The 72,089-nt window shown below is 41.4% G+C and overlaps 1 protein-coding gene across 5 annotated transcripts; it reads right to left on the reverse strand.

Annotated features, from left to right (window-relative positions):
- Window positions 1-4,337: 4,337 nt before the first annotated feature.
- Window positions 4,338-37,820, reverse strand: LOC147627291 (uncharacterized). 5 transcript variants are annotated; one of them, XM_086815924.1, is made up of 4 exons: window positions 37,490-37,804; window positions 37,248-37,384; window positions 36,388-36,812; window positions 4,338-4,806 (listed from the first exon to the last, which is right to left on the reverse strand). In XM_086815924.1, the coding sequence occupies exons 2-4, from the start codon at window positions 37,299-37,301 to the stop codon at window positions 4,740-4,742; spliced, it is 546 nt and encodes a 181-aa protein (XP_086672050.1). In that variant the 5' UTR covers window positions 37,302-37,384; window positions 37,490-37,804; the 3' UTR covers window positions 4,338-4,739. The 5 variants fall into 5 exon arrangements, with proteins under 5 accessions (XP_086672050.1, XP_086672049.1, XP_086672051.1 ...); XM_086815923.1 differs by having other exon boundaries at window positions 37,248-37,395; XM_086815925.1 differs by having other exon boundaries at window positions 36,388-37,143; window positions 37,248-37,395; window positions 37,490-37,798.
- Between the last annotated feature and the right edge of the window lie 34,269 nt (window positions 37,821-72,089).

Consider the following 72,089-nt stretch of genomic DNA (forward strand, 5'->3'; position numbering starts at 1 on the left):
GAAAACGGGAAGAAATCCGAAGCCATCTCCAAGGTATTGTGGTCCATTCACAATACTTAAAAAAGTAGGTAGTGTTGCAAGTTATAAGTTAGCTTTACCAGAAAGCTCTAAAGTTCATCTAGTTTTTCATATCAATAGACTGAAAAAGAAATTGGGTGATGACGATAGTCTCATCAGTCAAGAGATCCTAGTAGAACTTATTGAACCCCCATCCTTACCACACGAACCAGAAAAAGTCTTTGATTTCCAAGAGAAAAGAACTCAACACTCTGTAGGATAGGAGTGTTTAGTCAAGTGGAAGGATAGACCAGAAGAAGGTTCTACTTGGGAAAAGGTAAGCACACTCAGAAAGAGGTTCTCGAATTTCATTTTTGACGAACGAGTAATGGCACGACAACAGTATTACTAGGAGCCTAGAGAGCTCAACCGCCCGGACAAGGCATGGGCGGGGTTTAGGGGAGCCAAAAGATCGGTAACGGACTCAAGGGTGGCCGGGCACTAGTAATAGTGGCTGGGCACATTCAAAGGGCGAAAAGCTATTAAAAGAGAGAGAGTCCAAACTTAGAGGGTCGTGTAGTTTTGGCTGAAGGTTGGGTGGAGAAATGTGAGCTCTCAACATCCTGCTTTTAAGAAGGTCGTGTAGCCATGGCTGAATTGGAACACAATGGGGATTTTATCATGTCTCAAAAGTAGATTTTTAATCTACATGGCCTCATTATGTATGATTGTTTGTCCCTCTGTGATGCCTTCTTCTTAATCAATTTTCAATCCAGGCCATGTACATCATTTTTTGGCTTTTTTTACATTGGCATGATAAGAATGGCCTCTTATAGATACAAATTTCTACATAATCTTACTATCAAAATAAAACCTTGAATTTGGTACAAAACATGCATTACAAAAAAAAGTGGTTTTAACAAGCTCATTGTACATAATAGTATCTCCAAATCCATGTCTTATGAATATAGAATAACTAAATGTCATATTGCATGAATATTTATTTTATGCCTCAATATTGCATGGGGTGTTAAAGGGTATGGAAAATGTGGCAATGCATCTATAGAGAGACTTCGCATTGTCATCCAATTCATTATCTTGGGTATGGAAAATGTGGCAATGCATCTATAGAGAGACTTCACATTGTCATTCATCTCATCATCTTAGGATACCAACCAAATGTGGAACCTATTCTTTACCTTTTATCATGTCTCTAAGACATCATACCCTCTACACACACAGTATGTGTCACTCAGGGGTTATCCAATTGTGCACATTTTAATGGAAAACCAAGGTTCTAACAAAGAGGGGGAATGTCTACTTATACCCTATCATGTTAGGTGCAAATAATTATCAAAAAAAGAGAAATAGACTCATCATCTCGAGGTCAATGTGTCTCCTCGTCATCTACGACCGCATGCACGCTATGTGCATGCGGTCAATAGAGGTCAATGTGTCTCCTCGTCATCTATGACTGCATGCATGCTCATTGGAGATATGTAATTAGAGAAGTCTCTAATCATCCGACTAGAGTGGCATGTCATCTTGCAAGCTGAGCTTGGATCTATAAGGCGCCTTGTAAAGACCATGATAATGAAAGTAGCCCCTAGATACACATACAAAGTGATAATCTCTACATAATCCCCTGTATATGTGACGTGCTACTTGGATGCCACATGATTTGAGATATTAATTGGCCTTGCACAAATTATAGTACCTATAAGTGCCTTAGACAATGTGTCAACTAGTGAGACACTTGCGCCTTCAAGCCTTTAAAAGAAATTAGATACCTCATTTATCTATAGGTCAAAGAGGAGAGGACATCCGTGTTTCAGTACGATCACTATAATCATACTAGTGATCTTGTCAAACTTGCACCTTCAAGCCTTTAAATGAAACTAATATCTCATCTATGTATAGGCCAAAGAGGGTTGGATAGAGAGGAAATCCATGTTTCACTACGATCATTCTAGTGATCTTGTAAAACATGCATCTTGATTCTCTAGTTCTCCCTATAAATTACTCATATAATGCATATCATCTCTAGAGCAATAAAGCCAAATTCATGGAGTCATGAAAAGGCATGCCATTGAAACAATATCAAAGGCTTTACAAAGTCCACAAAGCAGCACCAGACTCACTACTTTTGCAACCTAGCCTCCTCAGTGATAGCTCTGACTAAGAAAATACGATCCAATGTAGAATAAGGTATCCTAAGCAAAGTGCTCGACTTGTAAGTCCTCGTGCTCTATAGCCTAATCGGTACATAGTTTTTGTAAGGCCTTAGTGGAAATTGGACACGGTGAAGAGTTTGGTGGATGTAAAGGCATTGAGTAGTGTGGAAAAACTAGAGCTAGCTCCTAGCTAGATAGATTGGATGTTGCAATAAATGATACTATATGACAAAAACATAACTTTTAGAACATAGCTAAAACAAATGTTATATTGCTAAGAAATGATGCATCAAAAGGAGCTTGATTTAATATACCATACATCTTATGTGCATTCGTGTGCCACGTAGTAGGATTGGTGATGGGGACCAGTAGTCTCTTTTCATTTAGCTCTAACCATGCATCACTACTATTTGTGCTCTAGCCATGCATCACCACTATTTGCGCTCAAAAAACTCACCAAAAGTCATCCTTGTGCATTCATCTTCTTAAAATGGGTAAGACTCTACGATATCCATCGGGCTCGCCACACAATGATTTGTCATGCCATGTGTAAGTGGGTGGCTTTGTTCTCCTCATTGTACCAACTTACACAAAGAAAAAGAGAGTTCTATTAACGTCTATGGAAGGCCAAAATGGCCTATGAGACCCATCACATAAATGAAGGCCATGAAGGTCTTATGATAAATCTATAGTCTAAAATAGAACATAAAGGAAACACCAAAATCCTAAAGGTCATCTTCTATACCACTAGAAATGCAACATTTATACTAGTGTCAGATTGTATGTGTGTGTCTCTAAGAGAGAGACAAAGAGAGAGACAGTGAGAGAATACAATGCCTAAAAGACAACCATCAAAGAGAACGGGCCCAAGTACTACGTAAACCTATGCATACAATGAAGAGAGTCAAAGTCCAACGAATGTCATGCATACAATGAAGAGAGTCAAAGTTCAACGAATGTCATCCTACTGAATGGTGCACATCGTCATGCTACTCTTGAATGGTGCACAACGCAACCTCCTATGATAGTACATCTCTAAAGCATCTAAGGAGGGTCTACATCTATCGAGATGGGGACATCTTGCTCTCTAAAGAGGATGCTCCCTCTCTAGTGACTCCATGGGTGCTTTATGCCAAAGTGTAACATATGTCCTTTTTAGTCTGAGCAAGCTTGGGTGGTGGTCATCGTACTTGGCGAGGCCCAAAAAAAGTCAAAAATCCTGTAATGGGAGGCCTAAGGTGTGTTCAAGAGATCATGCCTCACTAAGTGTCATCTCATCTCCTGATGACGAAGCTTCATCAAGTACAAGCCCAAACATCTCTACTAAAAATTGGAAGAGACAATTAAATGTCCCCATGTATCTCATATAGTGTGTGTGTGTGTGTGTGTGGTGCCTATACACACACACACACACATATATATATATATATAGAGAGAGAGAGAGAGAGAGAGAGATCTGTGCATAGACTACCCAAGCTTCTTCCTAATATCTTCAAAGCATCTTGATACTCAATGCACATTTCCCACTCCCAAGCAAGGATAATTTTTGACGGGCCAAGTCACCCTTTAAAATGACAGGTTTAGTAGAAATAATACCCGTTTTTCACAATTTACCTTATTTTTTGACAATCCATAAAAATAAGTGCCTGTATTTTACAGCCAAAATACTCGAAAACAGGCATTACCCTGTCAAAAAGCAACCTTGCTCCTAAGGCAACACAGGAATGCACTCACATTAATAATGCCTCCCTCTTAAACTACCAACCAACGTGCTCTGATCATGACCTCTATCATGCCCCTCTTACCATTAAATAACTTGCCCATCCTCATTAACACGGTTACTTCAAAGCATGTCACTGCTTTACCAGCTGGTCACCTCACATCAAACGTGTAACTTCAAAGCATTAACACTTTTTTTTGTTGTAGCCTATAAATGATGTACATGAAAAGTTATAAATGCTGGCTGATTACACATATCCAAACCGCTCTAGCTCGGTGAAATCCACCTTTACTTTGTGGTAACCATGAGGACAAGAAACATCGAGAGCCTTAGTTAAAATGCATGAATAATAAGAGCCTGATTCATGATTCCACCAGAGATAATTCCCTTTAATTAAAATAAATGAGATTCATGGTTCCACCAGAGATAATTCCACTTCTTTAAAATTTAAAAAAAAAACACCTGATTGAAAATTTACTTTTAAAAAAGTAATATGAACATACAAGAAAATTAAAAAAATATGGGGATAAGCATGGTTTCCTCCCCCATAACTTGTAAGAGATTTGTATCACGAAACCCAACTCACAATTTTTGTTGGTAGTGACATCAAAGTCAAAGGTACACTAGCAACAAAACCTCTATATTGTGAGAATAGTGGCATCAGAGCCAAAGCCAAAGGTACATCCGCAACAAAACGTCGATGCATTTGTCCCTTGCGAGACAAATTGAAACAGGGGATGATGATCTTACAGGTGCATCACCACTCTCCTAGAGGTGATCATAGATATTTTTACAGTTAGCATTCAGAGAGGCCGCATTTGTCAAAGGAGTTTGACTAAAGCAAAGGATTATTGAATGACGCAAGTGCAGGCGGCAAACAAGTCTTCATGTTCATCATCAGAATCCTCCCAATCACTGAAAAACCCCCCAAAAAAGGCTACATAGTTAAAACCCACCAAGGCATGCATAATTCTCTATGTGATCCACTTTATACATCACTACAACAATCTACATTGATAAAAGCGGTCGATAAAATCCAAATTAATTTTCTAAGGCCCACAACTTCAGAGCTCACAAGAAGCTGCGACCAGGTTGTTTGGATACACTGAGAAACAATTTTTTCTGCATGGGAGTCACCAACTGTCTTAGGCTTCATAAGATGCCATGAGGCATCATATTACCATTTCACCATGTATGCATGCTGTGAGAGACATTCATAGTAACGTCACAAGGTTTTCCGGGTTTTTGAGGTTTTGTAGAAACTTGAAAGGTTTCCTCTCTTGGGGGAAAGAACCTTGAAATTTCCAAATACATTATTATGAAAAACCATTGATCAGAAAAAAAAGCTTTCAGAGAGTATAACAGTTAACGAACACAGGTAACTTACTAAGAAACTTCAAACAATATAGTAAGCCTTGAAATTTGGGATGAAATTCAACAGCAATACACAGTGTACTTGGTAGAAACTGGGAGGCTGGAAAGGTGAGAGGATTTAGAAGTTAGAAGAAAGAGGAGAGAAGAGAGAAGAGGAAGAAAGAGAAGCAAAGAGGAAGAGAAGAAAGAAGAAGAGAGAGACACGGGAGAGGTGAAGAGGAAAAATGTGGAGGGAAAAACAAGGAGAAAAAAGAAAAGGGAGATAGAAGAGAGGCAAAGAGGAAGAAAGAGAAGCAAAGAGGAAGAGAAGAAAGAAGAAGAGAGAGACACGGGAGAGGTGAAGAGGAAAAATGTGGAGGGAAAAACAAGGAGAAAAAAGAAAAGGGAGATAGAAGAGAGGCAAAGAGGAAAAGAAGTGAGACGAAAACAGAGGCAAAATTTTAAAAATGGGGAGAAATAAGAGAGTAGAAAAAGGAAGAGGAGGAAGGAGTCACATGAGTGCTAACAACAAAAGACTTAAAATTGCAAAAGATGACCATATATACAATGGTTCTTGGATCTGAAGTTAGAACCTACTCATGCATGCCTATGTACTAATGAATACCAAAAGGTGTCTTTTTGAATTCACAGCTTTCTTGGTGATCCAGATGCCTTGGCTGCCATTGCCCTTGGTCCTAGTTCTCAAGCCCTTGGTCTTGGCTCTCCACCTACCCTTGACCCGCCTTTATATAGGAAACTCATGGCAAGTCATTTTTAAGTCGGACATCCATTTTCAGGTCATAAAACATCATCAAAAGGTTACCAAACATGTTCATATTGCACCCAATAGACATCTGTGAACCATTGGTGCATGTATGTTACAACCACAGGTTAACCAGGGTCAGGTTAAACCACGATTAGGAGACAACCCCACTTGAGTTAGGGCTTATAAGGGGAGGTTATAGTTATAGTCAATAATAAGGTTACTAGTTATTCGCCAAATTTATTTGCCAGAGGTCTATATAAGGAAGTGCAAGAAAGGAGGCTACTCAAGAAGGCCAGAATGGAGTAGGCCAATGGAAGAAAGGGAGGGAGGGAGACTCGTTTACATGGAGTTTAGAGACGTGTAGACATCATTTACAAGGAGTCTATGACATGGGAGAAGGTCTCCATGAAAGCTTGGGCATAAGCTCCAAGAAGGTAAATGTATATGATATGTCAAAAGATGTCAAAAGATCAAAAGGTACAATAGCCTAGACCAAGGTCACTTATATAGTGCCTGGCCATTTCACACTAGCTAGCAATATGCGCATGCCCCAAATCTATGCTCAAGGGACCCAAGGTCCATGTGCCTAGGTCCAAACCCATACATGTGCATGTGCATATATAATTGCTTCATTACAAACCATCCCCTCCTACAATGATTTCATCCTCGAAATCAAAGGGTGGTCGTACACAAAAGACGCATACAAAGGCTATATACAAAAGCCAAAAATCACATCCAAAACACAATGTCACTGTAGTGGAAGACCACATGAATCGTATGAGCCCCAAGGTCAAATGGAAAGGATAAGGGACTCCTGTCGACGATAAAGCTAATGATGCAATCGCCTGGATCGTATGGAAGTCCAAGCCATGTGAAATCCAAGACAACGGCTCTACATCCGCCTGGGTCAAACGGAAAGTGTAGAGGTCCAATGTCGATGATGAAGTTAGATATGTCTCCGCTTAGAAGGAAATCCGAAGCGTGCAAACTCCAAGACAATGACTCCGTGGCGATCTGGATCAAATAGAGGAGATAAGGAACCACCGTCGACAAAGAAGCTAGCCGCGTCATGGTACACATCTCGAACCTCTGAAGCCGATGTAGAAGTATCTCCCGGTCGAAAGGAAAGCTCGAATACGAGGGAAAGCTATCAAGCCCATCTTCACAACAATCAGAGTGTGAATCTAGCACTGAAGAGATCCATAAAGTGAGCTCGAAAATCCTGTTCGAAATGTCAAACGGTCCCAACACAAAAGAACCATTGTGTAGATGATGTGTCATAAGTGCATCTGAATGTTGAACCACATAATCATCCACCATACATCTCAAGTGGCATAGAATGCACCCAAAGAGAAATGTCCTAGCTCCAAAGAACATAGGATCATGTCAACACCCATGGAGACCAAATGAACACGACTCGAGGTCGGCATCATGCAAGATCAAATGTGAACCAATACCCTCATCCCATGTAGTGCCACTCGAACAATCGACAGCATGATCCATTGCATCTATATGTGTATAAACATGATCCTAACTATGCAACATACCCTCTACTAGGTCAATCTCTCTAATAACTAGATCTAGGGAAAAACCTAAGTCAAATGAGAAACTCTCTAGATCCGTGCCTCTCCTACGAGGCCTAACCTCAATAAAGTCCACACTACTCTCATACACAATGCCTGACTACTCTAATGTGTACTACATCCACACAAATGTTGCCAAGTAGGCTATGACAACTAGGAGTAGTGGTAGTGACTGAATACTCAATGTCCCCACATGTGAAAGTCCTAGAAGAATAGCCTGTCCTATCTACCAGAAGGAACTCAAGCCTATGGCCATAAGTATCCCGAGAAGTCACATGTAAAGTATCACTAAACTCATGTGCTATGATGGACACTATCCTCTAAAATTCTCCCACGATCAACTAATGTATCCACATGATCCATAGGAAGATAGGCGTAGAAATATCAATGCTCGGTGTGCTCGCTACCATCTCTGCCCCCTCGAGATCCAACTCACACATCACTATCACATACATCACACACATGATCCAACTCACACCACTATCACATACATCATCATATACATATGTGGCAATAGCATCATGTGCATGTGTATCATCATGTGGACGGATATCAGTATCATCATGTGTGCGTATGTGTGTATGTGTGTATGTGTGGTACATCATCATGTGTATATATATGAGATACATCATCATAGACATGTAGATGTGATACATCATCATCATCATCTGAATCTGAGTCGGTGTAGTCCACGTCGACTTACGGTCTGGATACCATCAAATAAGGATCACAAAAGATGAGATTGAGAAAATGGCATTTCGCACAAGATATGGGAGCTACGAATGGTTGGTGTTGCCGTTTGGGCTAACTAATGCCCCAGCCACCTTTTGCACTATGATGAACGACATATTTAAGGAATACTTAGATGAGTTCCTAATCATATACATTGACGACTTGCTCATATATAGCAAGACTTTGAGGGAACACAAGGAGCATCTAAGAAAGTGTTACAATTGTTACATCAACATAAGTTACATGCCAAACCCGAGAAGTGTGAGTTTGCAGTAACAGAAGTAGACTTCTTGGGGTTTGTTGTCGACCAAAAAGGGGTGCAGGTGGACCCCAAGAAGATAGAGGCAGTGGTGAAATGGAGTGCACCCGGAACTGTGCGGGAAGTTCGCGAGTTTGTGGGATTCACTCAATTTTACCGCCGCAAGTTTGTCAAAGATTTCAGTAAAATTGCTGCACCACTCATTGACATAACAAAAGACATCAAACCTTTCCGAGGGACTGATATAGAAAGCAGTGCCTTTGAGAAAATGAAAATGGCAATGTGCTACACACCAGTGCTTAAGCTCCCAGAGTTCAACAAGGAGTTTGAAATACATATAGATGCATCGGACGGGACCCTCAGAGGAGTATTATTACAAGACGGGCACCCCGTCGCGTATAAGTCACGCAAATTTAGCGATGTGGAATGCTGATGGACCACACATGAAAAGGAAATGCAAGCGGTGGTTCACTGTCTCACGAAGTAGCGTCACTATGTGCAAGATAAGCACACTAAGGTTTTCACAGATAACATAACTTAAAGTACTTTCAAACGCAACCCAAATTGTCACCGAAGCAAGGCAGATGACAGGACTTCATAGCAAAGTTTGATATCGATATTATTCACAAACCAGGAAAACAGAACTTGATGCCAGATGCCTTAAGCCACATGACACAACTAAATGCAATCAACGTTGCAAATGAGGCACTCTTGGACACAATCAGAGATGCTCAAAAAATGGATGCAGCAATCATTAGAATGGCCACCGATTTGCAAAATGGTACGTCAGCAGTGGGTTTGTTCAACTTCAAGGATGGACTATTGTATGCCCACCAAAAAGTGTATGTGCCCGATGACCACGATCTGAAAGTCATGCTACTTTGGGAAACCCACGATTGCAAACTAGCCAGGCATGGGGATCAAAAACGCTCTATCGAGCAACTTTGAAGGCATTTCTTTTGGCCGCGTATGCAAGAGGATGTAGTTGAATATGTCCGCACTTGTCCAACCTGTCAACTCGTGAAGGCACAGCGAGTAAAGCCAGCAGGCTTATTGCAAACCATACCCGTCCTGTCCAGGCCATGGGACATCGTAAGCATGGACTTCATTGTGGATGTCCCAGAGTCCCATGGGTACAACACTATCTTTGTGGTGGTGGATTACTTCTCAAAACATGCACACTTTTTTCCATCTAAACCACCTCTCATAGCGTATCAAACTGCAAAGCTCTACTTCAGTCAGGTCTTTAAATATCACGGGTTACCAACAGCAATTGTATCAGACAGAGAGCCGATTCACAAGTAACATGTGGAGGGAATTGTTCAAGTTAATGGATCCTCAGTTGTGCATGTCGTCAACATATCACCCACCACAGACAGATGGACAGACTGAAAGAATTAATCAGGGAATTGAGGATTATATTCGCAGCTACGTTCGCGCCGATCAAAAAGATATGGCAAATTATTTGAAAATTCTTGAATTTCACTATAACAACTCAGTGCACAGTGCTACCGGGTATACACCTTTTGAATTGGCTACCGGTAAGGAGGTTATTACGCCCTTAGCACTAGCCACAGGAAGTGTGCATGCCGAAGATGCAGATGCAAAGGATTTCTTACAGCATTGGCAAAAGAGGATGCGTGTGGCAAGGCAGAATTTGAAAAAGAGTAAGATCAGATATGTGCAGCATGCCAATACGAAAGCGGCATCATGATGAGTTTCATGAGGGTGACTTGGTACTTGTTAGTGCCCAAAATATTGCCTGCAAAATTCACACCAAAATTCAACCACCACTTCTATGGCCCGTACCGAGTGCTTAAATCTTTCAATGGAATTACTTACAAGATAGAACTCCCAGCGAATGTGCATATACACAATGCCTTTCATATCAGTCTACTTAAGCGGTTTTACCCATATGCACGTTTTGGCCGCCATGTGCCTATGCTTGGCGATGGTGCTATCCCCATGGCTACTCCTTTCGAACCAAAACTCATATTGAAATCGCGGTTCAAGCGAGGCACACCGGAGTTCTATGTTAAGTGGAAACACCGTCCTATGACGGATTGCACATGGGTGCCAGAAGACAAAATGCTTTAACTGGCACGCCCACTGGTTCTGCAATTCTATAACATCCAGCCCGTTGGGGACGATCTAGTGCCAGAATAATGGCTTGAAAGGGACTTCAAGCTCTCTAAAAGGGGGGTGTATGTGAGGCTTGGGATTCCTATCCGGCCTCACATGGCGCTCTTGAGGTATGCTTGGGTGTCCCGAATAGTTTGCATCTATATGAGAGCACCTTGAGGTGGAGTAATGTGGCCTAGCTCGACCTCTCCTACCTACGTTTAGATACAAGTCGGCTTGTGGGCAAGGGATCCCGTGCCTCGGATACCCATAAGTCTTCTCTCTCATCACATTTAAGATCCCCATTTGTAATTTCGTCGCTTGTCGGCATTGAATCAATATAATCTTTTGGGTTGGAAGCCCTCATTGGCTTGATACAGTTTCTCCTGCAGCTTGTTACGTTTTTGGTCATATCTCTCTCATCCGGTGTTCGTTTTCGAAGTTCTAGTACTCAAAACAACCGGCTCGTCGTCCTCTTCGACACGAGCTATAGGTCTTTGTGTGGAGCATTGAGCAAGTACATTCTGTTTTCAGTTTTAGCCTGGATTTTCTGGTCCCGTGCGGGAGCTCGGACCCGGAACACGCCTCGAGATCACCGGCCCGTGACACTAGTATTCAGTATATTCATATGGTACAAAAAGGATGTACAACCTTACAGCCATATGCTGCCTTGCTATGGCTGCCTTGAAAAGGTAGTAAAATACCTAATCTAACCCTAGGTCTATGACCCAATCCTTGGCTGGACTGAATGCCTAAAGACGATGAGCTCAGCTCCCTTTTATAGGCTTTGAATAACCTCATGGACTAGCCGACTGCTGGTCGGCCAAGTCCAGGACAAAATTCAGGAGTTTGCTGCAGCTGACAGGTCTTTCCTCCTTCCAACGCTAACCGACAGCCCTGGTCCACCATTAGTCGAATCCCATGAGGATTTGATTCCATTCTGCTCAGTGGATGTGGCATGTATTGCTGCGGAATACCTCAGGCCTAAAGGCCTCAAGCAACTCATGGACATACCGCTACTGAGAGACAAAGAACCCCCCTGGGTCTGCCAGATCTCCAATCCCAAGAAGAAGTGGAGTAAACCTAAATCGGTCATCTCAAACTCCTTTGACAAGGCAGCCTTCGTCATTGCAATGTCTCCACATGACCGCCAGTGAAAATGAGGTCATCCACATAAAGGATGATCAACATGACCATGCCACGTCCCCAAAATATATACAAGTTAGGATCTGCACTGATCTTTGAAATCCAGTCCGTAAAAAGAAGGAATCAATCTTCTGATTCCACGCCCTAGGAGCCTGCTTAACCCTTGGCCACAAGTGTGGCTTTGTGTTTGTCCACCGACCCATCTGACGTATACTTGGTCTTAAAGGCCCACTTTACACCAATGACAAACCGTTTCGACGACCTCAGAACCAACTCCCAAGTTTTATTCTTCTCTATGGCATCCAGTTCCACTTGCATGGCTTTCCTCCAAGTATCCTGTGCAAGGGCTTCCTTGACGGAAGTGGGCTCTTCGTCCCACATGATACGAGACATCAAAGCATAGTTTACCTATAAGAGCTCTGCTGATGACTTTTGTCACGAACTCTATGCAATCTTCGAGGTCCATCCTCTATGATCCATTCGGAGGGAAGCTCCGTAACACCCGACTCCCGAAGGGTGTCTAACAGCCACTTGGTACCTCAAACAGAACGCGGAGCCTCTTGCAGCTGTGGGGGCTCATCTCCAGCCGTGGGCTCAACCTCCTCAACTGACTGAGGTTGTCCAGCTGGAACAATCGACTGGGAATCATCATCAGAATCATCTGGGTCTCCAAGAAGTGGCGGCTCATTAACAGTGGAAGCTGGAACATGCTTATCAAAAACCACACCTCTGCTGACGACAACCTTGTTCCGCTCCGGATCATACAACCTGTATCCTTTGGAAAAGAGTTATATCCCACAAAAACAAGCTTCTGGGACTTTGAGTCAAGCTTCCCCCTCTGCTTCTTTGGAATGTTAACATATACATCACTCCCAAACACGTGGAAATGGGAGACATCTAGTTTCCTGCCAAAATACGCCTCAAAGGGAGTCATGTTCGGTACTGAAGTTGTCGGAGAATGGTTGAGGATATGGACAGCCGTAGCCACAACCTCTCCCCAAAGTGGACGAGGAAGATCACGATGCTCCAACATCATCCTTGCCATCTCCACTACAAGCTTGTTCTTACGCTCAACTACTCCATTCTCTGAAGGCGAACTTGTATTGGCCAACTCTCGCTTGAGGCCATGTTCCGCACAAAACCGCACAAATGCATTGGAAGAAAAATCTCCTCCTTTGTCAACCCGAAGAGTCTTTATCTACAAGCCAGACTCTTTCTCCACCATCACATGCCACTCCTTGAACCAAGCAAAAGCTTGGTCCTTTTCGGAAAGGAAATAAACCCAAGTGAATCTGCTGCAATCATCAACAAGCAACATGAAATACAAAGAACCTCCCAACGATGGCATCTACATAGGTCCACAGAAGTCAATGTACCAACTCCAAAGGTTTCAAAGCCCGCCTGGAAGCCTGCTTCGAAAATGGTTCCCTGTGCTGCTTACCACGAATGCAAGAACTAAAGCGTCCTTGCCTGCTGCCAACATTAGGCAAGCCAACCACCATCTGGTCCCGGAAAGCTCGCCGCAGCGCATCCACATTCAAGTGGCCAAACCGAAAGTGCCACAAGTCACCAATTTGAGAGCCTGTAAGAGAGGAGAGTGCTGAGAGTTTGTCTATACCGTTCTCCACTCCGCCTTCCCAAACAACCTGGCCTGTCTCTCTATCCCGTAGAGCAACACAATGCTCCTCAAACTCCACCCGGAAGCCAGTCTTGCAAACCTCATGCACTGACAATAGATGAAAACCAAGTGCGGGGACGTAAAGAACACGAGAGGGATGCTTTCCCCCTCTGCCATCGGGAACGGCCCTCACTGTGAATCGGTATGGTGGAATTGTTGCCAATGAAAATGTGACCTAACTGCCGTTTAAGATCTTGTAAGAAATCACGGGAAGGAGCATAGTGTTGGAATATATGATCAATGTCATGGTCTAAGGTTAAGGCATACAATAAAATGTAAAAGGACCATGTAATATGAAGAGAATCCAGGTGAATGAAAGGGTCAAACCCCACTTGAAGTAGGCGAGTTTCAAAAGATTCCCTGGAGGCTATATTCTAGGGAGCCATGTGGGGGGAGATGGCCTTGGATGCTCTTGATGAGATGTAAGCAATGATGTCATTCAATCATGTACACTTTGGCTATAAAATGGTGGCCCTCCTAATGAGAAAAACACGAATTTATATGCTATGTGATGCTCCTTATTGTGCTGTCATTATGCTCTCTTAATCTTTGATTAAGTACTAGTTAATTACACTTTTGTTCATGTGACCACCATGTCTTATCTTGAACCACCATAGCTCTTTCATCACTCCATGCTCACATTAAGCTTGCATTATCACTCATTATGCTTTTCCCAACATGGTATCAGAGCCATGATTATCCCTAGGCATAGTAATTAACCACATTGATTAGTTTTTCATTTTTTCAAGCTTTCCATTAAAGCTTCAATGCACCCCCTGCTGGTCTTTTGCTTCATATGAGCTCTATAGTCCATCAAATCTCAAGCTTTTTGATTCAAAAGAGAGCTAACAGCCGGCGCAATCTACTCCTAGCTCCATTTGAGCTCCCACGAAGTACACGCGGCGAAATCAGCTCTGCAACAACACGCTTCTGCGCAGCGAAATTCCTCAAATTGGCGCCGTACGATGAATGGTTTGCTAATTCCTCTTGTGAGCATAACATTGATGCTATGAAGCTCCCACGTGTTGATTTTCATGAGCAATGGTCCACTGTAGCTGCTGTTTGAACTAATTTATCAATGACAGTACATGCTGTGTTGCAGAGCAGATTTACACAGATTGAAGCAACATCTTGACATGTTTGAGTGCTGAGCTTAGAGCCAATACCTTGGTTTTCACTTGGTTTAAAGCATTTTATGTTTCTCATTTGGGAAGAGCTTCATTCAATTGCTCAAAGCTCACTCTATTTTTGGAGGCAGTTTTTTCCTCTTTGAATTAATCATCTCCACTAATCATCATATAATTAATAGTAATTATCCATTGAGATGACATTCTAATATGCATATTGAGTTGAATATCTCTTTGTAGTCATGCATTCGGATGCTGAATCATCTAATGAAGATTATATCAAGAAATTATTGAAACCCAAAAGCAAAACTAGAAAACCTAGGATGAAAATCAAGTCTAGGCCCAGTTATTATCACTATGCAAAGGCTTATGGGTTTGGGGAATTCTTGAGTAATTTCATGCATCTATATGGTGATGGGGGATTCTAGCTTTTAATATTTTGCATTGTTCAGTTCCAATCATGGAGTCAACTTACATATCATCCTCTTTCATCAAGAAATTCAACGGTCATGACTTCTTACTTGGCAAGTCAAAATGAGGTTTTTACTAATGAAAGAAGGAGTTTGGGGCATAGTCAATGGTACTATACCTAAACCTGCCACACGAGAAGGAGAAATCTCTTGGCAAACCAAGGATGAGAAAGCATTAGCTCTCATTGCCCTTGGAGTTGAAGATAGTTATATACATTACATTGGTAATGGAACGTCTTCACAAATTGCTTGGAATTCACTGGATAAATCCTTTGGTGCTCAAGGCCTCCACAGCAAAATCAGTCTCAAAGTAGACTTTTACAGTCTAGAGTACAAGATTGATGAGACACTTACATCTCACATCAACACCATGAAGAGCTTGATGGCCCAGCTCGAAGCCATCAATGAACCAGTCAAGGAGAGTGATGCCATAGCCATCCTCCTAAAGTCAATGCCATCCGAGTATGATACACTCATGCCGACCTTAAAGTACATGCAGGATCCCACTTTGGAGGGAATAGAGAGTGTTCTCTTGGAAGAAGAGAAGAAGTTGAAAGGTAGAGCCATTGATCTTGTCTCAAACCAGGCATACCTTGTTCAAAAGCAAACCGGCAAACCACTCCAATGTACACATTGTGGAAGGACAGGACATCTTGCCAAGAATTGCTACCACAAAGACAAGCCAAAGCGAATATGCACCAAATGTGGAAAGCCAGGTCACCTCGCCGACAAATGTTACACCAACCAGGCAAATATGGCAAGCACTTCGAATGATTCCGAAGAAGCAATTCAAGCATGCAACAATGTTACTACCTCTTTTGATGAAGCGGTAGATGCAGAATGGGCTTTCTAAAGCCAACAATGTTTATGCCCTCTCTTACCCAAATGTTTATGTATGGACACCTCTAACCACCGATGATGTAGGTTATGTGTTATTATGATGCCCACAATATCTCTCAATAGGCCATGTAGCCCTCAAGGGGGGATTGATGGGGAGTTGGGTCTCCATGACCAACAAATGATGACAAATGATGATGATGCCCATGGATATGATGATGATGATGCTATGATGATGATGGGGTATGGGAGAGGAATGTTTTCATGTTTTCATGTCATGCTATTTTCTTTTTGCAATGTAGAAGCTATGCTCCCTATGAGCAATGCTAATTTCTTTTATGTACTGTAGAGCTATACTCCTTATGAGTTAAGCTTTTTCCTTTCATGTTATGTTTGGATCAAGGGAGGGCAATATACCATGCCATGATCAAGGGAGGGTGTTGGAATATATGATCAATGTCATGGTCTAAGGTTAAGGCACACAATAAAATGTAAAAGGACCATGTAATATGAAGAGAATCCAGGTGAATGAAAGGGTCAAACCCCACTTGAAGTAGGCGAGTTTCAGAAGATTCCCTGGAGGCTATATTCTAGGGAGCCATGTGGCTTGAACCACCATAGCTCTTTCATCACTCCATGTTCACATTAAGCTTGCATTATCACTCATTATGCTTTTCCCAACACATAGTCACATGAAAACACATATCTGGAGTGAGAAATCCCGAAACCCCGAAACGCAAGAAACGTTTCAAGACGTTTCAGAAACTCTTGATTTTTTTGGTTTCTCAAAAAAAAAATGTTTCTCAAAGTTAAAAGTTCCTATGCAAAATTATATAGAAAAAAATCCGAAACCTTGGCGTTTCTTAGCCGAAGGCCGAAACGTTTTGCTCCGAAACGTCAAAAACCCCAAAACGTTTTTGGTGACTATGGTCTGAAAGAGTCATGTGCCTGGAAGCACCACTATCAAGAATCCACTCCTAAGTATCCCTGGCAATGAAGCCAACTGTCTCCTCGCTCGAAGAAGATGAAGCATCTGTGTCCAAAATCTCCAAGTGCACAAAGGCTGGAGTCTTTGCAGCTGAAGCTAAAGAATCAGCACTCTTCCCATTATTCCGCTTGGGACACTTCCTCCATTAGTGGCCTTTCTCACCACAATTGCTACGGATCTGCTCAGCCTTCAGTTTCTCACAGTCTAAATCGGGCTTCTTCTTAGAAGACTTCTCCGATGAAGACTTCCCTTTGCCCTTGTTGTTGTTGTTACGGCCTTTCGACCACTAGCCAATCAAGGCCTCAGAACCTCCGCCTTGTGGAGGGTTCGTGAATCGCTCTTCCTGGTCCAAGACCATTGGCACAAGCTCCTCCCACGTGATGGTGCTGAGCCTGCCCTGGTGATCAAAGAGGAGTAAATTACTAAGTACTGAGAGGGCGAATGGGACAACAATGTGATGGCCATATCCTCTGACTGAAACCGGCCTCTGATAGAAAACCAGAGTGCGGTAGATTAGCAATCACCCGTCCACTTGTAGTCTAGATGATAAAACAAAACAGATTGGAGCTAGAGTGCCCAAATCTGAAAACACAGCGACACCTGTTGGCCCCAAAGCTTGGCGCCCCTTGCGGTATTTCTTTATTCAATTATAATAAAATGAATGGCTGAGTACAACACAGAGATCAGCCAAGAGTTTACACCTGTATATCCAATCTGACGGCCCACAAATCCTTCTTAGCACAGAGGATCTATGCACACAGATCTGTGTCTCTAAATAACACACTGTGCCTCCCTCTGATCAGCCAAGATCACTAAGCAGGCCAGCCATGGGCATACATCTGGCATAACTCAAGTGCATGATACATCATCTCAGCTCAAACATACATGTGCTGTCCAAACTCTGTCTCAACCCTTGTGAATCTGCCATACCCCTTCTCTCACAAGGGGCCAGATAACTCATATCTGCAGACATCAAGCAGTAGAAAGAGAGATAGATGAACAGAAACGGAGCTTACCAAATTCAGCTCGTGAAACAGCACTGGAGGAAGCAACAGCACCAATCTGTACTTGCAGGCACTTGTATCCACAACCCTGCTTCACACATGTGCTTGTACTTGCCTGTACCCTCCTCCTGATGTTCACTCTTATGCTGTCCTTGAAAGTACAGATCTGAAAAACAGCACTGTACTTGCCTGTACTTGACGGTACTTGCTTGTACTTGACGGTACGGGCTGTTTCTGCAGAGAACCAGAAGTAGCCGCCTACTGAGTTTTGCTGTTGGTTGCCTGTGCTGTCTGCTACAGGATTGTCCAGCACCTGTACTTGCCCTAAAACTGGCCGTACAGTGTACCTGCAGAAAGTACAGAGCTGTACTTGCAGTCGTACAGCACTGTACAGCCTGTATTCAACAGTCGCAGCCACCTGTCTCTGTCCCACAGGTCTGCGCCTCTCTGTCCACAGCAGTTCCTGCTGTTCGTACAGCACTGTACGATGGTTGTACGGCCTGTTCCAGCATACAGCACACAGAAAACAGCAACTACAGCCCCTTCAGCAGTCGCCCCCTTCTTCCACACCTTTTCCACGCTAGAAATCTCTCTTTTGCTCCACGACTCCCAAAAAGGGAAGAAAGAGAGAGAGAAGAGAGAGAAACACTCCAAAAGTGGCCCTCTTCCCCAAAATAATCCCTAGGGCCCCAAACTTTAATAAGTTCCCTAGGGCCACTAAGGCCTAGGGGCAAACTTTAATAAACATTAAAGTTTAATGTTTCTAGTTCCCCCCTTCACACCTAGGGATGTCCACACATCTTAAACTCTGTCCGGGCACCCCCCATGTGAATCATAAAATATTCTGACTCTGCAACCACCATGCCCACACTTGTACTGTTCCATTTTCACAGGGCCATGACATACCCCCCTCTTGAAAAATGGCAAGCGTCCTCGATTGCATTCTGGTGATGCATCAAAATATCCAAAGTGAAATATACAATATGGCAAGATCAACGTCCCAATCTCTCTAAGCCATACACATGTATCAACATTCACTGCAAACCAATGGCATAGTAATAGTCCAAGTTGTATACCACTGTGAACCATACATATCCACAAAAATCTCATGTGACTAGTACACATATATCATAGAAGTCCCATAAACAGATGTACTATCAGCCTCAGTACCTTCGGGTGAGATAAAAATCTGCACCAAGTGACCTCTAGATGTCATCTGAGCCTGTCTGTATCAAGGGAGTGGAGGTGCTACCCCCCTCTTGAGCATCAGGTAATGCTCCAGACCCATGCTCTGCTGAACCTGAATGAGCCACAATAAGAGTCGGCTCTAACTCAAAGGCATCGAGATAAAGCTGCAAAACCTGAGGTGAATCTGTTAAGTCACCTTCCTCCATCCACTTCGCATCCATCGGTGAATAGTTCTTGAACTTCACAAGATAGCGACGGGAAACTTTACCTCGTACCTTCCTTTCTTTATGTGCCAGTATCTGCTCTGGAATCAGAACCTCATCAAGTTCCTCAACTTCCGGCTGAGCCTCATCTGATACATCCTCAGGCACATCCCCACGGAAAGGTCTAAGAAGACTCACGTGAAAAGCATTGTGAATCCTCCAGTGATCTGGTAACTTCAAACGATAGGTTACCTCACCAATCTTTTCCAAAACCTGAAAAGGCCCATAATATCGCATGCTCAACTTAGGGAATAAGCGCTCTTTACCCTTCATCTTTTTGAGTCTAGCCTTTTCAAAGCGCAAAAGAACCCAATCACCCAATGCAAACTGGAAATCACGTCTGTGACGGTCTGCGGCTTTCTTTTGCTTCTGCTGAGTTTTCTGGAGGGCCAACTTAACTCTCCGATAAGCTTCATCCAAGCTCTCCACATACTGATCAGCCTCAAAGATCTTATCCTTTGTATGCAAAATGGGTGGTACTTTCTTCCCTCCTTCTACAATCTCAAAAGGCACCTTGCCTGTCGAGCTATGTACAGTGTTGTTATATGCAAACTCCACCAAAGGAAGATCCTTTTCCCATTGTTGCTTGTGCTCTGACACATAACACTTGAGAAGATCCAACACTGTAGAGTTAGCCTCTTCTGACACTGTAGAGTTAGCCTCTTCTGACTGACCATCTGTCTGTGGATGAAATGACGATGAAAACTTGAGAGTTGTACCCATGTTGTCAAACAACCCTCTCCAAAACAAACTCGTCATCCGTGGATCACGGTCACTAATGATAGACGTAGGCAAGCCATGATACTTGAAGATGTTCGCCATGAACAACTTCACCATATGATCCACTTTAATTGTCTTCCGCACGGGAATGAAATGAGCCTGCTTACTGAACCTGCATATGATAGTCCAGATGCCATCATTTCCCGTTTGTGTCCGTGGAAGATCGAATACAAAATCCATGGCAATGCTCTCCCAAGGTCTATCCGGAATAGGTAAAGGCTGTAATAACCCTGGTGTCTTCTGACGGTCAAACTTTACCTTCTGACATACGATGCATTGCCTCACAAAGGCATCAACATCTCTTCTCAAGGTTGGCCAATAAAAGAAAGTCTCCACTGCTTTGACCGTGGCGTCAATACCTCTATGACCTGCATACGGTGGAGCATGACTTTCAATCATAACCTTGAGTCGCAATGGCCTGGTAACACACAGTCTGCCATGCATCAATAAAAACCCATCTCTGAGAGTGTAATGCTCATGCCGCTGACCCTCAGACATCTGATCATACAACCTTTCAAAGTCCTCATCATGGGCATACTGCTCTTTCATTTCATCAAGCTCATGATGATAAGCAAGTGAAACTGCAGAGACCTGTGGCTTGCGTGACAAAGCATCCGCCACTACATTCTTTTTGCCTTCCACATGCACAATCTGGAAGTGAAACATTGACAAAAAGTTTGCCCAACGCATATGCTTCTCTGAAAGCTTAGTCTGCGTGAGGAAGTAACGCAAGGTCTGATGATCTGTCTGTACAGTGAAATTAGCCCCAAGCAAGTAGTGTTTCCATGTAGAAAGAGCGTGAATTACAGCCAACATCTCTTTCTCATACACCTGTAAATGCTTCTCAGCATCTTGCAAAACTCTACTCTCATAGGCTATAACATGTCCCTCTTGCATGAGAACTGCACCAATGCTACTTCCACATGCATCACACTGGACAACAAAAGCCTTTCGGAGGTCCGGTAACACCAATACTGGGTCCGAAGTAAGCTTTTCTTTGAGCTTTTTGAATGCTGTAATTTCCCGATCAGCCCATCTAAACGGAGTTGCTTTCTTCGTCAAAGCATGAAGAGGCGAAGCAATTTCAGCAAAGTGCCTTATGTAACGCCTGTAATAGGAACACAATCCTAGAAAGCTGCATACATCGTGCACGGTCCTCAAAGCTGGCCAATTAAGTATTGCTTCTACCTTGGCTAGATCCATACGGACTCCATGACCAGACACAATATGCCCCAAGAAATGTATCTCCTGCAAAAAGAACTCACTCTTCTTGCCATTAACCACCAATCTATGGTTTCTGAGTTTTGCAAACACAATGGCCAAATGCCTTCTATGCTCTTCCTCAGTTCGTTAATGCACAATCATATCATCAAAGAATGTGCCCACAAACTCTCTATGAGGCCTGAAAATCCTGTCCATCATTCTGTTAAATGTGGCAGGCGCATTCGTCAAACCAAAGGGCATTAACAATAATCTCGTACCTCCTTGGGCAGCCCACAACAATACTTCTCTACCTGCTCAAATAATGGCACGGCACGATAAGAAGTCACTGGGAGTAGAGCTTCCCAAAACTTCTTGTTATAATCCTCCAAACTATCACACTTTGAAGCATCCAGCTTGTGCCATGTGGTCATAACATCCACCTCAAATGTAGATGTGAGCCATACGGAAGAGAAAACCTGTTTGAATTGGACCCATGTGGTGGGTGCCATGCCCTGCAAAAGAAGAGTAGACCACCACTGCAAAGCATTGCCCTTGAGAAAAGTGGCAGCTTTCCTCACCTTAGAGGACTCTGTGTAATTCCCACCAGAAAAAGCAGCATCAAACTGCTGTAAAAAGGTAAGTGCTTTCAATTTATCCTTGGCCCCACTGAAAGTGTCAAACTTCACTGCAGCTCCCCCTTCCTTGTAATCCTTCGCCTTTCCCATAGGCGTTAGATTGTCATATGGAAGTGGCTTCGCAAGATTGCTGCCCCCAACATTCATACCCATCATTGGGTCAACATTTCCCATTCCCATGCCAGGCATACCATACATTCCAGCCATGTTTCCATACATTCCATTATGCATACCTGGCTGCATACCACCAAACATATTGCCTGGCATCCCAGGTTGCATGCTTCCAAACATATTTCCAGCCATACCGGACTGCATACCACCATACATATTCCCTTGCATGCCAGGCTGAAAATTGGCTCCAAAAGGCCCATACATACCCATGCCTCCCTGAGGATAACCCCCAGTCATGGATTGGAACACCGAGCCACCACCAAAATAACCTGGATGCATATTCTGCTGAGGAATAGGTGGCTGTCCATAGAAGGAACTCTGAGAGTTTGCTCCATAAGCATGCTGCATATTCGGAAACTGGCCAAAAGATGGTTCCTGTGGGATGGCACCACTATGACCCTGAGGAAGATTCTTCGAACGAACCTTCTTCTTCTTTTTCTGGGGCTCTGTGCGGGGCTCTGTACGAGATCTCATAAATTCAGCAAATCTCTCGCTCTGAGTGAGCTGCATAAAAGTATCCATAACACTAGGCAAGCAATCGTTGAACCGAGCATCATCATCCTCTTTACCATGCACATCTTCTGGCTGTGTTACATCCTCATAAGGCTCAACATCTGCAGCCTGTTCTCCTGCAAAAATATCCTCAGATACATCTCTCTCAGGAGAAGTGTCTTGCTCTTCTTCTTCATGATAGAAGTACTCATCCTCTGTATCAGACATGTTTGCTGAATTTTCAGCGATGGCTTTCTTCAAAGCAACCACGAGCTCACCCCCTTCAGAAAGTTGATGATTGGTCCCGGGGACGGAACCTTGAAACCGGCCTCTGATAGAAAACCAGAGTGCGGTAGATTAGCAATCACCCGTCCACTTGTAGTCTAGATGATAAAACAAAACAGATTGGAGCTAGAGTGCCCAAATCTGAAAACACAGCGACACCTGTTGGCCCCAAAGCTTGGCGCCCCTTGCGGTATTTCTTTATTCAATTATAATAAAATGAATGGCTGAGTACAACACAGAGATCAGCCAAGAGTTTACACCTGTATATCCAATCTGACGGCCCACAAATCCTTCTTAGCACAGAGGATCTATGCACACAGATCTGTGTCTCTAAATAACACACTGTGCCTCCCTCTGATCAGCCAAGATCACTAAGCAGGCCAGCCATGGGCATACATCTGGCATAACTCAAGTGCAGGATACATCATCTCAACTCAAACATACATGTGCTGTCCAAACTCTCTCTCAACCCTTGTCAATCTGCCATACCCCTCCTCTCACAAGGGGCCAGATAACTCATATCTGCAACAGACATCAAGCAGTAGAAAGAGAGATAGATGAACAGAAACGGAGCTTACCAAATTCAGCTCGTGAAACAGCACTGGAGGAAGCAACAGCACCAATCTGTACTTGCAGGCACTTGTATCCACAACCCTGCTTCACATATGTGCTTGTACTTGCCTGTACCCTCCTCCTGATGTTCACTCTTATGCTGTCCTTGAAAGTACAGATCTGAAAAACAGCACTATACTTGACTGTACTTGACGGTACTTGCTTGTACTTGACGGTACGGGCTGTTTCTGCAGAGAACCAGAAGTAGCCGCCTATTGAGTTTTGCTGTTGGTCGCCTGTGCTGTCTGCTACAGGATTGTCCAGCACCTGTACTTGCCCCAAAACTGGCCGTACAGTGTACCTGCAGAAAGTACAGAGCTGTACTTGCAGTCGTACAGCACTGTACAGCCTGTATTCAACAGTCGCAGCCACCTGTCTCTGTCCCACAGGTCTGCGCCTCTCTATCCACAGCAGTTCCTGCTGTTCGTACAGCACTGTACGATGGTTGTACGGCCTGTTCCAGCATACAGCACACAGAAAACAGCAACTACAGCCCCTTTAGCAGTCGCCCCCTTCTTCCACACCTTTTCCACACTAGAAATCTCTCTTTTGCTCCACGACTCCCAAAAACGGAAGAGAGAGAGAGAGAGAAGAGAGAGAAACACTCCAAAAGTGGCCCTCTTCCCCAAAATAATCCCTAGGGCCCCAAACTTTAATAAGTTCCCTAGGGCCACTAAGGCCTAGGGGCAAACTTTAATAAACATTAAAGTTTAATGTTTCTAGTTCCCCCATTCACACCTAGGGATGTCCACACATCTTAAACTCTGTCCGGGCACCCCCCATGTGAATCATAAAATATTCTGACTCTGCAACCACCATGCCCACACTTGTACTGTTCCATTTTCACAGGGCCATGACACTGACGATATCTCTTTCCCGACCTGGAGAACCTCCTGCTAAAGAGCCTGCAACTTGTTGATGTGCTCCCACATGGTCGATGACTTTGCAAGATTCATCACCCGCATCTGAACTTCCAAGGAGATCCTCTTCATGGGTGATACCCTGTTGTACAGAGAAGCCAAATGCTGCAAATCCTTCTGGCCAGCGTCATATGCTTTCTGTGATTGATTACTTGTGGTGTGCAATTTAGGAAGATAAAAGAATGGACGCGGGTATTGACACGATTCCATAACTGTGCCTGAGCCTCCCGTTTCTTCCGTATAGAGGGTAACTCCCCGTCTTCCAACTCTCGCCGTGGAACCCCAACAACAATGAAATCAGCCAAGTCATAAGACTCCAAAACGGACTCCATCATTACCTTCCATATGCCGTAGTTGTTCCCGTCCAACTATCGATCCACCGGGAACATTAGGGAGTGTTGGGATCTTCACATGCTTCTCAGCCATCTCAAGGATTCACAAGGTCTTGTGAAGGGAGGCTGGGTGCGAAAAAAGAAGAAGAGGCTGTAAATAATATGCAAGGTGGCTGTCCAACGATGATGGCCGCCTTCTACCCGATCTCCAAGTCCCGTACAGCCCAAACAATCTCCAATCAGCACCTCAAATCAACAAAACCTCAACGTCCCACTGTCTCCAAGCTTCAAGCCACCTAGGGCTCTAATACCATGTTAGAATGCACAGCGGAAATGAAGACAACTGCTGTAGAGAGCAAAACGTAGATGAAAGAGAGAGAGAGAGAGAGAGAGAGAGAGAGAGAGAGAGAGAAGTTGTGTAACTCTGCTATATACACCAAAGAAAATCCCAGAATGACAAGTGAGAAGTGTGGGGACAAGGGGGCCATTTTATATGGCCCCAAGCTGCTGGTCGGCGAGCCTAAAACAGGCCCACAGCAGCCCATGCTCACAACCAACCAATGGGCAGCCCCCGACCAGAGCAAATAAACAAGTTGGCCAGGTGCCTGACGTCGGCCAGGACACTTGGACATGTCGGGTACCAGAGCAGCAGTCGGCCAACTTCTAAGGATAGCCGAAAGCCCTCCACACCTAAGGGAAAAATGGGAAATACATGGAGAGTGAGGAAAAATGGGAAAACACTAAAACGGCGGGCACACCCACAACAGAGGCCCTGGTATAGTGTATAGATAGGAGATGACTGCTAACACTTTCAGCCCTAAACACCATCTTGGAATATACTGATGCAAAACGCATACAGAAGATAGACAAGAAGAGAGAGATAATTGAGTATTCAGGATATTCATATGATACAAAAAGAATGTACAACCTTGCAACCCTTTGGCTACCTTGAAAAGGTAGTAAAATACCTAATCTAACCCTAGGTCTTGACCCAGTCCTTGGCAGGACTGAATGCCTAAAAACGATGAGCTCAGCTGCCTTTTATAGGCTTTGAATAACCTTTTGGACTGGTTGACCGCTGGTTGGATTTCTTGTTTTCTTTGCAGTTTCAACATTTTCTCTTAAAGAAATATAATTCTTGCAAAGAAATGATCAAGATTAGAAAAGTTTCAATCAAGAATCACTCACCGCTCAAGTTTGCACCAAGATTTGTTGATTTCTATACTTAATCTTGTAAACTTTACAATTCTACATCGAGATTCTTGAAATCTGGTTCTACATAGTACGCTCTGTAAAGATCTACAATTAAACTGCAAACTGCACAGTAATCTGTATAAAATTCCTCAATAGGATTGTAATCTGCACACTGAACTGCTCAAATATGCCACATAACTGTTAACAGCACTGAAATATGCATAGAATCTTCAATTCGCACACTTCTTGATGATAACCATAGTCACAAGAAACGTTTCGAGGTTTTTTTCATTTCAAGGTTTTTCGGATTTTGTTTCGAAAGGTTTCGTCCCTCGTCTAAGAAACCGCAAGGTAAAATCAATAATTTCATAAAGTATAAATACTTAAAGACCTTATAGTAGCCATCTAAAAACACAGTGTAATGATGAAAAAATGGTGTCTTCTCACACATCTCGGGGAACCATCCTTATTCTGGTGAGGCATTATGAAAATTTTGCTTGATTAGATGCCACAACTGGTTCAATCAAGGACTCTTAAGAAATTGAGGAAGAGAAGGTAGAAATTGGGAACGATTTAAGACATTGAAGGATGGCATATGAAGAAAAAGGGAAAAGAAGAGAGGAGAAGAAGAGAAAAAGAGAAGAGCAAGGGGTACAGAAGGTACAAGACCTGGGATGGTAAACTGGTCCCATGTGAGCCCAATCCGGGACGAGTCAACCAGGGTTCCATCCCAATCGTCCGAGGTCAGGTGTGCATTGTCTTGCACATGAGTCCAAGGTCAGGTGTGCACCGTCCTACACATGAAACAGTGCCAGTCCACGCTGTGTGTCTCCCTCTGGAATGATGTCAGTGATTATGTGTATTTGGTATGATACTGGATGCCAGATCATTGTGTAGATAGTTAGGGTTTGCATATAGGAAAGGGGCCAGCCCATAGGGCTACTGTCACTATTTGGGCATTCTCTGCGCTTCAGGCCTATGGACGAGTTCTGTAGGATGGACTGGCATCTTATGGTTGGGGACTTATGTCTACACCGAGAGCTAGTAGGCTGGATATATGGGTTGGGATTGTGTATCTGCGCCCAAATCCAGAGTGTGGTACCACGGACTACAAGCTAAATGAATAGGGAGACTGTTCAATGCATCCTTGCATAACATGTTTGCAAGTTAAAAATCCTGTCTTTGCATGAACTATTTGATTGCATGCAAGATTTGTTTGTGTAGTTCACATGTAGGGGACGCCCTCTTGTGAACCGTGCGAGTGAAACTGTATTCTGACCTCGTTTGTGGGCTGTAGACAGGTGGTAAGTACACCACTTTACTCTTTTATGAGTTAAAGCAATGTATTCTTTGTTTTGCAGGTCCACACTTTAATAAGTGTGTCCGCCCAAGTTATAAGTGAGATTGGGCGTCCACACTTCATTAAAGCTCGGGCGGACAAACTATAAGTAAGAATAGACTAGAATTCCCTTCCGGTCGGCTAGGCGAGTGTCCAGGCACCCTTCCCACTAAATTTGTGTGGAAAAGGGATGGTTATGGACTGGGTGGCAGTATGAGGACCTGCCACCATGCTATTACTCATTTTGAAAATTACCTCTCTCTACACTCTCTCTCTAGAAATAGGCGCCCCCCTTCAAGAGAGCCTATTTTTGTTATTCTCTCTAACTTTTTGCTTGGTGAGAGTGCTGATTTTCATTCCCTCTTGCTCCCAGCTCCAATGGAAAGCTTGAAGATTCTTCCTTTCACAGTTAAGCCTCCAGTTGCTCACCTTTTCACTCTATCTCTCTCTTCTAAATGAATATGGAGTCTCCTAACCATTCTACCGCCCCCAAACTCTGCTGAAACCCTAATTTTCAGAAACCCTAATTCTGCAGAAACCCTAATTTCAGAAACCCTAATTTTGGAGGAAACCATACCAAGCTGTGCCCCTTACTCATAGGCATCTAAAGAGCCCAAAATGCCCAATTTTGGACTCATATAACCTGCTTAAAACCCTAAAAATCAGAAACCCTAATTTCAGCCGGAAGTGGAAAACGGTCACATTCAAGCTGTAGTTCGTCCGCACGGAGGTGGAGCTCGACATTGATCGTCCAATACTTGGTAAGAGCATTGTGCAAGCAATTTTCAATTTGAGATTCGAATGCTTTGTCAATATGGTCTCCTATGTCTCGGTCCTGGCACACACATGTGTATGTGTATGGATGCCAGTGGAGCATAGCTGCGTTTGACAAGCTTCAAGGAATCAAGGAACGAAGCTACTCTCAAGTGAAGCTATGGATTCCATCGTCTACGACAAATTTGTTTGCAATGCTGTTTTCATGATCATGGATGCACTTGAACAGTTTGGCATGTGAATGCCCGTGAGGCTTGTAACAGTTTTCCTTGATAATAAAATCTATTACAAGGGGGGTCGGCCCTTTCCGGCCCTAGTGCAGTGTGCAAAAATAAAATTCAGCTTCTTACTCTATTGTGTTGCGCCATTTAAAATTGTTTAATTATGTTAATAGCTTAAGTGTTTGCCAAGATTGTGCTCAACCCCGACCGGGGGAATCTCATTGGTATCAGAGCCTAGGATCTTCCTCCTTTCTGTGTGGAAGACGGTCCTAATCTAGCTTACACTAGCTGTTAGCATTCTTAAGCATTATGGCGAGCCAAACAGGTACTTCACGGGATGTAAATCCAAGGAAGAGTACATATGTGAAGCCAAGAGGAGACAATGTGCATGATGATACTCAAATGCATGAACAATACACTGCTGAAAATGTTTTTCTTGGGTCACATGATGGTATTGCACATGCCAGACAGCCATCTTATGTTAGAAGGGAAGGAGATGCAGCTCATGTATATATGGGACAGCCATCCCGAGGTAAGGAGAAGGCTATACAGAGTGATGCACATGATGCTATGCAGGCTGAAATTGCAGACCTCAAAAGGCAATTATGTATGATGCAAAAACAACTCAAGGATATGCATGAAGACTCACAGTCAAGGCATGTATCTCGTGTGTCAAAGCATTCTCCTTTTGTGAATGATGCATTGGAAAATGTTGCCATGGAATTGGGGGTTCAACCAAGAGATATGGCTGTCTCTTACCTCATGGGACAAGGTGATGTAGTTACTCGAAAGGAAGGAGGGCTTAGGTTTAAAAAGCCTCCTCTTATGAATCAACATGCAGCTGAAACATCAAAGCTTAAATCTATTGTGCGACAGGAAAGAGAAGAGGCGTCTGCTACCTCTCATCATGCCTCTACCGCACATGTTTCTCCTCCCCACAGGTCATCTATTAAAGCTCATGAAAGTCTTCTCAAGGAACCGACTCATAAATCAGCCCCTCCTCATGATGGAATTGAGCGATATGTTCCTACTAATGAAGCAAATAAGCAACCAATCGAGAGAGATGAAGAGGAAACGCATCAACATAAGAAGAAGAAGACTAAAGAGTTTACTGCAGGTGACAAAACAGTTAAGTTTGAGTATTTTCATGGAGAATATGATTCTACCAAAGCTCTATCTTTTATCTCCCAATTTGAAATTGCTTTTCATGAGGGAGAATTTTCAGAATCATCAAAACTCAGACATGTGGGCATGTACATGAAAGGCACTGCTGCTCATTGGTGGTTGGCCGAGAAGCTTTCCGGCAACACCATTTCTACATGGGCTGAATTCAAACAAAAGTTTTATGATCAATTTTTGCCTCCAAATTTTACTCAGGATATATGCAGGAAGTGGGACAGGTTGGAGCAAAAAGAAGGGCAGTCCATTACCTCTTACGTCTCCAAATTTTGGGAGGTATTAATGGAAGTGTTACCCTTCATGACCGTTACTGAAGAAGAAAAGAAGAGGAAATTTGAGTCAGGATTGCAACCCATCTTCCAAAGAGGACTACAAATCTATCCAAACCAAACTCTTCGTCAACTCATAAACTCGGTCTTGGCTTCCGAAGAGCTTAATGTCAAATGGGTGCAATCTAGAATTGACCAAAGCTTGGGCAAGGGTAAGGAGAAAGCTGGTTTTAATGTGCAAAAGGGTGGACAGCCCTTTAGAAGAGATTTCAAAGCCATGCACAAAGCTGAAAATTCAGATTTGAAGGATGTAAAGCCCCCTCAAAGAGCTGAAAATGCAAAAGAAAAGAAACCGTGGCAGAAAAAGGGTGTTTATGGCTTGACTCCTCAACAAAGGGTACAATACATTCGTGAAGGCAAATGCTTTAGATGTGGTAGTAAAGATCACATCTCTCCACAATGCCCTAACAAGAATAAGAAGCCAGAAGAGCCTAAAGTGCATGTCAACATGGTATATGATGTACAGGGCAACACGGGACATGCAAACATGCATAGAATGGTATGCAAAGCATGGGGACAACTAAAAGACCAGCCAGCTTTATTCATGTTTGATGACTGCTCCACTGACAACTTCATCTCCACTGATATGGCTGCTGCCTTGGGGATTGAAGTAGGTGACATGGGACCCGAAATTCATGCATGTTCAGCTTTTCTGGAAAAAGATGTGAAGGTTACACCCCTTATTGGAAAGCTGCGAATGCATATCCAAGGATACCTCGACCACGAGAACTTTCTCGTTGCCCCTCTTAGTGGATGTGATGTATTACTGGGAAAACCTTGGCATGCACGCCTTGAGCCTACCAAGAATTACAAGACCAACAAAATCACTTTTATGTATAAAGGTAGAGAGCATCATTTAGATGCAGGTGTGTCGGGTGATACTATCCCCGTTGTATCTCATATACAAATCAATAAAGCAATGAAAAAGAGTGTTTCTTCGTACTTGGTTTTTGTACGTGATAATGTGGAACACAGTAATGTACATGTGGACACTCTTACTAAAGAGAGGCTGAAATTTTTAAGCGAATTCGGGGATTGTTTTGCTGACTCTTTACCTAATGTAATGCCTCCTTCACGGCCAGAAGATCACCGCATTGAATTAGTTCCAGGGAATTCACCTCCAAATAGGCCAGCATATCGTGTTAGTGCTTGCCAACAAGAAGAGATTATGAAACAAGTGGGTGAACTACTTGAGAAAGGCTTGGTGCGGCCTAGTTCTTCGCCATTTTGTTCACCCGTTCTTCTTGTACAAAAGAAAGACGGTTCATTCCGTATGTGTGTGGATTACAGGGCATTAAATAAGATTACCATCAAGAATCGGTTTCCCATACCGAGGATTGATGATATCTTGGACAAGCTGGATGGATCATCTTGTTTTAGTCGCATTGATCTTAAAAGCGGCTATCATCAAGTGCGAGTGATGCCACAGGATGTACATAAGACAGCATTTCGCACTTCTTTTGGTCTCTATGAGTATTTGGTTATGCCATTCGGTCTTACAAATGCCCCGGCTACTTTCAATCGCATGATGGACCGAATTTTCAGAAATCATAGAACTTTTACAGGTGTGTTCTTTGATGACATTCTTGTATTCTCCAAGAATGAGGAGGATCACAAAAAGCACTTAAGACTGGTCTTTGAAGAACTAAGGCAGCATAAGCTTATGATCAACGCCAAAAAGAGTGAATTTTTCCTTTCAGAGATTCACTACTTGGGACACATAGTATCAAAGGATGGTGTACGAATGGATCCTGCAAAGATCCAAACCATCAAAGATTGGCCAGAACTTAAATCTATTCATGAAGTCCGAAGCTTTCTTGGTCTATGTTCATATTACAGGAGATTTATCTTTCACTTTGCAATGATTGCTTCGCCATTGCATGAACTCACCAAGAAACGTCCTATGTTTAAATGGACAGAGGTTGAGATTAATGCTTTCAATAAGCTCAAAAATGCCATTATCACAGGGCCAGTCTTAATCATTCCAGACTTGCAAAAGCCATTTGTGGTAGAATGTGATGCTTGTGGCAATTGCATTGGAGCCGTCTTAAATCAAGAAGGACATGCCATTGCATTTGAAAGCAGGAGATTGCAAAATGCTGAACTTACTCTTGATGTTTATCAGAAGGAATTATTGGCCGTCATTCATGCTCTCACAGTATGGAAACATTACTTATTGGGAGCTGAATTTGTTGTCAAAACTGATCACCAAAGTTTGCGGTACTTTCTTACGCAAACTAAACTCTCTGAGAAACAAATGAGAATGGCCAATTTTCTCTCAATGTTTCATTTTCAGATTTTGCATACTCCTGGCAAGAAAAATGTGGTAGCAGATGCATTGTCCAGAAAACCATATGTGGCTGCAATTTCGGTTGCTTCTCATCAAGACTTGTCTACTATGCGAGAAATGTACCATTTGGATGCTGATTTTTCAGATTTATGGGCTGATTTAATGACTGGTCATACACATGCTTCTTATGTGGTCAAAGATGGTTATATCATGAAGGATAACTGCTTATGTGTGGTTTCAAACATGAGACAAAAAGTTTTGGATGAATGTCATGCACCACCTTATGCAGGGCATAGAGGGATACTCCCTACTACTCAAATGATTGAGAGATACTTCTTTTGGCCAGGTATGAGGAAAGATATAGAAGCCTATGTACGTGCATGTGTCACCTGCCAAAAGGTAAAATTTGATAGGCAAAAGACTCCTGGTTTGCTTCAGCCTTTGCCTATTCCGGACCAGCCATGGGAAAGCATTGCAATGGATTTTATTATGGATTTACCCCGCACCCCAAATGGCAATGATGCAATATGGACAATTGTGGACAGGTTTAGTAAACAAGCACATTTTCTACCTGTCAAAAAGACCATAAAACCAGAACATATGGTCAAAATTTTTGTGTCACAGGTATTTAAACACCATGGTATGCCCAAATCAATTGTGGGAGACAGGGATCCCCGAACAACAAGCCTCTTTTGGAGAGCTCTTTTTGATAACATGGGCACAAAGCTGAATTTTTCTTCAGCTTATCATCCTCAAACGGATGGACAAAGTGAAGCTGCAAATTCAGCTGTGTTGGATTTGCTTAAATGCTATGTGACAGATCAGAAATCTTCTTGGGAAAAGTATCTACCGCTTGTAGAATTTGCATACAATAATACGGTACATGCTTCTACAGGCAAGGCCCCATTTGAGATCATTTATGGCAAAGTGGTATTGCCACCTATCTTACGCACAAAAGATGAGATATTTGCTGCTGATGACTTTGTCAGGGACCTTGATATTGCCTTTTCACAAGTTCGGACAGCCATTGCACGCTCTCAAGCAAAGCATAAGAAAGCTGCCGACAAGCATAGAAGGCAATTGGACATTAAAGAGAATGACTTGGTATTGCTAAAATTTGAGAAAGCTAGACTCAGGAAGAGGTCTGGCAAGGAGAGAGCATGCCCAAAACTCTCTACCAGGTATTATGGACCCTTCAAGGTGATCAAGAAGATCAATGATGTGGCTTTTCGACTTGCTTTACCGGATCATTGGAAGATTCATAATGCATTCCATGTGAGCCTCTTGCGCAAATATGTGGGACCGGAACCTTTGGAACCGGTTATGGAAGATCCACCAGAGGTGGAAGAGCTGGAAGAGGTATTGCAGCCAGAGCAAATTGTGTTTCATAAGGAGCGAAAGTTTGCAGGTGGCAAACTCCAGAGGCGCTACCTTGTGAAATTCAAGAACTATTCTCCTATGGATGCAAAATGGATGGATGAAACATACTTTCAGGAGTATCCGCAGCTCCTCCAAGCATATTTGGAAGCATTTCAGTTGCGGTCAACTGTTTAGAAGCAGGGGAGGATGTCACTATTTGGGCATTCTCTGCGCTTCAGGCCTATGGACGAGTTCTGTAGGATGGACTGGCATCTTATGGTTGGGGACTTATGTCTACACCGAGAGCCAGTAGGCTGGATATATGGGTTGGGATTGTGTATCTGCGCCCAAATCCAGAGTGTGGTACCACGGACTACAAGCTAAATGAATAGGGAGACTGTTCAATGCATCCTTGCATAACATGTTTGCAAGTTAAAAATCCTGTCTTTGCATGAACTATTTGATTGCATGCAAGATTTGTTTGTGTAGTTCACATGTAGGGGACGCCCTCTTGTGAACCGTGCGAGTGAAACTGTATTCTGACCTCGTTTGTGGGCTGTAGACAGGTGGTAAGTACACCACTTTACTCTTTTATGAGTTAAAGCAATGTATTCTTTGTTTTGCAGGTCCACACTTTAATAAGTGTGTCCGCCCAAGTTATAAGTGAGATTGGGCGTCCACACTTCATTAAAGCTCGGGCGGACAAACTATAAGTAAGAATAGACTAGAATTCCCTTCCGGTCGGCTAGGCGAGTGTCCAGGCACCCTTCCCACTAAATTTGTGTGGAAAAGGGATGGTTATGGACTGGGTGGCAGTATGAGGACCTGCCACCATGCTATTACTCATTTTGAAAATTACCTCTCTCTACACTCTCTCTCTAGAAATAGGCGCCCCCCTTCAAGAGAGCCTATTTTTGTTATTCTCTCTAACTTTTTGCTTGGTGAGAGTGCTGATTTTCATTCCCTCTTGCTCCCAGCTCCAATGGAAAGCTTGAAGATTCTTCCTTTCACAGTTAAGCCTCCAGTTGCTCACCTTTTCACTCTATCTCTCTCTTCTAAATGAATATGGAGTCTCCTAACCATTCTACCGCCCCAAATTCTGCTGTACTCTATTGTGTTGCGCCATTTAAAATTGTTTAATTATGTTAATAGCTTAAGTGTTTGCCAAGATTGTGCTCAACCCCGACCGGGGGAATCTCAGCTACCCCAAGTACTTGTGTGGGCATGGGGACAGTGTAAAACCACCCCCATAAGGGCCAAGAAGGCCCTGGCTGTACCCACCAGCCATGAATAGGCCATGGACGGGCTGTAGGACAGCCCTAGGGGCATGCCAGGGGCAGCCGACAGGATATCCAGCATTATGATGGCTGAAGGGCAAGTGTGGGGCAGCCCACACAGGCTGCCCAGCCCTCAAAACAGAAGGTATTCAGTGCTCAGCCCCCTAGGGAAACATGCGCCTAATGCCCAGCCAGCCATGAGAGCATGCGCAGCAGTTAATAGGATTTTTCTATCATTTATTGCTATTTATTCAGTTGTGGGCAGTTATTGAGATAGCCGACTGGATTATAGACTTGCCGACTGGTCATTCCGAGGAGTATAAATACGTGAGCCCACAAATCATTGTGTTATCTCATAATTCACCAAGAGCCAAGGCAAACAAGGGCCAGGACAGCCAAGAAGTTGCTAACGCAAAGGGGTGAAGGACTGCAAGTCAAGGGCAGAGTTATCTCAGCCAAGAAAGGTCAAGTTTCCTGTATTTTCTTTTCAGATTTACATCATTCTAATAAAGCAAATACACCATTCGTGGTGGGGGCCCTAGAGAGGGTATTTGGGACCCAATATTGTGTCCTCTCTCTCTCTCTCTCTCTCTCTCTCTCTCTCTCTCTCTTTTTCAGTTTCCTATTCGGAATGGATTGCTATTCTGAAATGATAAGGTTTGTCTACCGGATGTTGCGGAGTTCAAAAATAGGAACCTAATTGAATGTCACAACACTCCTACATCAAGACTTCCCAGGGTACATGTCATGTACATCAATTAATCATGATGCTCATGGACAGGTTTATCCTCACTTGCAAGTATATGGGCAGATTTGGACCTGATTTTGCAGCCCTACAGGTGCCCAAAAGTGCCTAGAACATGAGCCCATCGATGGGACACCTTTGGGCCATGGTTTGGACACAAAATATTAGTTTTTGGACATAGTTTTGTGGGCTGAAAATGGGGAACCGACCTGCATACAACTCTCCCACTTCGAGGCTATAAAAGGAGGCATTAGGCTTCAGCAATCATCATCAAGCAAACATCAAGGAGGAGCCATATATGCCACAGACTACAAGATAGAAAGGGCATCATTGGTGGATCGAATGGAGATTCTCTTGTGCATTAGCAAGTAGGGATCTTTGCTATGTATCATAGGATGACATGCATGATCAGGATTAAGATCTAGGATATTCGTTGTGTATACTCATGTTTTGCAATATGCAATAGATTAGATCTCTATCTTGTCTTCTGTGCATTCATTATATATACTCATGTTTTGCAATATACAATAGATTTGGTCTCTATCTTGTCCATTGTATATACTCATGTTTCGCAATATACAATAGATTAGGTCTCAATCTTGTCTTATGTGCATTCGTTCTTTCCCCGAATCAAAAACAACAGGTGTCCCGGCAGATGTGTTTTAATCACCCCTAAGATTTTCTTCTAGCCATGTCTTGTGCAAAAATAGTGAATCAATTTGACAAGATTCCTTACACAAACTTCTTCACTAAAATCAACCAATCAGCTTCAATATAATCTAGTCCATATCTCTTAACATTCCATATATATCACAAGTAAAGGAACAAGATGGTAAGGATGTACCTTGGTTCAAATTCTTTAACTTCGATAAGCTCCTTCCCATGGTCATCCAGCCATTTGATCGACCTTTTCTCAAGAGAGCCGGCATCAAGTTCTGCAATATCATCTTTACTTGTTTCCATGGTTTTGTCATTCTCGAAGCAGGGTGGGATGTATGTTCTATGCTGAGACCGCTTCAAGTTTCCTTTAAGTGGGGGTCCGAGCTTCAAGGCAGTGAGGCCATTGAGGGGCTTCACAGCATCTTCTGGCAAAAAAGTAGAGCCAGCAGGATAGGGAGGGAGATCCTTAGGAAGTGTGGGGGCCATAGGGGCATCCTCTTGCCAGCCAGAAGGATAAAGAGGTTCCACCTTGGATGAGATGGAATTCTGACGCTGACTGAGAGGTACAGGGCCACAGCTGCAAACGCAGTAGGTGCATCTGCAGGATGTCTGCTTAGAGCACGCCAGTGAGAGTTTGTTTTGTAATAGCTCAAGGAACATGTGTCACATAGACCCTACCGATTAATGCATGAACCATGCATCCACCATCATACTTTCTCTTTCCAAGACTCTTTTTATGCAAATGCCCTGCACTTGCTTTGAGCATGCATGCCTTACTAGAGACAATGTATCTGTAGGCCTTGTCTCATGGATAGCATACCATTGCTCAATTCATGGACATCTCTCTTACCAGGGATTATGTTTTAAAGATGCCCTTGCCCTTCTTCAACCCTGGGTGCCTATTCTTCAACATCCATGGATGCCATATAGAGGTCAACCCCTGCTTTGATCATGGATATGTTACATTCATAGAGACAGCTTTCCCTTCACCCCATTAAACAAGCATCAAATCAACAATGCCATGCAAAGAATTCATAAACATACCAAATCTATGTATATCCTCTGCAAGTCAAGGGCAGTTTGGACATTCCAAATCATGCTTCCTGCCTCCGTGCTCTCTCCAAATCAACACAGTACAGCTCAGCATATGAACAGGCACGTGCCCAAATCATGCTTCCTGCCTCCGTGCTCTCTCCAAATCAACACAGTACAGCTCAGCATATGAACAGGCACGTGCGTACTAACACAGTGAAAGCTAACTGTATAAGCAGGCACGTGTGGCCTACCTGAAAGCCACGAATTGGAGACATCACCGTCTTCGCATCTGCAACATTTGCTACAGAAAACCAGCGAAATGTCTTTCTTGCGTGGCCCTGATGAAGACATATGTTCATTATTGCCAAAAAAGCCATAAACAAAGGCCACAGTGTTTTCTTCGTGAGTATTTTCTTCGTCCACGTTTACTACCAAGTCGCCCACGCCACATGTATCACCATCAAGATCCCATCATATCCTAGCTGTCGTAAATGCAGAATTAGCATGTTCATGCTTGACCATACTAAATTTTTGTTCAATGTTAATTCAAACTCACACCCATTCCCATCAATAATAAGCCAAGTGATTAGAGTTCTTGGCCATAGGTTCGGGATACAAATCCCATCCCCCCTTGTTTTTTTTCACTTCTTATGAGATGTCCTCTGTTCGGTCGAGGGGTTGAGGCCGAAAGCTTTTTTTAACTCTGGACATCTCTAGCATGCGTCTCTAACATGGAATGCTCACAAATCATTTCACCTTAGGTTAAAGCCTTTTCTACTGCTCACATCTGAGCCCAATCTTATTCACCTCCACTAAAGCCTTATAAGTGGTCTTTGTCTCTTTCCTATGATGCTTTCTGAGACATTTATCCCTTTGGTTGCAAATTTTCATGTTCTCTCCTTGTCTTGTTTATGGTTTCCCTAGTTTGCAATTGGCCATCCATTGCCACTTTGTGTAGTTCTATGAGGGTGTCCAATTCCTTTTGAGTCTCCTCTTGGCCTTTGAGAGCATTGTTGCACACATCTAACAATGCTTCCTTGTGCTTGTTTGCTTCATGTCTTCTTCCTTTAAACTCTTCCTTAGCCTTTAATACCCCTTCTTGCTTTAGATGCTTGATGTCTTCTTCCTTTAGATTCAACTCTTCCTTAGCCTTTCGTACCTTTACTTGCTTTAGTTGCTTGTGCTTCTTGTGAGCTTTTTCAGCTATCTCCACCATGTCAAGTCTCCCGCTTTATGCTCTTCAAGTGCTCTTATCGAAGTTCATATTCATGCCTTTGCTTGTTTTTTACTTTCAGCCATTACTTTTTTTAGTTTTTTGTGCATAGCCGCCATTATGGTAATCTTGTGCCTTCCAAGCATCACATTTGTCATTTCCAACATTTCTTTGTATAGGTGTTGAAAGAGGAACCCATGTGGCATTCCACAGTCTATATTCCTAAAGAGATAGAGAACCCACCATGGAGCAGGTTTACACATTCTACATTCCTAAAGAGATAGAGGAACCCACCATGGGGCATGTTTCCACATTCTACATTCCTAAAGAGGTAGCCTCACCATCGACTCTACCATTCCACTCGAGACCCATCTACACCATCAACTTCTCTAGCAAAAGAAATAGTCCCTACCTCTCAAATTCCTCAAATGTCCATTTCAAGAACCTCAACTATAGAAGCCTTACCAAACAGCATGAAACCCCCTACATCAACCAATTCTTCACTAGCCAGACTAGCCTTGACATCGATGATCTCTATCCTTGAATCTAATGTCAAAAGTAACCTTTCCAAACAAAATAGAGTTCTCAACATCGATTGCCACTCCTCCTAACGAGACCCCTCCCATGATAACCATGTAGAAACCCAACTCCAACAAACCCAACAATCAAGGAAGTCAAACCAAATTTGGGTGCCTACAAATATGTTAGTAGCACAAGGGTACTATGATAGCAACACCCTAAGAAGCAATCACTTTGAAGGTAATTGATGGATTTGGTTGCCTAAAGCTCAGGCTTGTATTTTGCCCAGAAGGTTAACCACTAGCTAAAAAAAGTAACACATCAAAGCTAAACCTTATTGTAAGAGATAGAAACTAAGTCTTCAAGCCTGAGGTAACGAATGTATTTTGATACGCAAGTAAAGAGGAATAAATCCATTGGAAGCCAACTAGGAAAACCTCACTCAAAACTCCCGCCAGATCTGAAACTAAGTTTGAGACCCTTCGAATTTCGAGGAATTCTGGTATGAAATTCAGAATTCCGATCAAGAAGTTTTGGGGATACTGATTTAAGAAATACTCCTTGTATTCAAAAGAAAACCAAACTGAAAACTTACATAGAAATGAGATGCGATGTGAATAGATGTGATGATATGTGATGTGAATAGATGTGACGAGATGCAATGTGAATCAGGATAGATGTGAATGAATGAATGGATGAGATGTAATGTGATGTGAATGGTGTCCGGTCACCTGCTTACTTAGGGCTAGCACAATGGGCTTTACCACCCCAACAACCTCCCACTTAAAGGCCGATGTGCCTTTAAGTAATGGGGTGCCTATATATATATCTACATATATCTACAAAAATGGTAGAATGATTGTCTAATCAAAGTCCGACAATGTCGAACTGCTCTAAACAAAGTCCCTTTGTAAGAAGATCTGGAGGGTTTTCACCAGTGTGAACCTTGGCAAGTTGCATTTGCTTATCCTCCACCTCACGAATATCAAAAATAATCATTTTTTAAAATCAAACCCTATGAGAGCTCCACTTCTCAACCCTAGGGTAAAACAAGTAAAAAACACCCACTCCCAGAAGGTATAGAGCCCATTACACGCAAGTACTCACGTGCACACACACACACACACAAGAACCCATTACCTAAAAATGTGTGGTAACATAAGAACCTGTATGGGATGGTCTCTTAACATCAAAGCAAAATGACTCAGCAAGTATAATTATCAACTCAGCAACTTGCTTAGCAACTTGCTTAAAGGGGGGGGGGTCAAAAAGTCATGATACAATAGGAAAAAAAATTTAAGGACTTTGAGTGGACCCCAACTAAGCAAATTTCAACGTGATGAATCTTTAATCATCCTCAAAATTTTCAAGGATCCAAATTTTTCTAAGTGTGCACTTATACGCATACAAAATCATTTTGTACAATGTGCATTATAACTGCACATGCAAACCATATCAACTGGTTTAATATATCTTACTACTTGTACAAGTTGAAGCCACAAAGTGTCTGACAAACATTTCAACTTGTCTGTCATGTAACTCCATGGGTATAAATCAAAAGAGATGCATACAACTCTAGTTATTTAACATACAATTGAATGGTCCATTGGCATATAACATCAATGAGGTGCACAAATAAAATAAAGATAATTTAATTGGTTCGACCTCCTACAACGATTATGATACACAAAGAAATTAAAAACTAGTGAACTGATTTTCATCTTCTTTAACTACTTCAACTACTTTAACTTCAAAATAAAGATTAGTCAATTGATTTTCATCTTCTTCAACTACAACATACAATTTCAAGTTGTACATAGTAAGTTGTTGCTGATTGTACATGTGATATCGTGTCTCATTCTGTAGCATACGCTTCTCAAATGTAACCAAACTCTGTTAAAATTTTAATTTTCCTTTTGTTTTTCGCATCAACATGCAAACCACCACATAATCTTTATCATTAAGGCTTTCTATTACCTCTCATGCACATAATTTTATGTAAAACCCTAATTATGTCCTAATCACTTATTAATCTCTCATGCACTTAATTTCATATAAAACCCTATTGTGTCCTAATCACTTGTTAAGCCTTAACCATGATCTCAATTAACTGACTACTAATTTTGGGTCTTGAATACATTGAATCAACCTTATCATTAATCTTGATATTAATTATCCTTTTCTAATCAATAATAATACATGTTAATCCTTAATCAATCAGCCTTGAATTTCAAAGCCAATGGATTGTATAACAAATGCAATGTTAATATGGTGTTTGACTACTTCTAGGGTGAGATCCTACATGTAAGACTCATAAAGCTAAAATCAAGAATCCATAAATGCTTACTAAAGTCATTTACCATGCCCTAAGGAAAGAGGGAAGGACAATGACACATAAACTATGTAGCTAGTGTGACGAGGCCCTAGAGCACAACAAGGAAGAAACTAAAATGATTACTAAGTTGCTAGTGGCTTGATTAATTTTCACATTAGAAGCACCAAAGGAAAAAATAGTGGAAAATAAAAGGAAAACACGTGTGATTGTAGAATTTTCAAAGGAGATCTGTGTGCCATTGAATCGATATCCCTAACTCAACAGGGCTATACCCTTTCTTGGAATTAGATTCCCTTGTGATTCCTAGAATAACTTTGTAAAGATTCTTGGGGTTCATCATATATATACTTATGATCAGGTTCCAATTTGGCTTTATTCCATTTCATCGATCATTGATTCCTTAATCAACAACAATTGGTTCATCAAAGTGGCTCTCAATGTTATAGGTTATGGTGGTAGGAGACAGGTGGAGGTAAGGGAACTTGTGGTCGCCTATACACTCATCTTTGATTTTTACTACACCAGCTGTGATGGTATTTGAGCTTAGTTTACACTTGGGGTTAGTCTTGGTGGTGCAAGCAGAGGAAGTAGTGCTCTTAATAAGGCAAGGCATTCTCATTACCCTAGGATAATGACATTGATTTGTATGATGGTTACCCCATTGTATACATTGTGCATAATATTGGTCTCTACCTTAAATGTGGACATTAAGTGCTCGTGTGATTTCGGTGGCACATTACACACAATGTTAGATCCCAGTGAGAATGCAAATGAGCATATTCTATAGTATCTTGAGCACTTCTTCTCTAATTTTGAGTTTTGGTTCAAATTTTTCCAATAATGGTACACTAAGCTCTCATCTATGCAATAGGTGATTCTTTAGGAGTTGGATTAGCATCTTGGATAGTTTTATGAGACAATTGAGGGGATAGAGTTATCATCTAGTCTAATGGTCAACAAGCATTCAATTTTTTATTGTCCTTTGGCAATCACATGATCATGTAGCCTAGGATTACGTAATCCCATAAGAAATTGTGACCTCAATTGGATTTCACTCAATATTTCCCTATCTTCACATCTCAAAATGCTTCTTGTGCTAGCTATGAATTCAATACACACTTTCTCCTTTGTTCTCGCTAATGTTGTTTAGTTGTATAGCTGCACTCCAGTTTTCTCTACTCAAGCAAATCCAACCATATTGAATCCAACTTTTAAGCCTTCTAAATCCACTCTTTCCTTAGGTTTCTAAACCAGTCATGTTCTCTTCCTTAGGTTTCTAAACCAGTCATGTTCTCTTCTATTGAGTGTAAGACTAAATGCCCTAACACAAGTTAAATCATTTAGTTCACCAATTGTATCACAAATCTATACAAAGATCTCTAAATGTTATCTTAGCTCCTTGCCATTTTGAAATTTATGCATTAGTTTTAGCCACTTGAGTTGGCTTGATGTGGTTTCTTTTAGGATCTCTTATACCTCTTCTAAATTCTTATGTCTCTTATATTTCTCTTATATCTCTTATATCTCTTATATTTCTCTTATATCTCTTATATCTCTTATACCTCTAGGATCTCTTATACCTCTTCCAAATTCTTATCTCTCTTATATCTCCTATACCTCTTCTAACTTCTCTCATCACCCACTTCCTATTTCCTATACCAATCTCAAATATCTTCTAAAACAACTAGGGTTGCAATGAAGTCTATAAAGGTCGTGCTAAGTATCCAACTTCTAGCATTCCTATTAGTACATATGGTGGTATCATTAGAGCTATCTCTCTAGCTTCCTACAATAGTTTTTATAACAGGGGGTAGAACTACACTTTCTATCCTTACCCCTGGTGGTATCATTAGAGCTATCTCTCTAGCTTCCTACCATAGTTTTTATAACAGGGGGTAGAACTACACTTTCTATCCTTACCCCTGGTGGTATCATGGGTACATGGAGATGTGAAGTTGTGGTATATGCATCCCTATTGTACTTGTTTCTACCACTCTCAAAGTCTCTCTCACCTACAAATTGTTGAAATATCAAGTGATGTTTGGTAAATGTTAGGAACAAGGGGGAGTGGTACATGACCCTCAAACATTTATATGAGTTCCATAAGTGGGACCATGGTTCAAAGGCTCAAAGGGAGCCCAAATATGAAGGAATGTATGGAATGGCCAACCCACGTGGAGGCCAAAAGTAGGTGCCTCTAGAAGAAGGTGGGAAAGAGGCCAAGTGGGTGCTCACATCAAGTGAGATGGTATTGAAATCTAGAAAAGATTAGGGGAACCTTAATCAAGCTTATGGGTCATGATTAATGTCTCACTAGACATGGGTGCTCACTTCAAAAGGGAGATAGTTCTCTAATCTAGGAAATATTAGGGGTAGCTTAATCAAGCTTATGGGTGCTCACTTCAAGGGAGATAGTGCTCATCAGATGTAGGAAAGATTAGGGGTAGCTTAATCAATCTCATGGGCATGATTAATGGCTAATGGAGATATAATCAAGCCTATAAAAAGGCAATCTATTTAATGGATTATCACATGAGCTTTTTGCTAAACCTCTTGCCTTGTCAATATGCTCTATTTTTGTCATTGAATTTGGCATTAGTATTAATCTCTTTCTTGCATTCATAACGTGTCAAGATGTTGATCATTTCTACCTAGGATAACCTAGTTAGCAAAATAATTAGTTTCTCTAATTAGCTAGTAAGCTATTGCCTCCCTCTTTTCCCAAGCTTCAAAATCATCGAGAATCAAGAGTTCTTGACCCATCTACAAGAAGGAACTACTTGGATTACCAACTTTAACTCAATAAGCCAAGACATCAAAGGGGGACAAGTTTGATCAAATCAAAGCTTCAAAAGCAATCAAGCATGCGATGGAAAAATCTAGCAATAGAGGGTAAAAACCTTCAAAATTTCCATCATACTTGCAAGCATTCAACCCATGGGTTCATCATATATGCTATAAAGTATGTGTACATTAGTTTGTTGAGCATAAACAAGCTTTAATTCTCTCCTATATTAACAAAAAAATACCTATGTTAGTAAGGTGATTAGCACTTATTATAGTCAAATTTTTGAGTCATTTGAGGGTTCCACTTTACCATACACCATGCTTGGTTGGACATGTTGTCCAAGTATGGATTGATAGGCTATAAGCTAATCTCAGTACCTCAAAGCAAAATAGAAATTCGGCTTCTTCTGGATACAAGAAGACCCTACTATGTACATGCACATTATAGAGAGTTTGATTTACATGACTATCACTAGGCCATATTATTTGAGTTATGTTGGATTGGTGAGTCGGTTTATGTAGGCCTTGAAGAAGCCACACTTGGATACGGTTAGGAGGATACTCAGGTACATAGAATCCATAGTATACTATGGACTTTTATATGAGGTCAGAGTACCTATAGATTGGGCTCATAATGTCTCAAACATGAGATCTACTACTAGCAGTTTTATGTTTTCTTTTAGGAGTGTTGCTATGAAATGGAGCAGCCAGAAATAACAAATAATTTCTTTGTTGAGTATAGAGGCTACATATAGGAGAATTGCTATGGCAACATGTGAAATAGCTTGGTTATATAGAAGCTACTTACAAAGAGGGAGAGCCTAGGGATAGGGATAGGGATGTAGTCATTTATTATGATAATATGAGCAAAATATAGTTGGCTCTAGTAACCCAGTGTATCATGCTAGGATGGAGCAGATTAAGGTACATTATCACTTGTGAGGGAGAAGGTTTTAGTAGATTTGGTATATGAAAACATAGAGGATCAAGCAACTAACATTTTCACAAAGGCATTAGGTATATGATAGCAGAGAGAATCAAGCAGCTCACATTTTCACAGAGGCATTGGGTGTAGAAAAGCCCTACAAGTTCAGAAGCTTACTTGGTGTGTAGGGTATGTAATTGAGCTTGAGGGGGAGTATTAAGATATTGAGCTTAACTAGTGTGGATATGGATGACATTGTTAAGCTCACCCTAACATGTTGTGGAAAGTTTCTGATCTGCCAAGCTTTAGTTATGCTCAAGAGCTCCACCATCACGTGTGGATAGCCATTCGTTTGCCCTACGATCCTCTCGCACTTGTTATCACACTAAGGTAGTTCCTAATCCTATGGGTGGTGCAACCGCTCTCATGAAGGTCGTGTGGGATCTATGCGGGATGTCGATCGTGGTGTTTCCCTAATCACTCAAGCAAGAGTGAAGTAAGAGAGGACGAGCGATTAGCACTAATCACTCCCAACCCCTAACCCTAAGCATACCACACATGCTAGATTAGAGTTGCAAGAGAGAGGGAGAGAGAACATTCCACTTCTATTGCATAAATGGGAGATGTGTTACAAACAAGAGAAATTGGCTTTTATAGTTCTAAGCCTTTTCCCACTAGGCCGCCGCCTGGGAGTAAGTGACTTGAGGCACCTGGAACATAGTTACAAGGCTTTTATTTATGGTTTAGCCAACTAATCGAGATCCTCTTATCTATCCTTTGAAGCTCAAGACTTGGGAGTGTCTTTATGGCCTTTCCCTGATCAAGTGACGGGATTTACAATATAGTACGGGCACCCATTACATAAGTGCACGGACATAGTTATCATAGAATGTATTAACCACATGTGGTTAACATACTCCCCTTCCTAAACTTGATCACGTTCTCGCGATTGGTAAGAAGTTATCATAGAATGTATTAACCACATGTGGTTAACATACTCCCCTTCCTAAACTTGATCACGTTCTCGCGATTGGTAAGAAGTTATCAAGACACGCTGGGAAGTGTCACACTTGGTTAGTTCTCTGGTCTCTTTGGAAATGAGAGGGGATGGGGGAGTTAGTAAGATGGAAAGAAGTTACTGGAGTATTGGTGATTAAGTATTTGACTAGTCGTATATGGGCTCTTATGAATATTGCTTTCTTGTATATACCCAGTAGTACTCTTTTTTTTATTTTCTTTTTTTATTGCCTTTGCGACAGGACATCCTCTTTAAAGGAGTCTTCAAAGGAGTCAGAGTACTTGAAATGTAGATTAACACAGAATACTTGTTGGTGACCAATATCCAAGTGGTAGGTGGTGGTGTTGATGAGGGGTTAGTAAAACAACGGTGTTAGTAAGCAAGTGTGGTGAGGGGGGGGGGGATTTCGGAGGAACAAAGGAGGAAACTCGCATGGAGACTGCTTGCGCTATGAGATGTTGTATTTTGCTGGTGATGTACATGTAACTATAGCATTTTCATCAAGACACCTTAATGGGTATCTTGGCTCCCTTGGGTGTTGATCTTTGGGTGGTCGGTGTTCTCTCTGTTTATTTTGGTGGTTTGTCTTCTTCTGTCATTGTAGCTCATGGGACTGGGTTCCTGTGTTGATGAGATTAGCAATTAACAACAAGGATCCATGGGGGTATAGGAGCTTTTGAGTATGGAAGAAGGAGAAGCTACTTTGGATTATTTGGTGTCCAAAGCTAAGGTAGCATAAGAAGAAGGTGTGGGAAGGATTGATGAGGCACGAAGCACAATTATTTGGGTGAAGCGAGGGTGATTAAGAAGCTCCAAGTACCATTGACCATGGTTGCATCCTCCGTGGTCCCCCATCCAGAGATATACTTAGATAGATATCTTGATGATGAAGCATTATGTGGTGCATGCATAAATGTTAGAGCCCAATGAGAATTGCAGGTGTTGTGCATGGGTGAGGGCAAAAGGTATGTACGTGGTCCTAATCACCTAGACATCCCTAGTCACTAGAGACCTCTTCTTCTCGTTTTTTTATTTTTTATGGTCCTCCTCTTGGGTGAGGGCTTGAAAGTTGTTTATCGGTCAACACCCCAAAAAAAGGGTTTTGTACTAAATGAGCCCATTTGACTGGATTGGTGAGCTTGAGGTTCAGTGGCTATATAAGCTCTGACATTTGTGGCACTGCCCCTTGGTTTAGTGATGAAGTTGAGGGGTGTGGTGGAGCTTCATGACGAGGCTCTTTTCGTTCAAAGAACTGTACAAATTGAACTTGTGAGTGCTTAGGCTTTGTGTAAAGGCAGGTCCATGGGATGTGGTGGATGAAGGGGGGACTTGGTTCCTCGTTGGCCACACAACCAAACTAGTTGCGTGGATTGGATAGGTATGGGCTTGATTTTTGTTGATTGGGCCAAATTTTGAGGGTGATTTTGTGGGACCCAAATGATGGAGTTGCCATGATTGAAGTGTTGGGCTTCTAAGTGATTTTTTACCACCCACCGTTGTTGAGTGATGAGGGCCCGTGGTTAACAAGGCTTCTTCTTAGCTTTTTGTCCATGAGGCTTTTAGTTACAAAGTAGGTGGTCAACGGTGAGGACAATCTATTGCTTATGGCTTTGGGAGCCATAGGTGTGTGTTTCCTTCATGAAAGCCTTGAGCTTTGAGCACGTTGGTAGGCACCCATTGTTGTTGGCTTTGTTGTGCTTGGGGTTGCCTAACTTTTGGATATTGGGTCTTGTGTTGCAGCTCCTTGGAGAGTTGTGTGGTGGAGGAGCACAATGCTGCGTTCTTGGGTAGCTAGAGGTGAATGTTGCCTTCATAATAGCCTTGTGCTCTTAGTAGGCGGTCGGGGACTAGCCAACATTGACATTTTAGCTTAGGGTTGGTTTTGGGCCCCGCTTGGTTTGCTTTTTGCTCGTGTTTTCAAGTTGGTCATTTTGGTATCCAGAGTTCAATGTATCCCTCGTAGAATCCTTGAGCTGCAAGAAGATTCTTGGGCACCCACCAATGATTATCATGATACTGGTAAGAGATCAGGGTGCGTGCAGTGTGGATGGTCGAGGATGTAGAGTTAAGGTTGATTGTTGATGGCAAATCTTGATTGTCTGTGTTGGATGATGTTGACAGTGCCTTTTCGACCAGCTTTGGTGGTGAGGCACGGGGTGTGATAACAAGGGAGACTACCGGATGAGGATGGGACTTGAATGTGAGGGGAAATCGAGGGTGAGGCTATGCGTATGATTTCCTCTTGTCAATAGAAGAGGACTATGGATTTTGTGTCGTTGACTTCCATGGTGGTCGTTTCTTCTTGCCAATTGATTTGGCAGTGAGTGGCATTAAGTCATTGTTTCCCTTATATAATCCGGCCTTGGAGTGCTCCTGCATCGATGACATGAAATTTGCAGTCCAACTGGTTATTTCCAATAGATATTTTAGGAATGAAATACGCAACACTCATTAGATGCATTTCATGTGATATTTGAATGTAAGTGTTTTCAGGTGGTGTAAATGTGTCTTTTCTAAGAGTTTTCCACGCCTCCAAGAATATGAGATTGGTGTGGACCATGGGATATATGTGGGCTTACCATCATTGTAGACCATAGGATATATGTGGGCTTACCACCATTGTTGACCATTCTACGTTGATAATCCAATCCATATTCTTGGTGGGTTTCGTTCTTGTGGCAGTTCGAGGGCAATGGAAGACTTACCAGTTTATGGGGGTAAAAGAGTGCCCTTTGTGGAAGCAGTTTTTAGTGCTAGCATAAGATTGGCGGTGGACTTCCCTTCCCAGAGGATCATCATGACCTTTCCCTTGGGAAGCTCAAGGGTAGTTGTTTTGTTAGCTGAGTTGATAGAGGCAGTTGAATTTTGGCATGAGCACTGTGAAGAGATGGTTTTCCTAGGGAGACCCATGTTTTCCATGGAAAAAGATTGTGGCTAGCTGTTGGAGATAGTAAGGCCCGCTTTCATTGCATATTTCTACCAAAGGGGAAATCTAACCATACTCGAAGGGTTATGGTTTCTTGTTGGGGAATTGCACTTAAACTCATGGTGTTAAGCGAGGTGAAGGGCGTGTAGGGTTCATGAAGGTACTAGGAGGTTGGGACCACAAATTGCATTTCAAGTTTGGGATTTGGGAGTGTAGCAAGTGTAGCTAGGATTTTCATCCAGTCATGTTCAACTTTGTCGTCCATGATAGAAGCAACTCTTGCTCATCATCAAGGATGTGATGATGATAAGCTTGGAAAACAAAGAGATCATTAGTCCTGGTTGTGTTCATAGAATCTTCTACGAAGGGACATCTCATCATGGGATGTATCTTCCATGTACATAAGTTCACTTTAAGTGTTTATCCCGTTTGCGGAGGTAGAAATTATTTGTGTCCCAATCATGGACCAATCGTGTTAGTCTCATAAAGGACCTTCCTACGTTGTTGTCATAGCCACCTTGAGTAAAGTCCATCACTACAAATGTGTGTTTGAAACTCATGTCAAGGACTTTAATCTTGAGGTCCTTCAATAGTACAAAGGGTTTTGCGGTTGTCCCATCCGCGAGCCTTATAAAAAATTTGGCGTGATCCAGGGGTGGTTCTCCCTATTTTTTCCAATAGGTCCTTCTGATGATGCTTACACACCAACACCCCCATCTAGGATGTCGGTGACCTCATGTCCGTAGGAAATGGGTAGGGATGCGTTTGTGTCATCACTTTCAATGTAGTGACCCAGCGCATTTACTCAAATTGTCATTGCACCTTTGGGTTGTGGGTGTTTCTCATGAAGTAATTCGGGATCAGCAATGGATTGGTTTAGCCAGTATGGTTTGGGAAATTTTAGAAACTTTGATGCTTTGAGAGAGAGTTTTCTTGCCAGGTTCAGAAGGGAGAAAACAGCCAATGATATCATAAATAAAATTAAAGATCTTCAACAAAAAGAAATGCTAGTAGAGGACTATGCTCAGAAGTTCAGGGTTCTCTCTAGAAGATTGGAAGGAGCAGATAGGCTTTCCAATGAAATGCTAGCTTCCTATTTCTTGAATGGATTAAGGAAGACAATCAGATCAGCAGGGGCTAATGTAGACATTGTTGCAGGTTTTGATGCTTTGGTGCAAGCAGCAGTAAGAGTGGAAAAGAGGTTGGGTGTTACCAAGAAGAAGAAAAAGAAAAAGAGGTATGATTCAGACCTCGACTTTGACTCTGATGAAGACACAAACTCAGAGAACTCTGATGATAATTCAGAATATGATAGTGACTCAGATTCAGATGATGAATCAACTAGCCAGAAAAGGAAAAAGAAGAAGAAATCTTCTAAGTCCAAAGATAAGGGCAAAAAGAAGAAGGAAGGATTGGATGATGAACAACTGTTAAAGAGGCTTAAAGCATTGAAGTATGCCTCAGCATTAACAAATGACAGACCAGTGTGTCAGATATGCTCAAAGGAAGGACATTTAGCAACCAATTGCCGGTATAACCCAAATTTCAGAGGAAGAGTTCCCCTCGGTGTACAAAGGTCAAAGCAGCAGCAGGAAGAAACTTCATCTAATCAAGTCTTCCTTGCTCAAGCTAGAGGACCAAATAGACAGTTCAGATCATAGCCTAGACAAACATGGCAATCAGATTTAGAGGAGAATTGAAGTGCACTTATTGTGACAAAGAGGGCCATAGACAGGGCCCAGCTTGTGAGTTATGGTGCAAGCATAGGACAGAGAGGGGTATCCCAATTGTAAGGTACCCTGTAGAGCAGATCAAAATCAGAGAAGAAAGATGCAGCAAAACCAACAAATAACACAGTTAAATATAGTGACAGAGGACCAGTTTCAGAGCAACTCTGATATGGTTGAGAATGTTGCTTGTGATTGTTCTGGATGTGTAGTCCATGCAAATGATAAGGATGGGAAACAACAGGTTCCTGCCTTGGCAGTGACAAGAGATGCAAATTTGAATAAAGGTCCAATTCAATGGGTGGATCAGGAGAAAGTTAGAAGCAAGGTTCAGAGGAAGTTGGACAAGAAGAAGCCAGCTTTGGAAGAACTATTGTCAGAACAAATAGAAGAGGTTTGTGAAGAACAAGGACAGGACAAAGGAGAAGAGGAAATTTCTAGGGTTGACTCACTCTATGAAGCTCTGTTACATTCAGAAATTCAGATTTCTCTTGACCAATTGCTGACATTAGTACCAGGGTTCAGAGATTTGCTGTTTCAAAGAATTCTTCAGAGAAAAGGTGTTGATTCACCTCAAAGTAATTTTTCAATGAGCAATGTTGTTTAGGTGGAAGATGTTGATTTCAAAGTTGCTGCCATATCAGTCAAATATCAGGGCCAGTCCATACATGGAGTTCTTTTGGATGGTGGATCAGGAGTTAACATACTTCTTGAGTCAGTTTATATTCAATTTGGGAGCCAAGAGTTGCATCCAGCACCTTTTCAGGTTAAAATGGCTGATCAGAGGAGATTACAACCTTTAGGCTTGTTAAAAAACTAGGAGATCATTGCAGGATTGAAGTTTAAGGTCAACTTTGTAGTACTCAGGATGCAATCAGGGAACTTGGCCTACCCAATGCTCCTTGGAAGACCCTGGTTCAGGCAGGCTAAGTTAAAACAAGATTAGGGAGCTAATATGGTGATCTTGAAACAGGGGAACCAGAAACAGACTTTACCCATGACATCTACTATAACTATGTCAAAGGAGCACAGAGCTTTGTGGGCACAAGGCATACACCTGGCAGATGAAGTAGAAGATGATGAGGAAGAGGAATATTTGAAGGCCAATCCAGCAGTTGTCCCAGTGTTTGATATAAATGTGATGACTATTTTGGGAGATTATGAGGATTGTTTTACTGTAGCTGCAGAAGGGGAGATAGACCAGCAAGTACAGGATATTCAAACAGGGACTGAGGTGACTAAGGAACAGTTCAAAGCTCTACAGGAATCAGAGCTGTCATAGTCAGAGGAGATGCAGAATGGTCTATCAACTGATCAGGCTATTGCAATAGCAGAGCAAAGATATGAAAACAGTAAGGGGGGAGGGAGGCACTTAGGAGGATGTAGTGGCAATACATTAATGAGAGATGTGACTTGGATTGTACTACGTGTGGAGGTTCTTGTCAATGTGCTTTATGCAAATAGGTACAATCAGGCCTTAAATTTGACGCCCAATGTCGGGCTTCCTCGATGTACTGGTGACACCTTGTGTCAAAATCTTGGGCTTCAAATGACTCTCTGCCTTAAAACTCGGGCTTCCCACATTACCACACATGTATCTTCTCTACTGCACTATCGCGCTTGTGCTCAAACTTCAAAGTGTGTGCAGCTTTTCAGACCAAACAACTGCAATGACTAAGAATGTCTTGCTTTTCAGCACAAACTTCCTTTTCTGATCCACACTCATCTCTTCTGGTAGTAATCCACCAGTGAGAAACAGCAACATTTGATCATAAAAGGAGTCAGAGCTCCAGCTCTGAACAGCAAATAGATCAGAGTCAGGGAAATAATCATTAACTCCTGCAGCATCCTCCTTACTTTCAAGTCTGCTTAAATAATCAGCCACAGCATGCTGATTCCTCCTTGGAGTATGTACTATCACAAAGTCAAATTCTTGCAACAACAACATCCATCTTGCTAACCTTCCTGTCAACTGTGGTTTCTTCACAAGAAATAACAGAGCTTGATGGTCAACATGGAAGAAGACTTTGTTAGCCAAGAGATAATGTCTAAATTTCTGTAAAGAGAACACCATGCCCAAAGCTTCTCTCTTTATAACTGAGTAATTCCTCTCAGCTGAAGTTAGCATTCTACTTGCATAGTAGATAGGTCTGAACCAATTCTTGATTTTTTCCTGCATAAGAACAGCTCCTACTGTAATGTTTGAGGCATCAACAAATACATGGAATGGTAAAGACCAATCAAGAGGCTGCAAAATTGGAGCTACCACCATCATCTTCTTTAAAGTCTGAAATGCCTTTTCTTGGGCATCTGACCACCTAAATTCTACTCCTTTCTTGGTTAAATGTGACAAGGGTGCACATACATCTGACAAATATCTTAAATGTCTACTGTGCCACTTGATCTGACCCACAAACCTAGATGTTTCCTTCAGATTCACTGGGCTCTTGGACTTTAGGATGCTCTGAATTTTTCTTCGATCCACCTGTATACCTTTCTCTGAAATTACGTGGCCTAACAAGACTCCTCTTTTCAATTGCACATTTGTATGGATTCAATGACATACCATACTTCCTGCATCTCTCAAAACCTTTCCTCAAGTGCTCCAAATGCATCTCTTTGGATCCAAACACACTGAAATCATCCATAAATACCCTCATAAAAGAAGACAAATAGGGCTCAAACACTCTGCTTGCCACCTCAGAGAAAGCTGGTGGTCCATTTTTTAATCCAAAGCTCAAATGCTCCCCACTCTGTAATGAAGGCTGTTTTGTGTTCATCATCAGGGTGCATCCTGATTTGATTATATCCTGAGAACCCATCCAGAAAACTATACATTTGATGCCCTGCAATTGAATCTAGCAGAGTATCTGCAAAAAGGTAATGAAAAAGGATCTGTGATGGTGGCTGCATTGAGCTTTCTATAAACCACACAAACTCTGATTCTTCCATTTTTCTTGGGAACTACTACAATTGGAGATAGCCATGTTGCTTCATTTATAGGCTTAATGAATCCCACCTTGAGTAGCTTGTCAATTTCATCTTTAATGAATCCCACCTTGAGCAGCTTGTCAATTTCATCTTTAACCTGCTTTGCATAGTTAGGATTCATTCTGTACCTCTGTTGGATAACAAGCTTAGCATCTTGCTTCAAATTAATCCTATGGGAATAAAATGCAAGATCAATCCCCTTCATATCTGAATATTCCCATGCAAAAATGTCCTTGTATTCCATTAAGATTTGTTCCTGATTTTGAACAAGCAGTAGTGGTACAAGAGGCACATGCAGGGTTGTCTGGAGGTCACTTCTCAGGGGAGATAACAGGAAAGAAGATTTTACAATCAGGTCTGTGGTGGCCAACAGTTTTGAAGGATGCTCATGTTGAGATTCAAGCTCGATGTCAGTGTGTGCCAGCTATGCTATGTGCTGGCATGTTAGGTAGGAACATGTGTGAGACATAAATGACCGCGTCCAGTTGGTCATAGTGTGTGGACATTACCTAGGGTTAGATGTGTGTGGACACAACTCATAGTGTGTTGTGTGTATTATGGATTATGGCTTTATGCATTGTGTGAGAAGGGAGATGTTTTCCCTCTATGGTTAGGGTTTGCAATATACATTAGGGTTTGCTCCTGTGTGTGTGTGTCTCCTCTCCCTCTACCTATTTTTCAACATGGTATCAGAGCCTGGTGCTCTCTATTAGGGTTTATGAGTGAGTGAAAGAAGAGGGAGAAGAAGCTGTGAAGAAAAGTTGTGAAGCTTGCCATTGAAGCTGTGAAGCTTGGAGGACACCGATTACTATCAGATCTGAGAGCTTGGCCTACCGGGTAAGGTCTTCTAAACATCCTTGAGCGGATTGCAGGTGATTCAGGCAAAAACAAAGCAAATTAGGGCAACTCAAAGCAAAGAAAAATTCTGGTTTTTTGGAAGCTTTCCATTAAAGCTTGAAAGCGGTGATGTATGATGAAATACATGCAAATCTGGCAAAGAAATGTGTATGTGACAAGCAAGAATGTGTTGGCAACTCATGTACAAGCCCTACACTAATTTTGGAGCATTTTTGATGCATTTAAATGAGTGAAATTTATTGGTTTTTGAGCTCTCACAAAACAGAGAAAAGGAAGTCAAAGTTTGATGCATTTGGAGCAAGTTTTTGGTAAAAATCAAAGCATTGATGGGTTACACACTTACCTTGGTGTGTTAGGCATCCAATTATATCATCAATTAACATTATAAACACTCCCAAATCCCTCAGGAGCAGGCGACGCAGACTGGACAGCAGAAACAGAGCATTTTGTAGTATTTTTACTGAGTGGAGGACCAAAATCAACTTGGGTGCTTGATTAATTCCAAAATTGGTTTAGCAACTAGTTGCTATACACACTTGAGAAGAAGGCTATATGATTGGATTGAGCAATTATCATCAATTGGGCTGGAAATGAGCCGATTAAACAGGCTGTCTACTGGTTACAGAAACAGAGTGTGATTACTCTTTGGTCTTAAAAAATTGGACTAATTCCTTTTACATGGAGTTAGTGGACATCATTGCTAAGCTAATGAATGCCTGGTTGCTCAATTTGGACAAGGATTGAAGAAATTAGAGCAAATCTACTACTGGTTTTTCTGGTTTTTCCCAAAAGGGGGTTTGACAAAATTGATATGTACACATGTTGGTTGGTGTTGATACTCAACATTGAGGTTGTTTAGGTGTCAATGCAAGTTATCCATACTTGATTGAACCACTACATTGAAATTTGGAGCCTTGGAAAGTGCATCAAAGCAGGGTATCTTGGACTGCGTGAGCCAGTTCATTTTGGATGCATACAGGTTGATTTTCTACATCAGAATTGAAGTTCATTGAGTACTTTGGAGTATCTGGAACACTCATTGGAGTGTGGTTGAGCTGAGGAAGGCTCGTTTATAGATTTGGAAGTGTACGAAAGGTGTATTTGCATTGAGTAATATGTCGGATAATCCAGTACAGATTGTTGGTAAAAAGTTGGATAGGAAGAACTTCCAGGCATGGAAGTACAGGATCCAAAGTTTTCTGAAGGGAAAAGGTTTTTGGAATCTCATTACAGGTGCTGAGCCAGAGCTGGAACTACCCTGACAACCTACACAGCAGAGCAGGTTATAGCTCATAAGCAATGGTCAAAAAGAGCATTCAAAGTGTTGCATTATCTGTCTAGATGTATTTCGGATGCTATGCTCATACACATACATGATGCTGAGAATCCCAAGGATGCATGGGATACATTGGTGAAGTTGTTTGATACAGACACGAGTGCTCGCAAGTCTCAGTTTGCGACAACAGATACATAATGTGAAGCAGAATAGAAGGAGCATCCATGATTATGTACAAGAGATAAAGAAGTTTGCAGATGCATTGGCAACAATAAATGCCCCATGCTTGATGATGATGATTTGGTAGACATTACCTTGCGTGGTCTTGGCAAGGAATATAAATCTTTTGATACATCCATCTCGGTTTGGAGTACAGGTTTACGAGACTTTGATGAGTTGGTTTCACTCTTGCTTGTTGAGGAAATCAAACTTAGTGATTCCTTTCAGGATGCATCTACTAGCCACCATGACGATAATGGTAGAAATCATGCTTTCTATTCTTGGATATACATGGCTACACAAATGCTGATTGGGCAGGTAGCTCATATGACAGGAGGTCTACTAGTGGTTATGCCTTTACACTTGGAAGGGCCGTGGTGAGTTGGAGTAGCAAGAAGCAACCTACAGTTGCTTTATCCAGTACAAAGGCTGAATACAGGGGTGCAGCCATTGCTACTTGTTGTGAAGGAATTTGGTTAAAGAGTCTCTTGACAGATTTGGGTGAGCCTATTGATGGCAAAGTTGTCATTCATTATGACAACATGAGCAGTATACAGTTGGCAAAGAATCCAGTGTTTCATGCGCGGACCAAACACATAGAGGTCCATTATCACTTTGTCAGAGAGAAGGTGCTGGATGGTATAGTGGATCTACAATATGTGAAGACTGATGAGCAGGCAGATATCTTTACGAAGCCACTTAGCAGGGAGAAGTTTGAGTACTTCTGTACTATGTTGGAAGTACATGGGATGAGCTTGAGGGGGAGTGTTGAGAGCCTTGATAGTCCAAGCTCATCTACATCTTCATCTATGGCAGTACATCATGAGCTTGAGAGGGGCTGTTGAGATTTAAGCTTGATGTCAGTGTGTGCCAGCTATGCTATGTGCTGGCATGTTAGGTAGGAACATGTGTGAGACATAAATGACCGCGTCCAGCGGGTCATAGTGTGTGGACATTAGCTAGGGTTAGATGTGTGTGGACACAACTCATAGTGTGTTGTGTGTACTATGGATTATGGCTTTATGCATTGTGTGAGAAGGGAGATGGTTTCCCTCTATGGTTAGGGTTTGCAATATACATTAGGGTTTTCTCGTGTGTGTGTGTCTCCTCTCCCTCTACCTATTTTTCACACATATGCCAAGGAATGTTTGGTTTGTCAGCAAGTGGGCCAAACCAATTCTAAAGATAGGATGTCAGACCACCCTGTGCTACCTCTAGATCCATTTCAGAAATGGGGATTAGATTTTGTGGGTCCTATCAAGCCTAAGAGCAAGACAGGTAAGAGTTATATTCTAGTGGCTATAGATAACTGTACTAAATGGTTGGAAGCAGTGGTTCTCAGAGACAATAAAGCAGTTAGTGTGGCCAAATTCTTCAATAGTAACATCATGACAAGGTTTGGATGTCCCATTGAGCTTGTCAGTGATCAGGTAACACATTTCTATGATGTTATCAGAGAGCTGACTCAAACCCATATGATTTTGCATAAGAAGTTCACTCCCTATCATCCTCAGGCAAATGGACAGGCTGAGAGTTCAAACAAAATCTTGCGTAAAATCATTAAGAAGATTGTTCAGGACAAGTCTGATTGGGATATGAAATTGGACTCAGCTTTATGGTCATTTCGAATAGCCTTTAAAATAAGCACTGGAATGACTCCTTTTAGGCTTGTTTATGGGTTAGAAGCAGTAGTACCCATGGAGTTTGTGGTGCCTAGCTTGAGAGTTGCTACAGAAAGCAGACTTTCACTCAGAGAATCTTTGATCTATAGACAGCACAATCTGAATCAGTTGGAGGAAGACAGAGCAATGAGTGCTTATGTTTCAGAGATCATTCAAAAAAGGAGACAAGCTTGGGTAAATAGGAATGTCAAGTTCAAAGTCTTCACAAAGTGGGAGATTGGGTCATGCTTTACAATTCCAAGTTAGCGGGGAAGTTGAAGCTCAGGTACATTGGGCCCTACAGAATTGAAAAAGACTTGGGGCAAGGAACCTTCATGCTTTCAGATGCCTTTGGAACATTGGTACCAAAGGGGGTGAATGGGTTTAGACTTAAGCCATTTGTGGGCACTCCCCCTGTAGTTCAGAGTACATGTTCAGATCAGGGCGGGCAGAGCAGAAGATCAGAGAACAGAGGAAATTCAGAGCTTGTGTGTGGATCAGAGTCCACTTGGATTTTTTAATTTGAACGATGGGGAATATATTTCGCACGAGTCGGCTGTCAATTGGCTTGATTTAACTTTTTGTCCGACATTATTTGCGGTAATGGCCGACGTGATGAGAATCCCTATAAATCCGCAGCAGTGAGGGGATGGCATGCATGACTTCATCCAGTCCGTTCTAGAAATGCATGGAAGAGGAGATTGTGTGAGGAGACATCTGCGTTTCAGAGGCGTCCATTCCAGAAGCCTCATTGTGCTGTGTGCTGTGTGCCTCATTCTTTTTCTCTTTGTTGTCATGTAGTGGGGTAAGCACTTTGAATATGATGATATGAACACCACCATTCCAATCAAATTGGAAGGCATGATCACAAGTACAATCCTAGATGGGGGAGTAGCAAAAGTGTGCATAGCCACCAACAATATGTGGCAAAGATGGGAAAGCAAGCCTTTGAGACCTTTAAATATTGTCCTTAAATTAGCTGATGACAATCTAGGAACACCTATAGGAATCCTGAAAGAAGTAGAAGTAATGTCATGTGGTTTAGACTATGATCATTCTTTTACTATTATCATGTGGCTTAGCCTATAAGCATACCTTTACTATTGTCAACTTTGTCGACTTAGGAAATAATACCTTTTCTATTGTCAACTTTGGAAGGCCCACAAATTATGATATGTAATTCTTAGATGCCCATTTATGTGTCAAATGATGTTAATCCATGATTGGGTACCACGATTGGGAAAGAGATGCAATCTATCTCCACCAAGAGGCCTAATACCATCAAGGTAAACGTAAAGAATCATTCCTACAGTAGGGATATCAATGGCTTAGGCTATGATCTATGATGGAATGCTTTGAGAGCTTAAACCTATGTCAAGTGAATCAACATAGTTATGAGAAGTGGGAGAAAGATGAGGAAACTTCAACTGCTTCACTACCAAACCTTGAAGAGAGGAGGAAAATTGGATGCACCTATTGGCTACAATGGGTGGACACATGCCCAAGAACGATAGAAACCCAGTTTAGTGATGAAGATGGTAATGACATTTTTCATATTAGAATCAAAAGGATTAAAAATCATTTAAAATTGTGAAGAAATAGCTCCTAGTAGGGGAATGCAATATTGTACCACTCAAAGGCTAGTGCAACCTTCGAGCTGAGTTGTGCCTTAGAGTTGGTGGATGATGAGTACGAGGATGTGTCAGAAGAGCATGGTGGGGAACTCCTTTGAGAGCTCCTTAAAAGTAGAGAAGCTTATTAAGAAGCTAAAAGAATTGAGTATAATAGAACGAGAGACCCACCTAGTCTCAAAGTTGAAGATTATTATTTGCACTCAATCAAAGTCTTGAGAGCTACAAAAGAGTTATATTCCAATTAAAAGGATATACAGAAGAAACAAAGTCATAATTTCTTGAAAATAGATCCGTAGAGTGTTAAAATCTTAGCAAAGGATAGTCAACTCCAAGAAGACTTCCAAGTTTGGACCAAAAAAGATGAAATAAAGCCACATGTGAAGAATGAATCAAGGAAGAATATCAAGAAGTTAGTTCCAATGACATTAACCACCCAAGAAGAGGATTGGAGACAAGTCCCTTCACATGAACAAAAAGGTGTGTGCACTAACACCAAAAAGAGAAAAGCTGAAAGAGACGGGGTATCTTATGATGGACCAAGATGCCAAATAAATTGACCTATCACTACTGGGGGAAGAGACCAAAAGGTTTGGATATCTACTGATTTAGCCCCTCAAGAGGAGACACAACTTTAAATGGAGTTATTATTAAAAGAGTATAGATATGTATTCGCATGGAGTTACCAAAATCTCAAGGGAGTTTCTCTAGAAGTCTATCAGTCTATGATACCTGTGGTGGAAGGCCAGTTAACCAAAAGCAATACATGTATAATGAAACCTCTGCTAAGAATATCTCACAAGACTATCAAGACAACTCATTTATGTAGGTTTTATGTATGAGATAAAGCACACAGATTGGGATTCATTGGTGGTCATAGTACCAAAGAAGAATAGTAAGATATGTGTATGTGTGAACTTAAAGAAGGTAAATGCGACCATGATGAGGGGTCACTACCAACTTCCTTAAATGGAACATGTGCTTGAAAGAGTAGCAAAGAAAGAAGTTTATAGATTCTTGGATGGAATCTCCAAGTACAACAAAGTATCCACAGATCTCAAAGACCAACACAAGACTACCTTTGCTATAGGGGATGGTACTTTCTCTTATAAAGTAATGCTACTTGGACTCATAAATGCACTATATGTCCATTGCATAAACAGATTTCTTACATGGATGACCTCTATGTAAACTCAAAATTGAGAAGAGAGTATATCCCACATCTGTGGTAGGCAAGTATTTAAAAGATGGAGGTATTATAGACTAGGCCTAAACCCAGACAAATGAAAATTCATGGTTAGGCATGGGAGAATCCTAGGACATGTAAGTATTATAGGATATGCATAAACCCACAAGTAAGATAAGCAAGCCATACAAAGCCCTCTTGTGTACAACTTTTGATAATGTGAATGGGGGAGTTCTATCATTTCTCAAGAGCAAAGATTTTTTCTTCTTTGGAGCTCTTTCCTTCTTACTTACTTAATTGTAGTGTGCATGCTTGTGTGTGTTGATGGTGTTTATGGAGTGTACATGCTTGCTTTCTTGAGTGAGAGAGTGATTGAGCATGACTGTTTTGGAAGAGGGTGGTTTAAGCTTCCTAGCCATTATAACCATTACCTTTTTGGAAGGATTGCTTAGTTGATTAGAGAGTAGATGAAGGGACTAAATAAAAGAGATTGACTTTTTTGCCTCTAGAAAACCATTAGCTAAAAGTTAACAATTCTCTCACTCCATTGTGGAATAGCCTCAACCTTTAATAGTGTAGCATCTAGTAACTCATCATCAACTTCAATTGGTGCTTCACTAATCAGGTATATGTGATAGATGATCCACCATGACATGTTTTTACGAGGCCTCACAATTAATAGTATGGTTTGTTTACCAGCATAGAAAATAAATTTGTTAGCAAGAAGGTGATGCCAAAATTTCTTTACAGCATAAACCATTGCTAACCCTTCACGCTCAGTGGTGGTGTAATTAATTTCCACCTCATCTGGTTGTCGACTTGCAAAACTAATAGGATAGTCCAATTTGTGTTTGCTGGGCTATGCTAGGACACATCCAATTGCAAAATTAGAGGCATCAATGTGTACATGAAAGATGAGATCCCAGTTAGGTGTTTGCAAGATTAGAGCACTGGCAAAGGCTTGCTTCAGCATATCATAAGCTTGTTGACACTCCTCGGTCCATATAAATACAATCAATAGCTTGTACAAAGGACAAGCTATTTTTATAAATAAAGAATAAATCGATTGTAGTAGCCGACATGGCCCATGAATCTCTGGACTCCCTTGTTGTTTGTTGGTGGGGGTAATTGACCTTGATTTTTCTCTCATCATTGGAAATCCCATTTTTGGACACTATATGCCTAAGAATAACTCTGTATTTCACCCGAAATTGGCAATGTTAGTTTGGATGGGCTCAATGAAGGCATGAGATTGAAGAAGTTTGTGCATGGTCTAGATTCATACATTAAGGTGGATGTTTCAACACAAAGACCTACCACTATCAAGGAGGCTATGAGGTTGGCAGAGCTATATGAGCCAAAGTATAGGAGATTTTAGCCCAATGCAACCACTCATAAGCCATTCAATGCTTCTTCTAATTTTGGGAAGAGTATGTCTTTTACCACATCCACTTACACTCACAAACTTCCATCATCTTTTGGAAGTGGGCATACCATGAATGAAGTTCATAATGATGCTAAGAAGAGCAGTGGGTTCATCAAGAAGTCTCCTCAATCCTTCAAGAAGACTCAAAGGATGGATGATCCTAAGATTGAGGAATTGAAGAGCAAAGGCCTTTGTTTCAAATGCAAAGAGAAGTGGTCACCTAGGCATATTTGCAAGTCAAAGAAAGTGGTGGCTACTATGACTATCATGGATGAGGATGATGACTCCAAACCATCTCATGACATGGAAGAGTTTCAAGATTGCAACAATGAAGAGACACATGGGGAGGATTTGGAGGATCATTCTTTTGTCAAAGAAGAGGATGAGTTTCCTTTTGACCCCGGTAGAAGGAATCATGCATGCATTGTGGGTGATGATATGCCCAAAAGAGCAAACTATGCAAAAAATGCAGCTCATGTATGTTCCATTTCACAAGAGCTTTTGGCAGGTTGCAAGAGCCCAAATACTTTGAGACTGATGGGTACCATCAATGGGAGAGTTGCACACATTTTGGTGGATTCCGAGAGTACTCATAGCTTCATCAACTCTAAATCCATCAACTCTCTCAAACTATCTCCAAAGGAGCTACCCATAACCTTTCAAGTGCAAGTGACAAATGGAGACAATGAGAAAGCTAGTTTGGTCTGCCCTTCAACAAGAGTGATTTTATCCTCTTCATACACTTGGGAAGGTGATTTGGTGGTCTTTGACATGATGGGACCCATTGATGTGATTGGTTAGCTTCTCTTGGTGATTTCCACATGAACCTCCAACAAGGTGTTATAAGCTTTTCACATGATGGACAACAAGTGGTATTGGCTGGAAATGCACCAAAAGGGATTTCTTTAATCAATCCAAAGCGGTCAAGAAGGAACTCAAGGCTCTAATCTATGTGTTGCATGTCACTCAAGAAGGGATGGATGGTAATGGAAAACACATAGACAAAGAAATGGTAGCTCTTCTCAAGGATTATGAAGCCTCCTTACCATTTGTCTAAGGTGGAAATGGAGGAAGTGGCAAAGCAAGTGTAAGATTTGCTCTCTATGGGTCTCATTCAACCCTCACAATCTCCGTTTGCATCTCCCATTCTATTGGTGAAGAGGAAGGATGGGTCCTTTCGTATGTGCATAGATTACCGTGATTTGAATAAGGTTACCATCAAGAATAGATACCCCATACCTCGCATCGATGATATTCTTGATGAGCTTAAAGGGGCCAAGTTATTCACCAAGATTGACTTGAGATCGGGATATCATCAACAAATAAGGATGAAGGAGGGTGATGAAGAGAAGACGGAATTTAGGACTGAAAGGGGATTATTTCATTTTATGGTCATGCCTTTTGGTCTTACGAATGCCCCGGCCACTTTCCAAGCACTCATGAATCGGATGTTGGCTCCTTTCTTGTTCAAGTTTGTGCTTGTTTTCTTCGACAACATATTGATCTATAGCAAGAGCAAAGAGGAACAATTGGCACATGTGAAGCAAGTATTTGAAGTCATGAGGGAGCATAGATTGTTTGCAAAGAAGACTAAATGTACTTTCATGGTGAATGAGGTTGAATACCTTGGACATTTGGTGGGGGAGAATGGAATTAGAGTGGACCCAAAGAAGGTGGCATGTGTCAAATCATAGGGTGCTGAAATTTTTCCTCTCCCAACCCAATCTTTCTCCCAAACAAAAGAGGTGGTTGGCTACTCTCCAAGGATATGACTTCGAGATATCCTACACTCCGAGAAAGGACAATGTAGTAGCAGATGCATTGTCTAGAATGTGGGCTTGCACTATGACATCAATTATGGAAGTGTATAGTGAATGGATCAAAGGGATTCAAGAGGAGTATCTTGTCAATGAGAATGCTGCCCATATTTATAGAAAATTACAGTAACGAGAGGGTGAAGAATTTCCTCATTATAAGCTTTGGAATGGTCTCTTATGGCACAAGGATAAGGTGTAGTTGGCTCCTACCTCATCTTACATTCCCAAGGTGCTTCACGAGATACATTCTTCACCACTTTTGGGTCATCTTGGTGTACTTAAGACATTTGACAAAGTGAGCAAAAGCTTCTTTTGGAAAGGCATGTGGAGAGATGTAAAGAAGTTTGTTTTGGAATGTGTGTCATGCCAAACGAATAAGGATAGTCACCAATTTCCAAGTAGTTTACTCCATCCTTTGCCTATTCCGGATGGGAAATGGACTCACATTTCTATGGACTTCATCACGGGTCTACCAAAGACGAAGCATGGATGGGATCAAGTCTTTGTGGTGGTGGATAGACTCACCAAATCAACCCATTTCATTGCTTCCAAGACTACACATGGAGCCTCTCACATTGCCAAGCAATTTATGGAGAGCATGTATTCAAGATACATGGATTGCCACTCAATATAGTTTGTGATCGAGATACCAAGTTTTTGGGGACTTTTTGGAGGACATTGTATGAGAACTTGGGTACTCAAATCACTCTCTCTACAGCCTATCACCCTCAAAACGGATGGGCAAACGGAGTGCACAAACAAATGACTTGAAGTGTACTTGAGGCACTATGGTCATGACATGCAAGCATCATGGGATGAATGGCTCTATCTTGTTGAATTTTGCCAAAATTCCAGCAAGCATTTGAGTATTAGGATGTCACCTTTTGAAGCTCTTTATGGCTATCAAGTGCATGTGACATCCGTTGCCTTTCATGAGGATAAAATGGTTAATCGTTTAGCCAAGGATGAGACAGCTTCTTCAATTATGTAAGGACAACATGAAGAAGGCTCAAGAAGTCATGAAGGCAAATGCGGATGAGCATAGACATGAAGTGGAGTTCAAGGAAGGTGATTATGTGTTACTCAAGCTTCCTAAGAGCCGTCACAATATCCTCAAAGGTTCTTCTAACCCAAAGTTGGCTTATCGGTATTATAGACCATATTTGATAGTCAAGAGAGTAGGTGAATTGGCTTACAAGCTTGACTTACCTCCTTCAACAAGAATCCATAATGTGTTCCATGTTTCTAACTTCAAGAGAGATAATATATGAACCAGAGAGGATTGTAGACAAGAGGACAAGAGCATTGAAGAACAGGGATATTGAAGAATTCCTTGTTAAATGGAAGCATTTGCCCATGGATGAGGCTACTTAGCAATCAATGGAGTATGTACAACAACATGGTTTGCTTTATGGAAGTATTCCTTGACCAAGTGGCATGTTTAGCATGTGGAGAATGGGCATTACATGAGAACTACATATGGAGAATTCTTTGGACAGATTTGCTATAATTTTTGGACAGCTTTGGTTGGATCCATTGTTGGGGCCATCATTCTACTCCAACACACTTGGAAGATCATCATGATATAAGGCAAAGATGTGGGACTCATTTGGTTGAGGTTGTGCATCAATTGCAACCCATTTTTATGGAGATTTCATGAAGTATTTTCAAGGATCTTCATCGACAACAACAAGGCTGCCATAGCAGTCTCATGTGATTGCATTAGAGAAAGAGTTTGCATTAGAGAAAGAGTCTCATATGATTGCATTAGAGAAAGAGTCTCATATGATTGCATTAGAGAAAGAGTTTGTGGACTTCATTACATTTGGACTTCTTCTTCCAAATGTACTTCAAGAGATTTTTTGGGAACCTCTTTACTTCTCAAAGATTCCAATTTTGTCCACACTTGAAGTGTAAATATCTTGTATGATTTTGAGGATAAAATCTTTGGGAAGGGATGGTCTGTCATGAACCTATAGCATACATCTAAATGGGCCCATGGGTAAAACACTATAAATAGGGCCTTGGACACATGGATAGGACTTTTTGTCATTTTACTAATCTTGGACATTCCATTATACCTTTGGCTCTTACTATGGAGATGGCCATCTATGGTCAAGGCTCATGTGGCTAGCTTTCAAGCCATCCTCTTGGTGAGAGGTTAACACACACAGGCCATTGTGTATCTTTCTCTTTGCTACATACACATATGGATTCTCTCTCTTGTTCATCTTTGGCTATGATGCTTGGAAATGCTAATTTCATGTGTAATGGATGCTAGAATTCATCTTTCATGTGTTTGATTTCATCTTTAACTCTAGATCCATTCCAGTCCCAAACTAAAATCTGGAGTCAGGAACTTTCAGGAATGAAGGAAGACCTTTCCCTTTAAGTTGTTTCTTAGGAACTCCGGCTCTTTCAAGAATGTAGAGGGAAGAGCTTCGAAGGGAGAACAGGTGCTTCGGATGAAGGAATGAAGGAAGACCTTTCCCTTTAAGTTGTTTCTTAGGAACTCCGGCTCTTTCAAGAATGTAGAGGGAAGAGCTTCGAAGGGAGAACAGGTGCTTCGGATGTCAGGGGTTTGGGCACCAACTCAAGGATTTCCCATCTCCTTCTGTGGGCCAAGGAAGCTAGGCCTAGAGTAGCCCCTACAGCATCCATGCAAAGCACTCTCCGAACTCCATCCCAGAATTGGGGAAACCAAAGAGAGAGAGTTCCACCTCAGACTGCAGTAGCTAGAGCCATCACTATAGCTAAAGAAGTGGAGGAAGAAAATGGACAGATCTATGCCCCACAATAGAGCATCAGGGGAATAACCGTCAATTTTCAGTCCTCCAAACTCTAGCAGAGTATTAGGGTAAGCAATTCAAGCTTTTGATTGATTCAAGCAGTACTCATTCTTTTATTTCCCCAGGATGTCTGCGTAAGTTAGTCCTAAATAAAAAATCAGGGAAACCTATGCAAGTGGAATTGGTGAGTGGAAATATTCTTTTCACACACCTTGAGACAGACCTTATTCAGTTTAGTCTAGATGGGAACGTAACAGAGTGCTTGTTCAGAGTCCTACCCTTGTTTGGGAGTCTATGATGGAATCCTTGGAATGGATTGGCTCCATAAGAATCAGGTTGACATTCATTGTCACAATGGAACCATCTCTTTCCTTGACCTTCACGAGAATAAAGTTCAAGGAACTAGAATTTCCAGATCCCCAGTGCTGCAATTAGTCAAGGCTTCTAAATTGTTAAAAGGGCTCAAAAAGAGACAAGCTGTTTATGTCGTTAAGATGAATCTAGTAGACATAAGATGCAAGGCTAAAGAACCAGAGTGGTTAAGTGAGTATGTAGATGTGTTCCCTGAAGAGCTGACTGAGATGCCTCCGTCTCGCGAAGTAGATCATGAGATTGGGTTAACCCCCGGAGCTCAGCTAGTAGCCCAGCGTGCATACAAAATGCCAGTCCCTGAAGCCATAGAACTTAAGGAACAATTAAGACAACTGTTAGAGCAAGGATTTGTCAGACCCAGTGTCTCACCTTGGGGTGCGCCCATTCTCTTTCAAAAGAAGAAAGATGGAACGTTAAGACTCTATATTGACTACAGAGGATTGAATCAATTAACAATTAAAAATAAGTATCCTATCCCTAGGATTGATGAACTTCTAGATCGGTTAAGTGGGACCCAAATGTTCACAAAGATAGATCTCAAATTTGGGTACTACCAGATTAGAATCAAGGAATAAGACATCCCAAAGATAGTATTCAATACTCGCTATGGGCATTATGAGTTCACAGTCATGCCGTTTGGATTGACTAATGCCCTGGTGACGTTTGATCATCTTATGCAGGATATTCTTAGAGAATACTTGGATGATTTTGTTCTTGTCTTCTTTGATGATATCTTAGTATACTAAAAGAATGCTGGAGATCATGAAGATCATGTACGCAAGATCTTGGAAATCCCAAGGAAACACCAACTCTTTGCAAAAAAGAGCAAGTGTTCTTTTTTTATTGTGACCAGGTGGAATACTTGGGATTCATAGTGTCAAAAGATGGGATTTCTCCTGACCCCACAAAGATCCAAGCCATCATAGATTGGCCGGAACCCAAGATGGTAAAGGAAGTCAAAGGATTCCTAGGATTAACCGGATGGTATAGGATCTTTATACCTAGGTATTCTCAGATAGCATTCCCTTTAACTAACCTTCTCAAGAAGAGTACCCTTTTTCAGTGGACTACAATGTGTCAGAGTGTCCTTTTGATAAACTAAAGATAGCCTTAGTAACCAACCCTGTTCTTAAATTGCAAGATTTTACCAAACCTTTTGAGGTAGTTACTGATGCCAGTGGGTTTGCCTTAGGCAGTGCTCTTATGCAGGAAGGTTATATAGTGGCCTATGAATCCAAAAATTTAGAAACACATGAGAGAAATTATGCTGTCCATGACTTGGAGTTACTCTTAGTAGTTTATGCTCTGAAGTTGTGGAGACATTATCTTTTGGGATAGAGGTTCACCTTGATGAATAGATCATCAAAGTCTAAAGTAGATCTTCTCCCAAAGGGATCTCAACATGTGCCAAAGGAGATGGATGCAAACCTTGCAAGAATTTGATTTTGAAATTAAGTATTAGCCGGGGAAAGAAAATGTGGTGGCAGATGTGCTCAGCAGAAAAGCCTCCTTGCTTGCAATTATAGTGGGGTCAAATCCATTAATCAGTGAAGCAAGGGAGAAAATCATGCAGGTTCTTTGCCCCTATTGCTACCCTTCTGATGCAAGAAAGCAAGACTCCTCAGGAAATGAGTCGAGTTTTTGGGTACAAATTGGATGAAGGATGCATGTATTATAATAATCGGCTATGCATTCCCAATGATGAGGGAATAAAGGGAAGAATTCTGAGAGAAGCCCATGATAGCCTGATAACTGGACATCTAGGGTTTATAAAAACCTATATGTCTGTGAAGAAAAGCTTCTTTCAGCCAAGACTCAAAAAGGATGTACTTGATCATGCGAAAATGCTTAATGTGTCAGAGAGTCAAGGTAGAGAGAGTCAAGATGCCAAGGAAATTGCAGCCTCTAGACATTCCATAGATGAAGTGGGAGTGTATCAGTATGGACTTTGTCACTGCATTACCTTCAGTGCAATTAGGTTACAACTCCATTTTTGTGATAGTTGATAGTCTAATCAAAGTTGCCCATCTAATTCTAGTGAAAGAAACATACACTGCAGTGGATGTTGCTAGAGTTTTCCTTAAAGAGATCTTCAGATTGCATGGCTTACCCAGGAGGATAGTAAGTGACAGAGATCCCAAATTCACATCGAAATTCTAGACCGCATTCTTCGAAGCCGTAGGAACTTTCTTGGATCTTAGCATAGCCTATCACCCCAAAACAGATGGCCAGACTAAAAGAGTGAACCAGGTAATAGAAGATATCCTTCGTGATGTGGTGGCAGGGAACCCAAGAAGTGGTTAATCCATTTGCATCATCTGGTTGAATTTGCTTACAATGCTTCTTATCATCGAAGCATTGGGATGAGCCCTTTCAAAGCTTTGTATGGACAAGATTGCCTTACACCGTTGACTTGGTCTGACCCATTGATGAGAGTCAAGATGTCCAGAAAAATTCTTGATGACATGGACCAACAAATGCAATCAATCCGTAAAGATATCAAGGCATCCTAAGATAGCCAAAGTAGCATGCAGATAAAAAGAGATCAGAGAGAGAGTTTGAAGAATTAGATATGGTCTTCATTCGAGTACGACCAAAAATAAGTTCCTTATCTTTAGGGAAGTATAAGAAGCTCTCTCCCACATACTATGGACCATAATGCCGTTATAAAGAAAGTGGGCAATCTAGCTTATAAACTTCTTTTGCCTCCCTATCTCAAGGTACATAATGTATTCCACGTCAGTTTGCTTAAGAAATATGTACCCATATACTTGATGATGAATAATTGATTTCTCTGACTCAAGGCCAGATGGTACTCCAACCCGAAGAAATCCTTGACGTTCGAGAGAAGGTTCTCAGGAGGAGCAGAGTCCTCAGAGAGTTTTTAGTCAAGTGGAAATTCTTCCCTCTAGAAGACGCCACCTGGTAGAAAGAAGAAGAGTTGGCAAAAGATTACCCCCACTTTGTGAGATGAGGACATCTCACGTTTTTCAAGTGGGAGAGGATGTAAGATTCCTTCTTAGCTTGAATAATGAATAAGCTTTTACCTCAATCCCCTGTAATCATTCCCTATTTCTGAATACAAGAAAATATTATTTTTCCTTGTTTTTACCTAGAGAGAAGAAAAATTCTAGAGAGAGATAATTCAATATTGAGATATTTTTAGATATAAAAATTCTCCTAATATCTAAAATATATTACCCTGAAATAGAAGTTCAAAATAAATTCTCCAAGGTGCATTAGGAATCAATTAAAAATAATATAAGTGACCTTAGCCTAAGGGTCAAGATTTTTAGAAATTTTTAGATTATGGTCCAATTAAGGTTCCTATGGGCCAATAGGATTAATCCAAGTGTTGGGATGAGATAAATCCAATGAATAAAAGAAAATACCCAAAAATGAGTAAATGCTCACATAAGATGAAGAGTTGACTGAGTATAAGGTTTATTAGTTAAAAATTAAGAGATATTACTAAAAAAATGAGATATTTTAGAGAAATGATGAATTTTTGACACCTTGGTAAAGAAAGGGAGACCTTTGAGGTAGGAGTCTCCTTCACATGTGTGGGAGGGTTTTTAATTCAAAAATATTAAGATATTTTTATCTCTTCTCTCTCCTGAATCAAATTAAATCAAAATGGGAGCTAAACTGGTCCAAATCTTGTCCAAAAGCTGGAAAATTCTAGAGCTTTGTTGGACTCAGTTAGTGGCCTCCCTCACCTATAAATAAACCCTCATTCTTTTATATTCTCATCTGTATGCTATACCATGAGCTATACCATGCTAGTATTACATTAAAATAATCATATTTTTTATTATTCCTTAAAAATCCTCTACTTTTGGAGAGATTGGAGCTTCTCTCTCTCTTCAACAACTCTTGGAGCTTTCCTCTCAACATACTAAACCAATTGATTGGTTGGGGACTTCCTTCTAAGATAAAGAAGCAAGCCAAACCTAAAGGTAATAAGAATTTCATGGTTTTTGTTATTATTCTCAATGATTTCACTTCTCAACCTCTCTCAAGCTTGAGAAGTTTCTAAATAATTATTTTAAATGCAAATCAAGCTTTTCCTAAGAATTGTGATGAGTAATTAAGAAAAAGTTAATCTTTATGCTTAATTCGAATACTTTTTATGTATATCTCTCTCTCCCAAAAGAATAGTCATTCCTATGGCTAATTCTTTAGAAAAAGAATGCTTCTCATTGATAAATTCTCAAGTCAAAATCAAACTCTAAGCTTGTTAAGCTAGAGGTTAAGAAAATAGTATTCTTATGCTTTTATGTTAATAAAATTATGGTAAATTTATGATTTAATTCCATAATTTGGATATAAGTTTAAGGATAGTTCTTCTATCATAATTGTATTACAAAGTCTTATTCTTTCTAGAAATATTAATAATTATCAGTAATAGCAGCAAAGCTATGGTAAATTTTTTAGAAATTAATACATATCTTATTTTTATGTATAATGCTAAAAGAGGGCTTCCTACCATATTCTAGGATTGGACATCCTATTCTAAAAGAAATTCATGGGAAACTAATTTTTAGTATTTATGCATAAATAATTAATTAAAGAAAAGAGGATTTTTTGGTAATTTTATTTTTATGCAAAAAGAGGAATTCCCATGATAATGGAGATCCATGTAATTAAATAGAAAAAGAGAAATTTTGGTATATTAAAATAATGGATATTTTTATTTAATTTTAAGAGAAATTTTAGATAAATTTATTTTATGCATGAGAAAATTTTAAATGATAAAACAAGAATTCCCATGACATTTGGAATTCAATCATTTAAATGGTAAAAGTGGAATTCTTGGCATATTTGAAATAATGAATATTTTTATTTAATTTAAAGAGAAATTTTAGATAAATTTATTTTATGCATGAGAAAATTTTAAATGATAAAAGAGGAATTCCCATGACATTTGGAATTCAATCATTTAAATGGTAAAAGTGGAATTCTCGGCATATTTGAAATAATGAATATTTTATTTAATTTAAAGAGAAATTTTAGATAAATTTATTTTATGCATGAGAAATTTTTAAATGATAAAAGAGGAATTCCCATGACATTTGGAATTCAATCATTAAATGAGCAAAAGAGGAATTGTTAGCTTTTTCCCATGACATTTGGAATTCAATCATTAAATGAGCAAAAGAGGAATTTTTAGCT

The sequence above is a fragment of the Cibotium barometz genome, chromosome 21 (genome assembly GCF_041138505.1).
Source record: "Cibotium barometz isolate CiBa-2024 chromosome 21, ASM4113850v1, whole genome shotgun sequence".
NCBI classification, from domain to species: Eukaryota; Viridiplantae; Streptophyta; class Polypodiopsida; order Cyatheales; family Cibotiaceae; genus Cibotium; species Cibotium barometz.

Coding starts and splice junctions, on each gene's coding strand:
- LOC147627291 (XM_086815921.1), bottom strand. CDS start 37,615: ATGGCTTTTTTGGCAATAATGAACATATGTCTTCATCAGGGCCACGCA. Junction 36,813..37,489: donor CTCCAATTCGTGGCTTTCAG/GTAGGCCACACG, acceptor TGCTCTAAGCAG/ACATCCTGCAGATGCACCTA. Junction 4,807..36,387: donor GTTAAAGAATTTGAACCAAG/GTACATCCTTAC, acceptor GGGGTTTTTCAG/TGATTGGGAGGATTCTGATG.